The sequence below is a fragment of the Ambystoma mexicanum genome, chromosome 4p, assembly GCF_040938575.1.
Source record: "Ambystoma mexicanum isolate Mex_15411 chromosome 4p, UKY_AmexF1_1, whole genome shotgun sequence".
NCBI lineage: Eukaryota > Metazoa > Chordata > Amphibia > Caudata > Ambystomatidae > Ambystoma > Ambystoma mexicanum.
The window spans coordinates 974,194,897-974,266,985 of NC_090927.1; positions in this window are offsets into that span (position 1 = coordinate 974,194,897).

A 72,089-nucleotide genomic window follows, 5' to 3' on the forward strand; every position below is an offset into this window, starting at 1 on the left:
TCCCACTCAGGCCTACTCATCCTTTGAGTAGGCTCTCCCTCTCTTCTAGCTCTCCACTCCTGCTGGCCACCTTCTATCGGCCACCAGGTGAGCCTTCCCTCTTCCTTTCAGAATGGGCTCACCTGGCTTCCGCTCTCCGCTCCTCCTCTTCTCAACTCCTCCTACTGGATGATCTCAACATCCATCTCGACTCACTTAACTCCTCAGGGCCTTTCTTAAATCTTTGCGACTCTCTCTCTCTTTCCATCTTACCCACTGGCCCAACGCACACAGCTGGCCACACCGTTGGATGCTCTCATCTCAACCAACATCCCTCTATCTATCCCTCTCACCACTTCTCTCTCCAGGACTGATCACTCTCTTCCCTCTTCCCACTTGAAGCTCTCCTCTCCTCTTGCATCGGAAAGCCCAGCACTGCCTCCCATTTACAAGGTCATCCGACCGATGAAAAGAGTGTCAGTGGGCGCGTTTCCCTCTGCCTACTCTCCTCCTGCTACTCCTGCGGTTGACTCTCACCCTGACAAAGCCCTCTCTAACTTTAACCTCTCAGTTTTCAACACTCTTGATATTCTTACCCCTGTCATGAGGGTATGACTGAAGCCTACCAAAAAGTAATTCCAGTAAGATCAAGATTCTCCTCATCGGCACACCTGCTCCCTCCTTTCCTGTCACTTTCTGGCTGGCCTCTCTTGGCCATCTTTCTGCTCCCACTTGTGAGGCCAAAAACATTGGGGTCATCTTCGACTCCACACTCTCCTTCTCTCCTCACATCTCTGATGTCTATAAGAAGTCACACTACCAGCTGCACCTCCTCAGAGGTATTCTTCCTTTCCTCTCCTTCGCCCAGAAGCTCACTGTCGCCAGAGCTTTGGTTCTCTCTAGGCTGGATTACTGCAACAGCCTTGTCCTAAACCTGCCTGCTTCTACTCACCGTCCTCTGCAACTCATTCAGAATAGGACTGCAAGACTTGTCCTTGGCCTCAAGCCCAGGGATCGTATCTCTCCAGGACTGAAATCGCTGCACTTGCTACCAGTGGCTGCAAGATTCAAGTTCAAAACCCTTTGTATTGTCCACAAAGCCTTCTGGGGCCTCGGGCCTCAATACCTTCAAACCCTCTCTTCCTAAATATCTTTCTTCGCAAGCTCTTTGCTCACCCGCCTCCAACTCTCCAAGGTTCAGTCGCTTCTCCAAGCAACAAGTTGGTGGTAGATCTCTTGCTTCGGCTGGGACCCCCCTCTGGAACAGCCTCCCTGAAACTTGAGGAGAACTATCTGTGGTTCCGGAAGCACATCAACGCCTTCCTCTTTGCTTCTGCTTTTTCTCCTCCTCTCCCCTGCCGAACTCCTGGCTGAAACTGAAACTGCACTGGCCACCTGGCTACCCTCTGATCTCGGGCCCAGGTGCCATTTGCACCCCTTGGACTGCCTCCCTGGCATCCCCCGCACTTGGGGACTGTTTCCTGTATCTCTACAGCCCCCTACCAGCACTTGACACCTGATGTCTGCACTTACCCATGCACTTGCCACCAGCTGGCCGCACTTTACTTATTGCCTTATTTATTCTATTTATTTTACTGTTGTTCCCGTGTACTGCACTGCCCCCTCCCCATTGCCCCCCACGTATCCCCTTCTCCCTTCCCCCGCATTTGCGCGATCTCAATGTCACCTGGCCTTAGTAAGATCATTGTCTCTGTCTTCCCTCTGTTCCCCCTCCCTTGCCTCGTCGCGCCTTGAAACACTTGTATATATGCGCGTTATAAATGCCATATCATATCATACCACTACTACTATTAGTGGTAATACCAGTGACATTAGCAGTGCACACAGTACTGATACTAATAGCTCTGTTATTGTTGGGCAGGAATTTTAGGTGTAGGAACATTTTGCCTTGACAAATTGACACTGAATTTAGTATCTTGCCTCCTCTGCTGACCTCACTTGCTATTAAAGCGGTTGAAGGCAGTTCACAAAATGAAAGGCCTTCACAGTGAGAAAAATGCTTACGAAATGTTAAAAGAAGATAGATTGAAAGAGGTTTTGGCTGCAAAATCCTCAGAGGATAAAACATTAACAGAAAGGCACACACTACCGTGCTTTTGTTAAAACATCACCTGGCCCCTTTACCAAGGGAGAGCAGTGAATCCACTGAGGTCTGGGAAGTGAATCACACAGGGAAAGCCAGTCCAATCCCCATACCAAGGGCAGTTCCTACAAGGGTACAGAAGCAACGTGTTTACAAGTTCTTATGTCCTGGTCTGGACATTCTCAGAATATTGGCAGACTTTCCAAAATAATCTGATTTGTTCATCACTAACAGCACAATTGGGGCTTATGTTCACGATGGCCATGTTTTACTTGCCATTGATTCCAAGAATGAGAATTATGCACACCTCTTTTGTCTGTTTCCCGATGATAGAACCACAGTATGTACTACTGTGCACCCATTACACCACCTATAGTAATGTCACACTCCACTAGCACTAGCACTACGCTAGTCTCTTATTTGTGATAGCTTACACTCCCTTTTCTTTTCACACTCTTACTCATCTCACGCATGCAAGTCCTCACTCTCAGGAATGCCAGTTTTGCCCTTTCATGTTCATATGTCAACCCATTTTATATATGTCAATTTTCTTCTCACCTTTCCTTTTGCTCCAAATGCCCTTCTCTTCTTTATCCATCTCTCCTGCAGACCAAGCTCTGGTTTACAAACTTGGCGGGATTAAAATTCCACCACAGAAGGAGAGGTTTTCATCACTTTAATACCACTACACAGGGTAAAAGGCTGCTAACGTAACAACACATAACATATACCTGCCCCAGGAAGTGGTATGGGGTTCATGCTAAGCTGTCGCCAACAGGCGAGTAGATTGCAATTCTGAGTGCTTCTGCAATTGTGTCTAAATGACTGCTAGCGAATGTGCCCCTAAACTTCAATAATAAAACACAGATACTAGTAATGACTTCCCCTCCAAAGCAGTAAATATGCACTACTTGCCATGGCTCTGGACATCCCTCCATGCACAGATTATTTTTGCTGGTATTTTCTTTACTGCACATTTATAGATCGAACCACACTAGTACTTTACACACAGATCTTCAGTCTTCGAATCAAGGGTCACAGTGAAGACAAGCACTCGGCATCCTGTCAAGGTTAAACAAAAATGTACACAAACATAGTTCTGGTCATTGGAGTTAAATCTTCTTCTAGGAAGAGGAGAACTAACTCCATCCCCTGTACGGCCAAATGTACCCCTTTTCGATGGACAGCATTACATCCCTCCTCTTCTACTTCCCAAGAGCTGTGTGAATGGGCCCAGCTGTTCTCATTTTGTTGCAGCGGCAGGGGCTATATAGCAGTCACCCCAATTAGCAGCAGAGAGACACTCAGGTGCATCAAAAACTCCCCACCGCAAGAACGGAAGACTCAAGCATGGAGCAAAGTTTACTGTCTTTATGATCTAACAAAACGACAGGGATCACAGTAGAAAAACATGAATTCTCCAGGGTTCTCGTCTTCTGAGCGTGCGTCACCTGGTTTTATCCTGGTGTGAGGTCCAAAAACTATCAGGCATTCACATTGGTCAGTTTAGCCAATCTATGTATGTGTCCTATAAGAGTTAATTCTACTATTGGGTAGCCATATCTGGTGGCTATTCCTGGGACCACCTCAGCATGTTTCAATCTACAATGTTGGAGGGTCGCAGGGAGACCATTGGCTCCTGCAACATATTATATCTTCATGTGAAAGGTGACACTGGATTGGATCCCCCCAGCCCTGGGACCCCGGACGGTTACCAGACTGGGGGTACCTTCTCAAGGCAATGAGAATGAACATGGAGGGACTGTGTGTTCCCTAATGTTGCCATTTCTGATCACCTAAGCCTGGGTGAGTGCATTCAGGTGGACGTTTTTGAGCAGCACTTGTGTCTTTCCACCTATGATTTGGTGGGAACAGCTTCTCTCCGTCTACCTTGATTGAATGGGCATTGTCTTGCTCTGCTGGGTCATATGTGTTGTGTTGAGACCACGAAATGGAGCTCTCTTGCCTATAAGTATGAGGATTTTAGCCTGAATTTCTTGCAGGTGGCTTATCGTCTTGGTAACTAGGAACTTTCCTGTCTCTACTTGTCCTTGGCTGAGTGCATCGTTTCTACTTGCCTCTGGCTGCAGCAATCATGCCAGCTCTTCCATGTACTCGAAGCTTGTCTCCCCTTCCTTATTTCAGTGGGCCTATAGGTTCCATATTTGCCCTTATGGCTTTCCATGTTAGTGGCATTCAAGCATGTGCAAGTTACGTATACATGTATACTTTGGCGTCTTGCAGTTTAGCTTTGGCGAAGCATGTGAATATATACAGAGATATGTATGTGTGTCTGTCATCTACCTGTGTGAGTCATAAACATGTGTTTCATGCCTATATGCAATGAACTAATGCATGTTCGTGTAACTTCGTGAATGGATGGCTATGTACTTCATGTCTAAGTGTGGCTACATCGTGATGTCAGTGATGACATCATTGATTTCTTGATTTGTAGTCAGTCGACTTGTTCGATTGATGGCATCTCCTCCAGATCATCGATTGGGTATGGCCTGAATGGTTACCTGTGAGAGTAACGTTTCTCACATCTGCGATACATCGATGATGGCGGTGAAGGGCCTAAGAGTGAGGTGCATCTGTCGTGTTTCTGTCTTCGGGCTGAGAGTCATGTGGGGTATCTTGTAGGTTCAGTGATGAAGATAGTAGCTAAGCAGGGCTGGGATCCGTTTTGAGAATGAGGATGGTCTCCGTAGGCTCTAGCGGCAATGCTTGGACACCTTTTTACCAAGAATGTATCAATGGAACTTAATCCCTTGCCCCATAACAGTAGATTGGAATCCAGAAGCATAAAAAGGAGATGTGAAGGCTCCTTTCCCATCTACTTCACAGTGGCTGGACAGAAAACCATCATGTTTCTATACTGTGCTTCACACCAAATTCTTCCCATTTCTGAATGCTGTACTAATTGCTTTTAAAAATTATCCAATGAAATTGTACTGTTTTTAGTGACCTTAAAATGATGGAGGGTTGAGTTAGCCCTGCCTGTGACCCCAAATTGCACACAGATATCCCAGGTGTGCATTTAACTTGCTGAACTATTCTACCAGGCAGGATGTGGTCACAGGAGGGAGGAAGATGGAGATGGAGAGGGGCAACGTGTCAGTTTCATCTGAGCCATTGAAAGTGGAGTTTCATGTTTGTAGTTCATACATTAGATGGAATTATTTCAATCGGGACTCATATGATTAAAAATCCTCAGACACACAGTTCTCAGGCTGCCAAACTCACCACTTCTACTCCGATGAGTACCATTCAAGTAATTGGTGAGAAGGAACCTTGCCAAATGCTGCTGCTCCTAACAGAAGGGCCGTCATGGTGCACAGGGAAGCAGCAGCACGTGGCGTCTAACAGGGTAATTCGTCCTAGTTTCCAGTTTTTTTCTCCTGGGGTTTTTCCACTACTTTCAGGTGGCTGGCGTTGGTGATCTACCAATTCTGGGATTTTCAACCACTCTGTGCTTTAAGGACTAGTGTGAAGGCTCAACTATTTTCTAGCACTTCGCTAACCACGGCAGAAGTGCAATTTATAGATACCAATCAATAGAAAAATACATAACATTCTTGTTTAGTACAAATATTTAAGTGCTTCTTTAAAAACACAATCATTGTTCGCAGTTCGGATTCTGTAGTTGGCAAGTGGAAAATGTTGTCCATCTGTCCACAAAAAAAAGAGCAAATATGCTTCCCTGCCGTGGTAAATTGACTGAAACTGCAGGAACAAAACATTATTGAACTGTTGAACATTCCTGTCAAATACTGCAAAATCTGTGTGTATACGTTAGCACTCATGACAGGCACTCCTCTTAGGAAATGGCCTTTTGCCTGGCATTGCTTTTCTGTTGGTGCTGTTGGCTGGTGACTGTCCTCTTGTTCTCACCCCACACTCCTCTGGTAGTGTTGCTGGTTATTACTGCAGCAGAGCTGCATCGATGTTAATCAGGAATGACTGGAGAAGTGTACGGGCATGGCCAGTACAAGCACCCAGTATTGTCACCTTCCAGCTCATTGGTAGCCATGAAAATGGATAACTAGCACTCTCATGCCCACCTGGGTCATCATGAGCATAATTAGTAATGAGCCGGCTGAGGATGAAGAGACTGTGACCAGTGCACACTGTTGTTGATTGTTGTGCGACAATGACTGAAGATAGTTAAAATAATACAATTGCCAAAAAAAACACAGCATAATCAGACTGAGTCTGAGAAAATAAGTGCTGGGGGTCAGAAATAAGTGCCTGGGCTGAGCCCTGGCATACACCCCACCAAATTAAGCACTGCTCTTACTCCTGCCATGGTTTCGGCCTGACTCTCATCATGGGGCTGCTGATCCATTGACATCTCACAACTTTCTACATCCCTTTGTTTTGTGATGTTCTTAAATGCATTTAGCTATGAATGCTCCTATGTTACCAGTTCACTTATCTAGGTTGGCTATGTTACGGACTGAGACCCAACTATGCGAAGCGTTGTATAAATCCATGTGCTTTACTGTGCTGCCGCATCTGCTCCTTGCAGGCAGAAAATCTGCTTTATACATAACCCGTGTCATCCTATTTAGTTGCATTTTTAAGTGAGCTAGCCCAATCCCAGGACAATGTAACAGGTGGCTGGGCTTCCTCTCGTAGTCTGGTGCTGCTGGGGGGATTGCACTGGGCAGGCTTGTACGACTGACTTGCTGTGTTTATCAAACACACTATTGGGTACTGCACAGTCATTCTTGAAGTTTTAGACTCCCATAAATGCTTATCACCAGGGCCATTAAAGAAGTGTCTTATAATACGATTAATGCCTTCTTAAACTTTTTTTTAAGAGGTCCAGTGAAATTGAATCATATCAGAGGTTGCTTTGAATTCTTGTGCAAAAATATGCACCTGCAGGCCATGAAAGGAAAGGCTGTGAATGATATGCTACTAGCGTTTTGGGCCAGCACCAAACAGAGAAGCTATTCTCTTTTATGAAAATGCCGTTGTTGAGGTTTTCTCATTCAGAGGCACAACAGCAACACCTAGCACTCTGTGTGTAAATAACTTAGCATAATGAGTAATACTTTGGAGCTATGACCATAACCGACAAATAGTCTTTTTGTCAGAAACGTGCTTAGTCCTAGTTCAGTCCACTACATCTACCCACCATAACAGAGCATTGACTTTGTCAAGTGTTTTTTCCGCCAGCACCCTTTCATCCAGTGTTTTCCCTTAAGTGCATGTACCTCACTACTTTACATTGGTAAAGTACTTTCCTCGATTTGATTTCTCCTAGAGTTTTCTCCCCTAGAGTGGCTTTTACAATTTGTATTTATATTGGTTTGAAAGCCAATAGTCCTTCACTGTTCATTCCTAGCCCTTCGTTCCTTTCCCTTCCCTCTGTTGATTGATTGATTGATATTTTATTTCTATCGCGCTCGTACACAAGTGTTTCAGAGCGCGACAAGGCAAGGGAGGGGAACAGGGGAGAACAAAACAGCGATCTTACTAGGTCCAGTGACATTGAGAACGCGCAAGTGCAAAGATACATGAGGCAAGACAGTTTGGGAGGCCAGGGAGACTCTAGGGACCAAGAGTGCCAGCAGAGCAAAGAGCTAGTCAGAGGTTAGGGGCATTTTTCACAGTCTGTCCCCCTCCCAAGCATCCTATAACAGAAAGACCCAGGGTGTATAATAGGCAGAGGATCACCAAATTTGCCACACTGCCTGAGCAAGCAAAACCCCAGTTTCCCTTAAAATGATAGATCAATTTCGTGTTATTTTTTTCAACGAGGGACACTGACACACTTTCCTTAGGACAGCCAGAGACAAATCAAAGCAGTGCACCACTCTGCCGTCAAGCGTTGAGCGAAGCATATTGGTAACGAGGAAGAAAGGGACACTGTTCATGGTACACTGACACATGCCCAAGTGGCTGCAAGCCAACCCTTGCTGCGCATAGGGAAACAGATGACCTCACTTGTATGTTAGTGCAACAGAGAAACTCAAGGACCCACCAAGGCTGATTCCCAGAGTTAGGGGACAGAAAACTCTCTTTGCCACAGATCGGGCCAGTTTGCGGGCTTCATGGGCACCAGACCTCAAAATAGTTCACCAGAGTTTAGAACCCGAAAACCAGTTCTAACTATAAATTAAGTAATTACTAGGTCTTCAACAGAGGAAACGTTCAAACACGTAAGAATTCTAATAAGGGGAACTGAAACACTTGGAGAGAGGATGGAAAATGGGCATCTTGACTAATCATACAGCTGTTGGAAAAAATATAAGTTTTCCAACCATCCCCCACCATTCATACAGTCCTTAGACCTTTAAGAAGAAGGAGGAGGAGGGAACTGGTTTTTAACAGAGATGTGATTGCGATTCAGGGAGAAGGTACCTACAGAGAGCTAGAGGCGGAGAGAGGGCGAAGCCACAGCGTATTGAGTGCTATTGCTCAGTCCCTGTCCCAAGTCAGAGTGCAAGGAATACAAGATGCCAATAATCTGCTGGGAACACTGTGCCATCCACCAGTGGAGACAAAATTAAAGCACAAGACAACAGCTATCCTGTAGGGGATATATGCCATGTACTGGCAAGAGTCAGAGAGCAGAAGAGGAATCCAACCAGAGTCTGACTGGGCAAAGACACTTCCTGTGAGAAACACCCACACCGCCCATTTGTGACATCACTATGTGCTGACCAGCAGAATTAGTTGGGAAAATACAGGTTTTTACCAGATTTCACCTCCCTCGCCTTATCAACCGTCCTTCTCCTCCTGCACTGGCTCCCTTGCCACCAGCTCCTTCAGCATCCCTGGCTCCCATGACAGCTGTGCCCACCTTGGCTCCCTTGCTGCCCCCTAACCACCCTTCTTCCCTCGCAACTGCCTCCTTGCCAACACCCCCTACATTGACAACCTTGTCAGCCTCTGCCTCTTTGGTGAACCTGCCACCAACTAACCCTGTATCTGGGTCTCCTTTGCCCCCTGCTCCCCCTGCACTGGTTCCCTGCTAATCCACTGCAGTCCCGGCTCCCTTGCCGGCCTTGGCTCCTCTGCCTTCTTCCACCTTTGTTCCTCAGGCACTCTCGCCGTTTATGGTGGGGACCACTGTACCCTGCTCCCCTCCCCGTAAGTCTTTCAAAGATGGCAACCTGCTCCACATTGCCACGCTTAACACTCGCTTAACACTCGCTCAGCTGTCAAACTCTCTGCTGACATCTGCAACCTCCTTGAACACCTGGATCTTGATGTTCTTGCCCTCACTGAAACCTCATCCAAGGATAGCTGTGTCACCATTTTTTACACACTTCTCCCAGAAGGCTACAAGATACTCTCTCTACCTAGACCAAACAGACCAGTAGGGGGAGTAGCAATGATCTTCCCTGAGTGGATTTCAGTGTTTGTTATTCCCACTCAGGCCTACTCATCCTTTGAGTGCCTGGTCTGCAGGCTCTCCCTCTCTTCTAGCTCTCCACTCCTGCTGGCCACCTTCTATCGGCCACCAGGTGAGCCTTCCCTCTTCCTTTCAGAATGGGCTCACCTGGCTTCCGCTCTCCGCTCCTCCTCTTCTCAACTCCTCCTACTGGATGATCTCAACATCCATCTCGACTCACTTAACTCCTCAGGGCCTTTCTTAAATCTTTGCGACTCTCTCTCTCTTTCCATCTTACCCACTGGCCCAACGCACACAGCTGGCCACACCGTTGGATGCTCTTATCTCAACCAACATCCCTCTATCTATCCCTCTCACCACTTCTCTCTCCAGGACTGATCACTCTCTTCCCTCTTCCCACTTGAAGCTCTCCTCTCCTCTTGCATCGGAAAGCCCAGCACTGCCTCCCATTTACAAGGTCATCCGACCGATGAAAAGAGTGTCAGTGGGCGCGTTTCCCTCTGCCTACTGTCCTCCTGCTACTCCTGCGGTTGACTCTCACCCTGACAAAGCCCTCTCTAACTTTAACCTCTCAGTTTTCAACACTCTTGATATTCTTACCCCTGTCATGAGGGTATGACTGAAGCCTATCAAAAAGTAATTCCAGTAAGACCAAGATTCTCCTCATCGGCACACCTGCTCCCACCTTTCCTGTCACTTTCTGGCTGGCCTCTCTTGGCCATCTTTCTGCTCCCACTTGTGAGGCCAAAAACATTGGGGTCATCTTCGACTCCACACTCTCCTTCTCTCCTCACATCTCTGATGTCTATAAGAAGTCACACTACCAGCTGCACCTCCTCAGAGGTAATTCTTCCTTTCCTCTCCTTCGCCCAGAAGCTCACTGTCGCCAGAGCTTTGGTTCTCTCTAGGCTGGATTACTGCAACAGCCTTGTCCTAAACCTGCCTGCTTCTACTCACCGTCCTCTGCAACTCATTCAGAATAGGACTGCAAGACTTGTCCTTGGCCTCAAGCCCAGGGATCGTATCTCTCCAGGACTGAAATCGCTGCACTTGCTACCAGTGGCTGCAAGATTCAAGTTCAAAACCCTTTGTATTGTCCACAAAGCCTTCTGGGGCCTCGGGCCTCAATACCTTCAACCCTCTCTTCCTAAATATCTTTCTTCGCAAGCTCTTTGCTCACCCGCCTCCAACTCCCCAAGGTTCAGTCGCTTCTCCAAGCAACAAGTTGGTGGTAGATCTCTTGCTTCGGCTGGGACCTCCCTCTGGAACAGCCTCCCTGAAACTTGAGGAGAACTATCTGTGGTTCCGGAAGCACATCAACACCTTCCTCTTTGCTTCTGCTTTTTCTCCTCCTCTCCCCTGCTGAACTCCTGGCTGAAACTGAAACTGCACTGGCCACCTGGCTACCCTCTGATCTCGGGCCCAGGTGCCATTTGCACCCCTTGGACTGCCTCCCTGGCATCCCCCGCACTTGGGGACTGTTTCCTGTATCTCTACAGCCCCCTACCAGCACTTGACACCTGATGTCTGCACTTACCCATGCACTTGCCACCAGCTGGCCGCACTTTACTTATTGCCTTATTTATTCTATTTATTTTACTGTTGTTCCCATGTACTGCAATGCCCCCTCCCCATTGCCCCCCACTTATCCCCTTCTCCCTTCCCCCGCATTTGCGCGATCTCAATGTCACCTGGCCTTAGTAAGATCATTGTCTCTGCCTTCCCACTGTTCCCCCTCCCTTGCCTCGTCGCGCCTTGAAACACTTGTATATATGCGCGTTATAAATGCCATATCATATCATACCACTACTACTATTAGTGGTAATACCAGTGACATTAGCAGTGCACACAGTACTGATACTAATAGCTCTGTTATTGTTGGGCAGGAATTTTAGGTGTAGGAACATTTTGCCTTGACAAATTGACACTGAATTTAGTATCTTGCCTCCTCTGCTGACCTCACTTGCTATTTAAGCGGTTGAAGGCAGTTCACAAAATGAAAGGCCTTCACAGTGAGAAAAATGCTTACGAAATGTTAAAAGAAGATAGATTGAAAGAGGTTTTGGCTGCAAAATCCTCAGAGGATAAAACATTAACAGAAAGGCACACACTACCGTGCTTTTGTTAAAACATCACCTGGCCCCTTTACCAAGGGAGAGCAGTGAATCCACTGAGGTCTGGGAAGTGAATCACACAGGGAAAGCCAGTCCAATCCCCATACCAAGGGCAGTTCCTACAAGGGTACAGAAGCAACCTGTTTACAAGTTCTTATGTCGTGGTCTGGACATTCTCAGAATATTGGCAGACTTTCCAAAATAATCTGATTTGTTCATCAGTAACAGCACAATTGGGGCTTATGTTCACGATGGCCATGTTTTACTTGCCATTGATTCCAAGAATGAGAATTATGCACACCTCTTTTGTCTGTTTCCCGATGATAGAACCACAGTATGTACTACTGTGCACCCACTACACCACCTATAGTAATGTCACACTCCACTAGCACTAGCACTACGCTAGTCTCTTATTTGTGATAGCTTACACTCCCTTTTCTTTTCACACTCTTACTCATCTCACGCATGCAAGTCCTCACTCTCAGGAATGCCAGTTTTGCCCTTTCATGTTCATATGTCAACCCATTTCATATATGTCAATTTTCTTCTCACCTTTCCTTTTGCTCCAAATGCCCTTCTCTTCTTTATCCATCTCTCCTGCAGACCAAGCTCTGGTTTACAAACTTGGCGGGATTAAAATTCCACCACAGAAGGAGAGGTTTTCATCACTTTAATACCACTACACAGGGTAAAAGGCTGCTAACGTAACAACACATAACATATACCTGCCCCAGGAAGTGGTATGGGGTTCATGCTAAGCTGTCGCCAACAGGCGAGTAGATTGCAATTCTGAGTGCTTCTGCAATTGTGTCTAAATGACTGCTAGCGAATGTGCCCCTAAACTTCAATAATAAAACACAGATACTAGTAATGACTTCCCCTCCAAAGCAGTAAATATGCACTACTTGCCATGGCTCTGGACATCCCTCCATGCACAGATTATTTTTGCTGGTATTTTCTTTACTGCACATTTATAGATCGAACCACACTAGTACTTTACACACAGATCTTCAGTCTTCGAATCAAGGGTCACAGTGAAGACAAGCACTCGGCATCCTGTCAAGGTTAAACAAAAATGTACACAAACATAGTTCTGGTCATTGGAGTTAAATCTTCTTCTAGGAAGAGGAGAACTAACTCCATCCCCTGTACGGCCAAATGTACCCCTTTTCGATGGACAGCATTACATCCCTCCTCTTCTACTTCCCAAGAGCTGTGTGAATGGGCCCAGCTGTTCTCATTTTGTTGCAGCGGCAGGGGCTATATAGCAGTCACCCCAATTAGCAGCAGAGAGACACTCAGGTGCATCAAAAACTCCCCACCGCAAGAACGGAAGACTCAAGCATGGAGCAAAGTTTACTGTCTTTATGATCTAACAAAACGACAGGGATCACAGTAGAAAAACATGAATTCTCCAGGGTTCTCGTCTTCTGAGCGTGCGTCACCTGGTTTTATCCTGGTGTGAGGTCCAAAAACTATCAGGCATTCACATTGGTCAGTTTAGCCAATCTATGTATGTGTCCTATAAGAGTTAATTCTACTATTGGGTAGCCATATCTGGTGGCTACTCCTGGGACCACCTCAGCATGTTTCAATCTACAATGTTGGAGGGTCGCAGGGAGACCATTGGCTCCTGCAACATATTATATCTTCATGTGAAAGGTGACACTGGATTGGATCCCCCCAGCCCTGGGACCCCGGACGGTTACCAGACTGGGGGTACCTTCTCAAGGCAATGAGAATGAACATGGAGGGACTGTGTGTTCCCTAATGTTGCCATCTCTGATCACCTAAGCCTGGGTGAGTGCATTCAGGTGGACGTTTTTGAGCAGCACTTGTGTCTTTCCACCTATGATTTGGTGGGAACAGCTTCTCTCCGTCTACCTTAATTGAATGGGCATTGTCTTGCTCTGCTGGGTCACATGTGTTGTGTTGAGACCACGAAATGGAGCTCTCTTGCCTATAAGTATGAGGATTTTAGCCTGAATTTCTTGCAGGTGGCTTATCGTCTTGGTAACTAGGAACTTTCCTGTCTCTACTTGTCCTTGGCTGAGTGCATCGTTTCTACTTGCCTCTGGCTGCAGCAATCATGCCAGCTCTTCCATGTACTCGAAGCTTGTCTCCCCTTCCTTATTTCAGTGGGCCTATAGGTTCCATATTTGCCCTTATGGCTTTCCATGTTAGTGGCAGTCAAGCATGTGCAAGTTACGTATACATGTATACTTTGGCGTCTTGCAGTTTAGCTTTGGCGAAGCATGTGAATATATACAGAGATATGTATGTGTGTCTGTCATCTACCTGTGTGAGTCATAAACATGTGTTTCATGCCTATATGCAATGAACTAATGCATGTTCGTGTAACTTCGTGAATGGATGGCTATGTACTTCATGTCTAAGTGTGGCTACATCGTGATGTCAGTGATGACATCATTGATTTCTTGATTTGTAGTCAGTCGACTTGTTCGATTGATGGCATCTCCTCCAGATCATCGATTGGGTATGGCCTGAATGGTTACCTGTGAGAGTAACGTTTCTCACATCTGCGATACATCGATGATGGCGGTGAAGGGCCTAAGAGTGAGGTGCATCTGTCGTGTTTCTGTCTTCGGGCTGAGAGTCATGTGGGGTATCTTGTAGGTTCAGTGATGAAGATAGTAGCTAAGCAGGGCTGGGATCCGTTTTGAGAATGAGGATGGTCTCCATAGGCTCTAGCGGCAATGCTTGGACACCTTTTTACCAAGAATGTATCAATGGAACTTAATCCCTTGCCCCATAACAGTAGATTGGAATCCAGAAGCATAAAAAGGAGATGTGAAGGCTCCTTTCCCATCTACTTCACAGTGGCTGGACAGAAAACCATCATGTTTCTATACTGTGCTTCACACCAAATTCTTCCCATTTCTGAATGCTGTACTAATTGCTTTTAAAAATTATCCAATGAAATTGTACTGTTTTTAGTGACCTTAAAATGATGGAGGGTTGAGTTAGCCCTGCCTGTGACCCCAAATTGCACACAGATATCCCAGGTGTGCACTTAACTTGCTGAACTATTCTACCAGGCAGGATGTGGTCACAGGAGGGAGGAAGATGGAGATGGAGAGGGGCAACGTGTCAGTTTCATCTGAGCCATTGAAAGTGGAGTTTCATGTTTGTAGTTCATACATTAGATGGAATTATTTCAATCGGGACTCATATGATTAAAAATCCTCAGACACACAGTTCTCAGGCTGCCAAACTCACCACTTCTACTCCGATGAGTACCATTCAAGTAATTGGTGAGAAGGAACCTTGCCAAATGCTGCTGCTCCTAACAGAAGGGCTGTCATGTGCACAGGGAAGCAGCAGCACGTGGCGTCTAACATGGTAATTCGTCCTAGTTTCCAGTTTATTTCTCCTGGGGTTTTTCCACTACTTTCAGGTGGCTGGCTTTGGTGATCTACCAATTCTGGGATTTTCAACCACTCTGTGCTTTAAGGACTAGTGTGAAGGCTCAACTATTTTCTAGCACTTCGCTAACCACGGCAGAAGTGCAATTTATAGATACCAATCAATAGAAAAATACATAACATTCTTGTTTAGTACAAATATTTAAGTGCTTCTTTAAAAACACAATCATTGTTCGCAGTTCGGATTCTGTAGTTGGCAAGTGGAAAATGTTGTCCATCTGTCCACAAAAAAAAGAGCAAATATGCTTCCCTGCCGTGGTAAATTGACTGAAACTGCAGGAACAAAACATTATTGAACTGTTGAACCTTCCTGTCAAATACTGCAAAATCTGTGTGTATACGTTAGCACTCATGACAGGCACTCCTCTTAGGCAATGGCCTTTTGCCTGGCACTGCTTTTCTGTTGGTGCTGTTGGCTGGTGACTGTCCTCTTGTTCTCCCCCCACACTCCTCTGGTAGTGTTGCTGGTTATTACTGCAGCAGAGCTGCATCGATGTTAATTAGGAATGACTGGAGAAGTGTACGGGCATGGCCAGTACAAGCACCCAGTATTGTCACCTTCCAGCTCATTGGTAGCCATGAAAATGGATAACTAGCACTCTCATGCCCACCTGGGTCATCATGAGCATAATTAGTAATGAGCCGGCTGAGGATGAAGAGACTGTGACCAGTGCACACTGTTGCTGATTGTTGTGCGACAATGACTGAAGATAGTTAAAATAATACAATTGCCAAAAATAAACACAGCATAATCAGACTGAGTCTGAGAAAATAAGTGCCGGGGGTCAGAAATAAGTGCCTGGGCTGAGCCCTGGCATATACACCCCACCAAAATAAGCACTGCTCTTAGTCCTGCCATGGTTTCGGCCTGACTCTCATCATGGGGCTGCTGATCCATTGACATCTCACAACTTTCTACATCCCTTTGTTTTGTGATGTTCTTAAATGCATTTAGCTATGAATGCTCCTATGTTACCAGTTCACTTATCTAGGTTGGCTATGTTACGGACTGAGACCCAACTATGCGAAGCGTTGTATAAATCCATGTGCTTTACTGTGCTGCCGCATCTGCTCCTTGCAGGCAGAAAATCTGCTTTATACATAACCGTGTCATCCTATTTAGTTGCATTTTTAAGTGAGCTAGCCCAATCCCAGGACAATGTAACAGGTGGCTGGGCTTCCTCTCGTAGTCTGGTGCTGCTGGGGGGATTGCACTGGGCAGGCTTGTACGACTGACTTGCTGTGTTTATCAAACACACTATTGGGTACTGCACAGTCATTCTTGAAGTTTTAGACTCCCATAAATGCTTATCACCAGGGCCATTAAAGAAGTGTCTTATAATACGATTAATGCCTTCTTAAACTTTTTTCTAAGAGGTCCAGTGAAATTGAATCATATCAGAGGTTGCTTTGAATTCTTGTGCAAAAATATGCACCTGCAGGCCATGAAAGGAAAGGCTGTGAATGATATGCTACTAGCGTTTTGGGCCAGCACCAAACAGAGAAGCTATTCTCTTTTATGAAAATGCTGTTGTTGAGGTTTTCTCATTCAGAGGCACAACAGCAACACCCAGCACTCTGTGTGTAAATAACTTAGCATAATGAGTAATACTTTGGAGCTATGACCATAACCGACAAATAGTCTTTTTGTCAGAAACGTGCTTAGTCCTAGTCCAGTCCACTACATCTACCCACCATAACAGTGTTTTTTCCGCCAGCAGCCTTTCATCCAGTGTTTTCCCTTAAGTGCATGTACCTCACTACTTTACATTGGTAAAGTACTTTCCTCGATTTGAATTCTCCTAGAGTTTTCTCCCCTAGAGTGGCTTTTACAATTTGTATTTATATTGGTTTGAAAGCCAATAGTCCTTCACTGTTCATTCCTAGCCCTTTGTTCCTTTCCCTTCCCTCTGTTGATTGATTGATCGATATTTTATTTCTATCGCGCTCGTACACAAGTGTTTCAGAGCGCGACAAGGCAAGGGAGGGGAACAGGGGAGAACAAAACAGCGATCTTACTAGGTCCAGTGACATTGAGAACGCGCAAGTGCAAAGATACATGAGGCAAGACAGTTTGGGAGGCCAGGGAGACTCTAGGGACCAAGAGTGCCAGCAGAGCAAAGAGCTAGTCAGAGGTTAGGGGCATTTTTCACAGTCTGTCCCCCTCCCAAGCATCCTATAACAGAAAGACCCAGGGTGTATAATAGGCAGAGGATCACCAAATTTGCCACACTGCCTGAGCAAGCAAAACCCCAGTTTCCCTTAAAATGATAGATCAATTTCGTGTTATTTTTTTCAACGAGGGACACTGACACACTTTCCTTAGGACAGCCAGAGACAAATCAAAGCAGTGCACCACTCTGCCGTCAAGCGTTGAGCGAAGCATATTGGTAACGAGGAAGAAAGGGACACTGTTCATGGTACACTGACACATGCCCAAGTGGCTGCAAGCCAACCCTTGCTGCGCATAGGGAAACAGATGACCTCACTTGTATGTTAGTGCAACAGAGAAACTCAAGGACCCACCAAGGCTGATTCCCAGAGTTAGGGGACAGAAAACTCTCTTTGCCACAGATCGGGCCAGTTTGCGGGCTTCATCGGCACCAGACCTCAAAATAGTTCACCAGAGTTTAGAACCCGAAAACCAGTTCTAACTATAAATTAAGTAATTACTAGGTCTTCAACAGAGGAAACGTTCAAACACGTAAGAATTCTAATAAGGGGAACTGAAACACTTGGAGAGAGGATGGAAAATGGGCATCTTGACTAATCATACAGCTGTTGGAAAAAATATAAGTTTTCCAACCAACCCCCACCATTCATACAGTCCTTAGACCTTTAAGAAGAAGGAGGAGGAGGGAACTGGTTTTTAACAGAGATGTGATTGCGATTCAGGGAGAAGGTACCTACAGAGAGCTAGAGGCGGAGAGTGGGCGAAGCCACAGCGTATTGAGTGCTATTGCTCAGTCCCTGTCCCAAGTCAGAGTGCAAGGAATACAAGATGCCAATAATCTGCTGGGAACACTGTGCCATCCACCAGTGGAGACAAAATTAAAGCACAAGACAACAGCTATCCTGTAGGGGATATATGCCATGTACTGGCAAGAGTCAGAGAGCAGAAGAGGAATCCAACCAGAGTCTGACTGGGCAAAGACACTTCCTGTGAGAAACACCCACACCGCCCATTTGTGACATCACTATGTGCTGACCAGCAGAATTAGCTGGGAAAATACAGGTTTTTACCAGATTTCACCTCCCTCGCCTTATCAACCGTCCTTCTCCTCCTGCACTGGCTCCCTTGCCACCAGCTCCTTCAGCATCCCTGGCTCCCATGACAGCTGTGCCCACCCTGGCTCCCTTGCTGCCCCCTAACCACCCTTCTTCCCTCGCAACTGCCTCCTTGCCAACACCCCCTACATTGACAACCTTGTCAGCCTCTGCCTCTTTGGTGAACCTGCCACCCACTAACCCTGTATCTGGGTCTCCTTTGCCCCCTGCTCCCCCTGCACTGGTTCCCTGCTAATCCACTGCAGTCCCGGCTCCCTTGCCGGCCTTGGCTCCTCTGCCTTCTTCCACCTTTGTTCCTCAGGCACTCTCGCCGTTTATGGTGGGGACCACTGTACCCTGCTCCCCTCCCCGTAAGTCTTTCAAAGATGGCAACCTGCTCCACATTGCCACGCTTAACACTCGCTTAACACTCGCTCAGCTGTCAAACTCTCTGCTGACATCTGCAACCTCCTTGAACACCTGGATCTTGATGTTCTTGCCCTCACTGAAACCTCATCCAAGGATAGCTGTGTCACCATTTTTTACACACTTCTCCCAGAAGGCTACAAGATACTCTCTCTACCTAGACCAAACAGACCAGTAGTGGGAGTAGCAATGATCTTCCCTGAGTGGATTTCAGTGTTTGTTATTCCCACTCAGGCCTACTCATCCTTTGAGTGCCTGGTCTGCAGGCTCTCCCTCTCTTCTAGCTCTCCACTCCTGCTGGCCACCTTCTATCGGCCACCAGGTGAGCCTTCCCTCTTCCTTTCAGAATGGGCTCACCTGGCTTCCGCTCTCCGCTCCTCCTCTTCTCAACTCCTCCTACTGGATGATCTCAACATCCATCTCGACTCACTTAACTCCTCAGGGCCTTTCTTAAATCTTTGCGACTCTCTCTCTCTTTCCATCTTACCCACTGGCCCAACGCACACAGCTGGCCACACCGTTGGATGCTCTCATCTCAACCAACATCCCTCTATCTATCCCTCTCACCACTTCTCTCTCCAGGACTGATCACTCTCTTCCCTCTTCCCACTTGAAGCTCTCCTCTCCTCTTGCATCGGAAAGCCCAGCACTGCCTCCCATTTACAAGGTCATCCGACCGATGAAAAGAGTGTCAGTGGGCGCTTTTCCCTCTGCCTACTCTCCTCCTGCTACTCCTGCGGTTGACTCTCACCCTGACAAAGCCCTCTCTAACTTTAACCTCTCAGTTTTCAACACTCTTGATATTCTTACCCCTGTCATGAGGGTATGACTGAAGCCTACCAAAAAGTAATTCCAGTAAGACCAAGATTCTCCTCATCGGCACACCTGCTCCCTCCTTTCCTGTCACTTTCTGGCTGGCCTCTCTTGGCCATCTTTCTGCTCCCACTTGTGAGGCCAAAAACATTGGGGTCATCTTCGACTCCACACTCTCCTTCTCTCCTCACATCTCTGATGTCTATAAGAAGTCACACTACCAGCTGCACCTCCTCAGAGGTATTCTTCCTTTCCTCTCCTTCGCCCAGAAGCTCACTGTCGCCAGAGCTTTGGTTCTCTCTAGGCTGGATTACTGCAACAGCCTTGTCCTAAACCTGCCTGCTTCTACTCACCGTCCTCTGCAACTCATTCAGAATAGGACTGCAAGACTTGTCCTTGGCCTCAAGCCCAGGGATCATATCTCTCCAGGACTGAAATCGCTGCACTTGCTACCAGTGGCTGCAAGATTCAAGTTCAAAACCCTTTGTATTGTCCACAAAGCCTTCTGGGGCCTCGGGCCTCAATACCTTCAACCCTCTCTTCCTAAATATCTTTCTTCGCAAGCTCTTTGCTCACCCGCCTCCAACTCCCCAAGGTTCAGTCGCTTCTCCAAGCAACAAGTTGGTGGTAGATCTCTTGCTTCGGCTGGGACCTCCCTCTGGAACAGCCTCCCTGAAACTTGAGGAGAACTATCTGTGGTTCCGGAAGCACATCAACACCTTCCTCTTTGCTTCTGCTTTTTCTCCTCCTCTCCCCTGCTGAACTCCTGGCTGAAACTGAAACTGCACTGGCCACCTGGCTACCCTCTGATCTCGGGCCCAGGTGCCATTTGCACCCCTTGGACTGCCTCCCTGGCATCCCCCGCACTTGGGGACTGTTTCCTGTATCTCTACAGCCCCCTACCAGCACTTGACACCTGATGTCTGCACTTACCCATGCACTTGCCACCAGCTGGCCGCACTTTACTTATTGCCTTATTTATTCTATTTATTGTACTGTTGTTCCCATGTACTGCAATGCCCCCTCCCCATTGCCCCCCACTTATCCCCTTCTCCCTTCCCCCGCATTTGCGCGATCTCAATGTCACCTGGCCTTAGTAAGATCATTGTCTCTGTCTTCCCTCTGTTCCCCCTCCCTTGCCTCGTTGCGCCTTGAAACACTTGTATATATGCGCGTTATAAATGCCATATCATATCATACCACTACTACTATTAGTGGTAATACCATTGACATTAGCAGTGCACACAGTACTGATACTAATAGCTCTGTTATTGTTGGGCAGGAATTTTAGGTGTAGGAACATTTTGCCTTGACAAATTGACACTGAATTTAGTATCTTGCCTCCTCTGCTGACCTCACTTGCTATTTAAGCGGTTGAAGGCAGTTCACAAAATGAAAGGCCTTCACAGTGAGAAAAATGCTTACGAAATGTTAAAAGAAGATAGATTGAAAGAGGTTTTGGCTGCAAAATCCTCAGAGGATAAAACATTAACAGAAAGGCACACACTACCGTGCTTTTGTTAAAACATCACCTGGCCCCTTTACCAAGGGAGAGCAGTGAATCCACTGAGGTCTGGGAAGTGAATCACACAGGGAAAGCCAGTCCAATCCCCATACCAAGGGCAGTTCCTACAAGGGTACAGAAGCAACCTGTTTACAAGTTCTTATGTCCTGGTCTGGACATTCTCAGAATATTTGCAGACTTTCCAAAACAATCTGATTTGTTCATCAGTAACAGCACAATTGGGGCTTATGTTCACGATGGCCATGTTTTACTTGCCATTGATTCCAAGAATGAGAATTATGCACACCTCTTTTGTCTGTTTCCCGATGATAGAACCACAGTATGTACTACTGTGCACCCATTACACCACCTATAGTAATGTCACACTCCACTAGCACTAGCACTACGCTAGTCTCTTATTTGTGATAGCTTACACTCCCTTTTCTTTTCACACTCTTACTCATCTCACGCATGCAAGTCCTCACTCTCAGGAATGCCAGTTTTGCCCTTTCATGTTCATATGTCAACCCATTTTATATATGTCAATTTTCTTCTCACCTTTCCTTTTGCTCCAAATGCCCTTCTCTTCTTTATCCATCTCTCCTGCAGACCAAGCTCTGGTTTACAAACTTGGCGGGATTAAAATTCCACCACAGAAGGAGAGGTTTTCATCACTTTAATACCACTACACAGGGTAAAAGGCTGCTAACGTAACAACACATAACATATACCTGCCCCAGGAAGTGGTATGGGGTTCATGCTAAGCTGTCGCCAACAGGCGAGTAGATTGCAATTCTGAGTGCTTCTGCAATTGTGTCTAAATGACTGCTAGCGAATGTGCCCCTAAACTTCAATAATAAAACACAGATACTAGTAATGACTTCCCCTCCAAAGCAGTAAATATGCACTACTTGCCATGGCTCTGGACATCCCTCCATGCACAGATTATTTTTGCTGGTATTTTCTTTACTGCACATTTATAGATCGAACCACACTAGTACTTTACACACAGATCTTCAGTCTTCGAATCAAGGGTCACAGTGAAGACAAGCACTCGGCATCCTGTCAAGGTTAAACAAAAATGTACACAAACATAGTTCTGGTCATTGGAGTTAAATCTTCTTCTAGGAAGAGGAGAACTAACTCCATCCCCTGTACGGCCAAATGTACCCCTTTTCGATGGACAGCATTACATCCCTCCTCTTCTACTTCCCAAGAGCTGTGTGAATGGGCCCAGCTGTTCTCATTTTGTTGCAGCGGCAGGGGCTATATAGCAGTCACCCCAATTAGCAGCAGAGAGACACTCAGGTGCATCAAAAACTCCCCACCGCAAGAACGGAAGACTCAAGCATGGAGCAAAGTTTACTGTCTTTATGATCTAACAAAACGACAGGGATCACAGTAGAAAAACATGAATTCTCCAGGGTTCTCGTCTTCTGAGCGTGCGTCACCTGGTTTTATCCTGGTGTGAGGTCCAAAAACTATCAGGCATTCACATTGGTCAGTTTAGCCAATCTATGTATGTGTCCTATAAGAGTTAATTCTACTATTGGGTAGCCATATCTGGTGGCTACTCCTGGGACCACCTCAGCATGTTTCAATCTACAATGTTGGAGGGTCGCAGGGAGACCATTGGCTCCTGCAACATATTATATCTTCATGTGAAAGGTGACACTGGATTGGATCCCCCCAGCCCTGGGACCCCGGACGGTTACCAGACTGGGGGTACCTTCTCAAGGCAATGAGAATGAACATGGAGGGACTGTGTGTTCCCTAATGTTGCCATCTCTGATCACCTAAGCCTGGGTGAGTGCATTCAGGTGGACGTTTTTGAGCAGCACTTGTGTCTTTCCACCTATGATTTGGTGGGAACAGCTTCTCTCCGTCTACCTTGATTGAATGGGCATTGTCTTGCTCTGCTGGGTCATATGTGTTGTGTTGAGACCACGAAATGGAGCTCTCTTGCCTATAAGTATGAGGATTTTAGCCTGAATTTCTTGCAGGTGGCTTATCGTCTTGGTAACTAGGAACTTTCCTGTCTCTACTTGTCCTTGGCTGAGTGCATCGTTTCTACTTGCCTCTGGCTGCAGCAATCATGCCAGCTCTTCCATGTACTCGAAGCTTGTCTCCCCTTCCTTATTTCAGTGGGCCTATAGGTTCCATATTTGCCCTTATGGCTTTCCATGTTAGTGGCAGTCAAGCATGTGCAAGTTACGTATACATGTATACTTTGGCGTCTTGCAGTTTAGCTTTGGCGAAGCATGTGAATATATACAGAGATATGTATGTGTGTCTGTCATCTACCTGTGTGAGTCATAAACATGTGTTTCATGCCTATATGCAATGAACTAATGCATGTTCGTGTAACTTCGTGAATGGATGGCTATGTACTTCATGTCTAAGTGTGGCTACATCGTGATGTCAGTGATGACATCATTGATTTCTTGATTTGTAGTCAGTCGACTTGTTCGATTGATGGCATCTCCTCCAGATCATCGATTGGGTATGGCCTGAATGGTTACCTGTGAGAGTAACGTTTCTCACATCTGCGATACATCGATGATGGCGGTGAAGGGCCTAAGAGTGAGGTGCATCTGTCGTGTTTCTGTCTTCGGGCTGAGAGTCATGTGGGGTATCTTGTAGGTTCAGTGATGAAGATAGTAGCTAAGCAGGGCTGGGATCCGTTTTGAGAATGAGGATGGTCTCCATAGGCTCTAGCGGCAATGCTTGGACACCTTTTTACCAAGAATGTATCAATGGAACTTAATCCCTTACCCCATAACAGTAGATTGGAATCCAGAAGCATAAAAAGGAGATGTGAAGGCTCCTTTCCCATCTACTTCACAGTGGCTGGACAGAAAACCATCATGTTTCTATACTGTGCTTCACACCAAATTCTTCCCATTTCTGAATGCTGTACTAATTGCTTTTAAAAATTATCCAATGAAATTGTACTGTTTTTAGTGACCTTAAAATGATGGAGGGTTGAGTTAGCCCTGCCTGTGACCCCAAATTGCACACAGATATCCCAGGTGTGCACTTAACTTGCTGAACTATTCTACCAGGCAGGATGTGGTCACAGGAGGGAGGAAGATGGAGATGGAGAGGGGCAACGTGTCAGTTTCATCTGAGCCATTGAAAGTGGAGTTTCATGTTTGTAGTTCATACATTAGATGGAATTATTTCAATCGGGACTCATATGATTAAAAATCCTCAGACACACAGTTCCCAGGCTGCCAAACTCACCACTTCTACTCCGATGAGTACTATTCAAGTAATTGGTGAGAAGGAACCTTGCCAAATGCTGCTGCTCCTAACAGAAGGGCCGTCATGGTGCACAGGGAAGCAGCAGCACGTGGCGTCTAACATGGTAATTCGTCCTAGTTTCCAGTTTTTTTCTCCTGGGGTTTTTCCACTACTTTCAGGTGGCTGGCTTTGGTGATCTACCAATTCTGGGATTTTCAACCACTCTGTGCTTTAAGGACTAGTGTGAAGGCTCAACTATTTTCTAGCACTTCGCTAACCACGGCAGAAGTGCAATTTATAGATACCAATCAATACAAAAATACATAACATTCTTGTTTAGTACAAATATTTAAGTGCTTCTTTAAAAACACAATCATTGTTCGCAGTCCGGATTCTGTAGTTGGCAAGTGGAAAATGTTGTCCATCTGTCCACAAAAAAAAGAGCAAATATGCTTCCCTGTCGTGGTAAATTGACTTAAACTGCAGGAACAAAACATTATTGAACTGTTGAACCTTCCTGTCAAATACTGCAAAATCTGTGTGTATACGTTAGCACTCATGACAGGCACTCCTCTTAGGCAATGGCCTTTTGCCTGGCATTGCTTTTCTGTTGGTGCTGTTGGCTGGTGACTATCCTCTTGTTCTCACCCCACACTCCTCTGGTAGTGTTGCTGGTTATTACTGCAGCAGAGCTGCATCGATGTTAATTAGGAATGACTGGAGAAGTGTACGGGCATGGCCAGTACAAGCACCCAGTATTGTCACCTTCCAGCTCATTGGTAGCCATGAAAATGGATAACTAGCACTCTCATGCCCACCTGGGTCATCATGAGCATAATTAGTAATGAGCCGGCTGAGGATGAAGAGACTGTGACCAGTGCACACTGTTGTTGATTGTTGTGCGACAATGACTGAATATAGTAAAAATAATACAATTGCCAAAAAAAACACAGCATAATCAGACTGAGTCTGAGAAAATAAGTGCCGGGGGTCAGAAATAAGTGCCTGGGCTGAGCCCTGGCATACACCCCACCAAATTAAGCACTGCTCTTACTCCTGCCATGGTTTCGGCCTGACTCTCATCATGGGGCTGCTGATCCATTGACATCTCACAACTTTCTACATCCCTTTGTTTTGTGATGTTCTTAAATGCATTTAGCTATGAATGCTCCTATGTTACCAGTTCACTTATCTAGGTTGGCTATGTTACGGACTGAGACCCAACTATGCGAAGCGTTGTATAAATCCATGTGCTTTACTGTGCTGCCGCATCTGCTCCTTGCAGGCAGAAAATCTGCTTTATACATAACCCGTGTCATCCTATTTAGTTGCATTTTTAAGTGAGCTAGCCCAATCCTAGGACAATGTAACAGGTGGCTGGGCTTCCTCTCGTAGTCTGGTGCTGCTGGGGGGATTGCACTGGGCAGGCTTGTACGACTGACTTGCTGTGTTTATCAAACACACTATTGGGTACTGTACAGTCATTCTTGAAGTTTTAGACTCCCATAAATGCTTATCACCAGGGCCATTAAAGAAGTGTCTTATAATACGATTAATGCCTTCTTAAACTTTATTTTAAGAGGTCCAGTGAAATTGAATCATATCAGAGGTGGCTTTGAATTCTTGTGCAAAAATATGCACCTGCAGGCCATGAAAGGAAAGGCTGTGAATGATATGCTACTAGCGTTTTGGGCCAGCACCAAACAGAGAAGCTATTCTCTTTTATGAAAATGCCGTTGTTGAGGTTTTCTCATTCAGAGGCACAACAGCAACACCCAGCACTCTGTGTGTAAATAACTTAGCATAATGAGTAATACTTTGGAGCTATGACCATAACCGACAAATAGTCTTTTTGTCAGAACTGCAAGACTTATCCTTGGCCTCAAGCCCAGCAACCGCATCTCTTCGGTGCTGAAATCCCTTCACTGGCTCCCCGTGGCTGCAAGGATTAAGTTTGCATTGTCCACAAGGCTTTCTGGGGCATGGGCCCACTTTATCTGCAACGCTCTCTTCCTAAATACGCTCCTTCCCGAGCCCTCCACTCGTCTTCCTCCAACTCTCTTTGGGTGAACCGCTTCTTCAAACAGAGACAAGGGTGGAGATCTTTATCCACTGCAGGTGGCTCCCTCTGGAACAGCCTCTCTGCCTCTCTCCCTTTTGAGTCGGATTGCCTTAAGTTTCCAGAAACTCCTCAAGACTTTCCACTTCGCCTACTCCTTCTCTCTCCCTCTCCCCTGCAAACCATCTCTTTCTGCTCTATTGCTCTTTTCCTCTACTTCTGCTCAGCTCTGCTGACTGGTTGCCCAGTGTACCTTCAGAGCCTCACAGGTCCCAAGCCTCCCTCGCCAGTCTCCTGCACTTGCCTTTGGGTCTTGCACTTGCTGCAACCCTACCACACTTCGGTTTCGACCCATGAGAGTGGTATCTATCTGCACTTAACCCCTGTTCTAACTGGAGTGGGCGCACTTGGTACCTACTCCCCCCCATATACTTCCCGTTCTGTGTACCTGCATTATCTGAATGTACCGTGCCTAGTAAGATCGTTGTCTTGTCTTCTTTATGTCTTCCCCTCCTTTGCATGGTTGCGCTTTGATACACGTGTGTATAAGCGCATTATAAATCAACAATCAATCAAAGAGGGCACGAGTCTTTGCCCTAGTTTGGTGACAGTTGGGCATTTAAAAAAAGTGTGTTATTTGTGTTTATGGTTAAAAGAAAACCTTACACAAAAATTACATATTTATACAACATTCAGAATTAAATTCCATCATAATAAACTCTCATACAATTAGGCCATAATAATATACCATTTAAAACCTTACATTTCACTAGCTTACTCAAATTTCCTCAAATGTAAAATCCTACTGAAAAGTACAGTCTCAAAACATGTCAGTGCCTTATAGCATTAATCTTAATCATCCTTGCAACTTTTAAACTAATTGATACATTGATACTGCTAAAAGGTCCATATGAAATTCTAATTTGGGGAAGGGGGGGGGTTTCCGTTTCATTTTAGAATATCTCTCAAGAATCTTATGACTGCCACAATAATGGGGATTTTTCTACCTTCAATTATTCTAATCCACAGATTACATACAATTACTAAGGACGTGGAGTGGACAAATCTCTTAAAATAGAAATCCTTTTCTGCATGAGTGGTGGGCATTTCATGACTAGATGGTATGTGGCCTCAAATTCTTGTGCTTTACAGAACCTACAATTTCATTCTGTTTTAGGGATTCCCACCCTTGGTTCCACTACTTCCAAAGTATGTACACAATCACAATGAAATCTAATGTAATCGGCCAGAACCCATTCAGAGGGAATCTGGGACACACAAGGTTGTATGCCTGTAACATTAGTGTATTGTGTGCCAATGTCTCTATGTAAAGCCAATCTTTGGAGGTCCATCTCACCCCAGATTTCTGTCCTATTTCCTCATAACATTTTTCATTCTGTGCAGTGGAACTCACAGTCCAATTCCAACTCTACTAACATTTTCATATTCATTTGATTCATTACTTGCTTTAGCCCTCCAAATAGCGTGTTCTCCGTTGCCTCATTTATTTTACGAAACAGCCCCAGTTATCTACATTGATAAGTGATCCACCAGGATTGTAACCCTAATTCTAGACAGATCACACTAATGGGTACTAACCCCAGCAAGCCCAGCACTTCACGCCAAATTCTACCCTTCTGTCGGTTAAACCACTTTCTGTTATTAAAATTAAGTCAGTGCCATACAAAACTGCCGTGGTGACCTTTGCCTTATAGAAATATATCAGAGGCAACAGGGAGTAGGCAAATTCTTTTTGTTTAACAACTTTCATGAGGGACATCAGGGACTGAACCTTGGACTCGATCCTGGCAAAATGTAGTTACTTACTCCCCAAAAAGGCACCGCCTCCCGCGATTGGGCAATAACCGCGCCATTATGGGATGAATGGGCCGGTAATTGCCCATTTGCGGGTGGCAGTATTGCCGGGCTCCCGACCCCCATTCTGCCTATAGGTGCAATTCCGAGTTATGCTCGCGGGTGCCGCACAGCCCGCCAGGTAAGACCTGCCGGGCTGTCAGGAACCTGCAAGCAGAACTCGTAATCCAGCGGGACGATATGAACAGTGCCGGTGCCTTACCGGCACCGTTCATACCGTCACCGCCAAGGTTGTAATGAGGCCCACTGCCTGTATTTTTGCCCCCTTAAACATCACAGTATTGGGATATCTCTTTTTCCTTTTGGACACAGACATAATTATGGATTTTATCAGGATTAATCGACAAACAGTTTGTGTCCATGTACGCTGTCACCCTATCCAAACCACACTGGAGCCCTCGGAGAGTGTAATCCAAGATGTTACTATCATCTGCGCATGCTATGCACTCAACCCCTTTAGAGCCCCCGTTCTCTGTAGTAATGAGGGATATTTTTGGTCTATGCTCCAGAGAACTGAGATGTATGAATTAAAGGGTGTGGAGGCGAGGACGCACCCCTGTCTCAGACTCACATTCTGGCTGATCTGGCAGGACAAGTCACCTTCTGCATTCATTCGCACCCGCACATTTGTTTCACTATGGAGTGATATAAGCATATTCAATAGGCCAGATCGATGATCCAAGAGGCCAGCTTCCCTCACAATTTCCACCTCACCAACCTGTTGAAAGCTGACGACGGGTCTGGACTTACTATATGGAGGGAACTTGCCTTGTCCTTCCGAATAAGGGACATACAAAGATTCAAAACAAGGCCACTTGCCACTGCCTCCAATCCCTTATGAAATCCCATCTGATATACACTCCCATCTATTTGTACTCTCTGCCCATTTAGTAAGATCTTTAAGTAGCAGACCTGATGGTATCTTTGAAGAAGTGTCTATCAGGGTAATGGGGCGATAATTCAATGGGAAGCAGCGGTTGCCCTTCTTACAAATAGGCACGATTATTCCTTCTTTGCATGTGTGTGGTAATGTCAGAGAGATCACAACCTGAGTGAACAGATTATTGAGAATGTCTGCCCAAGGGACAGGGTCTTCTTTAAGGAGGGTATATGAAATGCTGCCTGGTCCATATGAACGTGAACTATTGAGATGTCTAATCGCTACCTCAATTTCCTCCCAATCATAGGAATATTTCAACCTGGCCTGCCCTATTCCTACAAAGTCTACCTCCTAGGTCCCGTCACTATAGAACATTTGGACAAAGTGCCTGACCAAGGCTGATTCCAATACGTTATTCGACTGCTTAGTCGATTGTATTATTTCTGAGTCATTAAGCACATGCCAAATTGCCCAGACATCCTTCTTTGCTATTAACTTCATTAGCAATTGGTTGGATATAAGGCAGTCATTGATGTTGTAGGCCTTATGCCAGTTCTTAAATGTTTGTATCGTTTTTTAAAATACATTTGCATTTTTCCCCATAAGAGAGACCTTTACCCGGCACACTTCGGTTCCCATTCTTTTTTTCCTCAAATTGACCTCTTTATACACTTTTTGCTCCAACCGCCATGCTGACTATAACTCCCCAATATTTGCATTCACCCTTCTCTGATTAGAACTGAACTGGCTAAGTTGATTCCTGGAATTATTTACAACAGTATCCTTACAATCAGAGGTGGTCCTGTGAGATTAGTCTATCCTTCCCAATAAAAACTAGCTACCAGTTGGGCATGGTCACTAACAAGGTCTTCCTTAATACACAATCACTGACTTTGAAGGTTGACATATCTAAAATAAAGATGTAATCTAGAGTTTTAGCTTATGGCATACTATGCTAAGTTGTTAAAGGTGTGCTTTCTCCGATAACCATTCCATTTACATTCAGCTTGTTCCATAAAGTTGCTCCACAATCTTCCATTCTAATCTTTTTTGCCCCCCACCCCATTTCTGGAGTCAAAGCAAGTATTAATGTCCAGCTCTGAAAAAGGCTTGTGCAGTTGTGGGCAGGTACAATTTAGGTCACCAGTAATTATGATCATACAAGCAGGATGGCTGCTTGACCATTTACACTGTGCATCCTCCAAAGCAGCTGCGATATTAAATATATCTTCCAACAATGGGTGAAGTATACATTCACAATCAGTAAATTCTTCTCCATCAAACCTGACACTACATTCAAATGTACCACTACGAAAGAATCTGAGGACACAACTCACTCCACTGATCTGTCCGGGATACTTTTCATAGCAATTAAAAGGCCCCTGAAAGGGCGACCCCTTTGACTTTTCTTGGCATTGTGTGTTTCAATTGCATAGCCGTCAATCGCTGGGGCTTCAGTCAGCCAAGTTTCCTAAAACAATAGTACCTCATATTTACCTACAAAGATGTCTTTTTCCTGGTTCAAAAACCTATTGAACCCTCTAGAGGTCCGGGAAAGAAGGCTGAAATTATTATTATTCAATACCTGGTCGGTGTCGTGTAGACGAACCAAGCACTGCCACCAACTATGTCCAGTCAATATGGCTTCCTCAACTATGTTAGACGACAAACAACTCTCACCCCACGCATCAACTTTGCACTTTTGGGATAAATCCATGCCTCTACAACCCTTGCCCTCCACTTCCCTGGCAATCCTATTTGGTTTACATTTGTGGGCTATTTTTAGACTTTCCACATGGGCCTTTAAAACCAAATCACAAATAACCTGGGAGCAGAAATTAACCCTGCATCTCCCCAAAATATTGCCATCAAACAAATCCACTAAGTGGATATTAGAGGACCTGATTACACCGAGCGTGGCTCAGTAATCTCAGAAGGTTTAACATCCTTGAACGATTCAGGGGGATATTTTTATCCTCATTGAAAATCGACTCAAACACAACAATCCCAGATAATGGGCAATCCTCTCCCTCTAACATCGCCAGGCCATCATAATCCACATTTATTTCCCAGGGATTATTCCTCTTACTCTCTCCCACCATGACCACACAACCATTACTTTCCAGACCCAATACATATTATTGCGTGGCAGCATCTTTACAAATGTCCTTGAAAAGGTTGAATGGAGAAATTACTGCGTCTTTTTCTTTTTTTTTATAATGAGAGGAGAGACCCCCCGCAACCTCCTCTACCCTCCACCTTAACGATTACCCTTACCCCAACCCACAGCTATATTTTTGAAAAATGGCCCACATTTTCAATAAAAATCGGTAAAAAGATGTGGTCATTTCTCCATTTGATTTTTTTGATTTTGATCATTTCTACGGATACCCATCTTTACAGTCCTTAGATGGTTTCCTTGTTGATCCAGGCCCCATGTACACACGCACTGCACTTCACTACCAATTCTATTAATGGCAACCAGTACACTATTTATAGGAGCTTGCCGGGCCCCACTACCACTTTCCATAGTTAAGCTCATATCTGAGATGGTCCCTACTCCTTGTTCAGAGGTCTGGCCTCCTACATCAACTGGTGCACGTCTTTCCTCTTTACTTATACTAACTGACTTCTCCTGCTCACTTGAGGTACAGATCATCTCCGATTGCTTAATCAGCTCATCTACTACAGGGACAATATTTCTAAAGAACTGGGTAATCTTTTTATTCTTTTTAAGCTGTTTTTTCCTACACCTGGGTGGAACAGTTTTCCTATTGTAAGAATCTCCCTTCCCCGTAGCCTATGCACAGATTGATCTGGGTGAGTCACACACAGGCATTATGCATTCCGGGTTTGCGATTTCATTGTCTGAAACACTGTAGGATGTAGTTACTCAATTGACAGTCCCGAGACCTTGTTCTCTTCTTCGCAGTGGTCACATGTATTTCTTTCTCTGTGCTTCGTAGATCTCAAAACATTGTGCAGAGATTTCCTAGACCCCATTCTATAGAAACAAATAATCATTGGTACTGTAAAGGAGCAGCCACTTGCCTCTGCAGGAAGTCCCGTCCCCCTACCACCTGTATGCTGGCAGCCTGAAATTGTGGCATGTTTGACACCAGCAGTTGTGACTATTCCATTTTGAATTTTCGAGAAAGGGTATCCACTAAGAAAACCCTATCAGATGTATTCCTGAAGAGATGACAATCTCTTGGAGGAGATCCCCGAAGGAATATGAAAATAAGAAAATGCAAATCGTTTTATAACTGTACAGGTGCAGCAACGCAAGTGATTAAGTAATCATAGAAGCTGGTAATAAGTAGTGAAAAGACTGCAGGCAAAGCCTCCATTATATAGGAGCTGGACATCGGTGTCACAATTTTAGTAAGTTCAAACCCATGAAGACAAGGCCTGAAAGCTGTGTCACAGCAAAGAATTAGCTGGAAGCATCGAAGAATGGAGAAGGGCTGTCTGGTCTGATGTCAAGATTGGAGGTAGCCATGACTGGTTAAATATCCTTGACGAACAGTGAGCGTGAGAAGCTGAATCATCCCTTGTTAAGGTGCAAAGAAAGAACACTTTGAGTGCCAAGTTTTATTAATTCAAGACAATTAAATGCTGCAAAATGGGGCCAATTGCAATCTCCTATCACGTGAGCCCAGGATGAAAATATAGTTGGTCACGCAGTCCAGAACTATGATAAGAGTGTGCCCACACTCCCTTATATTCCCAGAGATGAGAATACATTGCAAGGCCAAGTTCATAGACAATCTTCATGTCAGAAGGCATGGGTGATGAGAGATGTTGGGATAATTGGGTGGGGAGGTACAGTTCAGTCGACCTCCTGGAACCTGGGGTATGAGCTTACATGCTGCTAGTGAGTCAAATGTTCCAGAAGGGCATGAGAGTGCCAACCAGTTGTAGAGGGCCATATAACAAAGGGCCTTCTAGTTTGAGAGCCAATGAGGTATCGTGTTTCTAATAACTGTTGAAGATGACTTGCACTAGGGGTAGGCATGAGTTGTCCACCTGACAGTAGAGACCCAATCACAACCCGACCCCGTATTGAAAGTATACTTAGATGTTCCAAATTTCATAATTGTTGCTACGGGAGACAGGAAGACCCGGTTCACTCAAAGTGGCATTAATGGAGGCCACTACTGTCTTTAAAGGAGCCATTGTACTGGTGTGTGCCCTAACCTCCAAACTTATGTTGTTGTATATGAGCACTACGGCCTAGAGTACTAAGTTCAGCGAAATTAGGGAACGGCCGTTAGACAGGGATTCCACACCATGGTCTCTTCCCCTTCAAATGGATGGGAGGAAATAATACCCTCCTGTGGTCGTTCACTATAGTTGAGCGGTTCAGACAGGTCACCGTCCTCCTCAGGAAATAATACATTCGGTGAAGCACTTAACCACTGTGAAAATGGGCCAAACTCTTGTAGCCCACTTTCCTCAATGAACTTAGTATTGGGCAGGGGAATATTCTGATTCTCCCCCAACACAGTGGGACAAACATCCCCCAAATCTAATAAATGCTCTCTTCCTATGAGGCTGGAGAGTAACACCACCACCTCCTGACCGTTCTCCATGGGCAGATCCTTCACAGCTTTGACAGCCTTGCTGTACAGGTTTTGTGGGGCAATGGCAAAGAACAATGTGATTTCCATAGTTACAGGCTCAATCTCCCCTTCGCCGCCCCAGAAAGTTGAAGATACTTCCTTATCCAAGGTTGTTGTCTCCAATCTCCTTGGGTTATAATGTTTGGCACGCCCTCTCATTGCTACAAAAGCAGATCCAACTATTATGATTTGGTCTTCAGGCACGGCGGAATTATGAATCGTCAAGTACTCACAGTGGAGGAATGTCTTGTCTAGCAGAGTGACTCCAAATATGCTCACCGCTCTTGCTGCTCCCCCGCCCCCAACGGCAACAACAGCACTCTCCTCTGGCACTCCCCCTCATTGCGCTAATCGCAGAGTTGCTATCTTTGATGAGGACGGTGTCCAAATATCAAAATATCACACCAGGGGCAGTCCAAACAGAGTGTCTACAATAATGGCACTCTCCTCTGGCACTCCGCTTCATGGCACTCTGCGCCGGTTTGCTATCTTTGAAGAGGACAGCGCCCACCTCAAGACGTCACACCAGGGGCAGTCCAAACAGAGTGTCTACAACCACGCCACTCTTCTCTGGCACTCCGCTTCATGGCACTCTGCGCCGGTTTGCTATCTTTGAAGAGGACAGCTCCCACCTCAAGACGTCACACCAGGGGCAGTCCAAACAGAGTGTCTACAATAATGGCACTCTCCTCCGGGATTCCGCTTCACTTGGGCATTTGGGTTCCACGGGCCCTTTTATTTACATGGGGTCATCCAGAGCCCATATTCTTGTAATGTAGCCCCTTTTTATCTGAAACATGAAGAAAATTGGGTGAGTTTCTAGAAGTGTAAATACATTTTATTATTATCACTCCATGCTAAGGCCTGTAACTTGTTATTTTAATATTTTCTTTGCTCATAAACATGACTACCTCCTTAAGAACTACTACTAGTATTTATTTTTATTTAATGACCACTTCCATCTAGTTTGCATTCCAAACACTGACTCTTTGATCCCCCTCTGCGGTTTCTTTGTGCATTGTGACAATACATGCTCTTCCTACTTAACGCAGAACCCCATTTGCCCATGGCCAATGGCGGATCCTCCGCCCTCGCCGCACACCTCAAATCCTGTCTTGTTTTCTCTGTCACAAAATCATTATAAATGTTACACCATTAATCCTACTGGGGATAAACCGTCCCCGTTCTTTTTTAACTAAAGGGAAAGAAAAGAAAGAACAGAACAGAAACAATAATACGAAAACACATTTTTCTCTCTGCACAATTTCTGCTCCTTCTTCCTAGTACATCCATGGATAACTGTTGTTGTCCTCTAGAGACCAAATGAGGACAAAAGGTCATGGTAAACTAACACATGCACCTGTACTTCCCTTGTCGCAGCACATTTCCTTGAAGTGACGGGGCTGGCAACATCTGCGCTCTTGTGTCCATTTGTTTAAAGTGATGGCTTGGATGCAATGTTCCTTCTCTCTCATGATGCTGAACTGTCTTTTTCTGTAGATGCGATTGCAGGCCTGCTTTGACAATCTTCTATCCGTTGCAAATGTTCTCTGTGCTTTTCTCTTGTAGCCCTTCTTCAGATGGCGTTGGATCACGATCTGTTCTGTTTCCAGCTGTGTTTGTCCTAGCAAGATACAACTAACAATTTCTGTTATTTCCCTAACCTTTCCCTACTCTGATACACATACCCCTGATGCTATAACAAGCGCATATAATGTATGCGTGCATGCAAGTGTGAAATGTGTGTGCACAAATGCCGATCACTTATTCTATTATACAATAATCTTCTGACCCTTTGTCAGGAAACTCTCAGCACTCCATGTACATTTTCATTTCATTGAGCATATATGCATTTTCAAGATTCAACATAAACATAATCATAGAGACTGTTACCATATCTTTCTTACACAGTGGTTGCCTTTATTTTCTTCATATAATCAAATTGGCAAGCTTATAAATAACATACTTTACCTATATCTGTTACGCTAAACATGCTTTTAATTTAAAACAACTATCTCTCTCACTACCTTTTACTTGTACTCACCTGCCGTCATCTCTATCAGCCAGATACTAGCAGAATCCTCCCCATATGTACCTTGGGCGATTAGTTAGAGGAAGCAGGCTAGAATACAGCTCTTCCTTGTCATTTGGCCAGGTCATATCACTGACCCATTCTTTCGACCGTAGGGGGTGCCTTACACTTCCACTGCATCAATATAACACGTTTGGCCAGCAACAGCCCAATATTTATAAGTTTGCGCTTCGTTGGGTTCATTTTAGATGCATAACCCAATATGCATGACGTTTGCTCCCAGCTGACAGGCTGGCCCACCATTTCTTCCAGCTCATCGCACACCTTACCCCAGTATACAGATAATGCCCCACAAGACCACAACACATGCATTAGATCAGCATCTTCAGTTCCACATCTCGGGCATCTCCCCTCCGCTGTCACATACATTTTCTTCAGGCGGGCCAGAGTGAGATGTACTCTATTCAATATCTTAAAGTGGATCAACCTTTGCCTGGAGTTAAATGAAACGTGTTTGGTAAGTCTGCACATTTGCCGCCAGTGTGCCTCCGTTAAGGTGACGCCTAGGTCTTGCTCCAATTCGCCTTTGACATCTGGCGCCTGTACCCTTCTAGTCGACAACTCTAGTTTGTATAATGCTGAAGCCATTTTCCTCATCGCACTAGGGAAGATGACATAATTCAGACTCTGATGCGAGATTGGTTCCTGCCGGAATCCAGCCCACAGCGGGGCCACCGCTACGCGGAGCCTAAAATATTGTAGTTTCTGGAATGGAGTATCCCCCACTAGCACCCTAACTTCATTCCAAGTCACAAACAGGCCATCTCGGTACAGATCCCCAAAATGTACTATATCCCTTCCCTGCCAGTGTTCTGCCAGTGCTGTGTCCCTTGACAGGTCCAGATAAGGTGCATCCCAGATAGGCATGCCATGGCTGTACATTATAGTTTTAGGGGGGACTGAACTAGCTTGTTGTGTGACTAGCACAGGGTCCAGGTGTTTGCTATTTCCCTGCCTCCTCGTAGCCACTCTGTGCACTAATGAGACTTTATCCCTCCCTTGCCTCTCCAAGTCCACATATGATGGGTGCGGCCCGCGCTCCGTCCAATGGGCCGCATAGTATGCTTGCGCTGCTAGATAGTACAGCTCGTAATCAGGAGTTGCCAGCCCCCCTTGATCATATGGCAATGTGAGACATTTCCAGCGGACCCGTAAACGGACCTTTCCACACGAATGCAGAACATGCACCAGTTATTGTGAAAAAGGATCTACCTGGCCACAATGGTATCGTGCTGAAGAGATAGAATAGCTTGGGTAGAATAATCATTTTCACTAGTGCTAAATATCCCATGAGTGACAGAGGGAGCTGGTTCCTGCATTCTAATTTAGTACATATTACATTGACCAATGTGTCATAGTTAAGGGAGTGTACCATATTCGCTGTGCGTGCCATCTCTACACTTAGGTATTTCACTTGTTGGGGAGTCCAGCGCAGACCGAACAAATTGCTAGGTATACCTGTCTTATGTGTCAGTGGAAATACTTTGGACTTGTTGGTATTCAGGCGGAGCGCCGAGTATTCGCCAAACTCCTTGACCGCATCTAGTACCCTCTGTAGATATTTCCCGGGGTTCCTCACATAAAGCAAGGTATCATCTGCATACAGTGTTATCAACTCTATCCGACCTGCCATAGGAATACTCGCCCGTGTGTGGAGCCCTCATAAGATCTGCCAGGGGCTCTATGACCAGTGCGAATAACAAAGGAGAAAGCGGGCATCCCTGTATATTTCAGGCTCACCTGGTCTCCACGGGGGCGTGCTCGTGTTCGAAGGATGATGTCTGCACTGGTGTTGCTCTGCTTAATGGAGGGTGCTAGATTGCGTCTTCCCTTCGTTCTTGCCTCAGGAGACGTTCGTCTGCAAGTCGAAACAAGATTTTAGCCAATTGAATGGAGTTGGTTTTGGTTTTCCCCTCCTTCCGATTTTCCCTTCTCTTCCTCTGGCTCACCTTGGTTTTTTAATGGGCAAGCTCTCCGTCCTGCAGCCTCTGGCAGGGGCGCGCTTTCACAGTCTTTCCAGGATCTAGTTACTTCACTGACCCGATGGAGATTGCCGAAGTTGAAAGCCCGGCGTAAGCAGGTAAGTCTCTATTCCAATAACTCCTTGAAATAGCTGTCTTAAGTCTTTGCTCGAAATATCTAATGTTCATTCTTGTCTTTCAGGTGCGGCTTTCGGATGATGGATGACTCTCCTGACGATGATGAGCAGGAATCCAGCTGGTAAGTATAGCACTGTGCGTGGCGCACTAATTGTTTGCTGTATTTAGCTTTCCTTGCTGTATGCGACTAACCTGCTTTGTCTGTTCTGTTCGGCAAGTGTGGCGCAGTTCCAGGAAGATGATGGAAGAGCCGCTCAGCGGGTTGATTTGCGGCGCGATGCTGGAACGATGAAGAACTGCTCGATGGAGTTTCTAGAAGTGGCTGCTTTCAGGTGAGTAGCTACCCGGCAGGGTACCTTCAGTTCTGCTCTTCTATAGATGCGGCGGTCCGTGGGTAAGCAGAAGATGAGAGATGTTCTGCAGGTAAGGCCGTCAATACTTTTCTAACTCCTGTTCTTCTCTTTTCTCAGGTGCCGATGGAAGGAGACTTGGGACGGTCGTGGCAGAAGGGAAGGAAGAGCTGAGCTGACACGGTGAGCGTTACGCTGCAGGAGTGCAGAATAACGCAAAGCGTGTTCAGTTTGCTGGGTGCGGTTTAAATAGCCTGGTAAGTAGTCCCAGGAAAATAGTCCCCCTTAACCGTATCCTGTCTCCAGGTAAAGTAGTCCCAAGCCAAACCCTGTACTGAATGGCTCAGCCTCTCAGAGCCAAGTATATGGCCCATGTATTTAGCACCTACCATGAGCCTGGCGCCAGCGGCACCAGGACTGAGTCCAGGTGAGCCTAGCTGGGGCCTGGGAAGTCCCCAAGGAAGCCAAAGTCGGGGATTGGCTCACCAGTTTCAGGGTTTTAGGAGCATGCACCATGACAGCACTCCCCCCCAATTCCCCCCTAATGGCAGACTCACCCATTGGTCCTGGTTTGTTTGGGTGATTACGGTGGAACCTTTTTAATAACCGTGGAGCATGCACATTCTCGCTAGGTTCCCATGATCTTTCTTGTGGTCCGTATCGTTTCCAGTCTATCAAGTAAAATAGTTTTGATTTGGTGATTTTTGAGTCAAGAATTTCTTTAACTTCGAACTCAGGTTCCCCGTTTACTGTGACCGGTTTTGGTGGTTTCACAACTCGTGTTCCAGGTTGCACTGGTTTCAAAAGTGAGACGTGAAACACAGGATGAATTTTCATGTGCGGGGGTAAGTCCAATTTCATAGCCACCAGATTGATAATGGCCTTTATGGTATATGGACCTAAATATCTGGGATTGAAAGTACAAGGCCCTTTCACTGGTATGTGCATTGACGCCAACCAGACTTCATCCCCAACCTGATATCTTGGAGCTTCACTTCTATGCACGTCGGCTGATTTCTTGTACCTTTCCTTAGCTTGCTTTAGATGATCCGTCGCTTGTTTGAAGGCTTGGGAGATGGTAGAATGCAAACTTTTCACAGCTGGCATTTCCAGAAGTTGCGCCGGGTCAAGATTGGAAGTTCGTGGGTGTAATCCGTAGATTGTATAGAAGGGACTTTGACCCGTACTGGAATGTAGGGAGTTGTTATAGGCATACTCGGTGATCTATAGAATATACTTCCCGCTGCCTTCAGTTTGATGTCACATGCAACTGAGATATTGCTCCAAGGTCTGGTTTGTTCTCTCTGTCTGGCCATCAGTTTGGGGATGGTGACTGGTGGAAAGTCTTACGTCGATTTGAGCTAATTCACATAATTTCTTCCAGAATCGTGAGATAAACCTGCTGCCATGGTCTGAGATCAGGATGGATGGAAATCCGTGAATTCAGACGATCTGCTCCAGAAATTCTTTAGCCAGAATTGAAGCTGAGGGCAATCCTTTTAGTGGAATGAAATGGGCCATTTTCAAAAATAAATCCACCACTATTAAAATTGTGTTGAACCCGTTACAAGGAGGAAGGTCCGTTATAAAATCAAGAGATAGGGTATGCCAAGGTGTAGGTGGGATGTCTAATGGCTGAAGCAGGCCTGGTAATTTTCTTTTCTGGACCTTGTTTTGAGCGCAAACTCCACAGGATAGTACAAACTGTTTGATGTCTTTATGCCATGTTGGCCACCAAAATGCTGATTGACCTTGGCCTCAGTTTTTGCAATTCCAGGATGGCCTTCTACTAATGAGTCATGGTAATGTGATACAACCTTTTCCTGAAGTTCTCTGCTGGATAGATAGAGACGTGCCCGAAAATAGGGTAATTGATTTGTGACTGAATGGTGAGGACTTTTGGTTGGCCAATTCTTTAGGGTGTTGGAATCCATGAGATGAGAGATTCCCTCTTGAATGTCTTCTAATGTTAGAGACGTAGTAATTCCAAGAATCTTTTCACCAGGAATGATGGGCACTGGGTCGGGATTGGCGTGTTCCTCGTCTACTCCTATACGGGACAGTGCATCTGCCTTGCCATTTCAACAGCCAGGTCGGTAAGTAATTACAAAGTCGAACTCAGCAAAAAACAATGCACATCGGAGTTGGCGAGATGATTGAGCTTTTGCCACCTTCAGGTACTGTAAATTGCGATGGTCAGTGATTACTGTGATGGTGTGCCTAGCTCCTAGGAGGTAATGCCGCCAGGCTTTGAAAGCCGCCTTGATGGCTAACAGTTCCTTGTCCGTAATAGCATAATTCAACTCGGGAGCCGTAAACGTCCGTGACCAAAAGGCTACTGGGTGCAGTTGTCACGCTCACCTGGCTCCCACAGAGGCGTCGATCTGGACTGGACTGCTGCGGTCTCCACCAATGTGACGCGTAGGGCCGAGATGACGGACTGGACTGGCCCACCTAGCTTCGTTTTCTTGGCCCGTAGGAATATTCTTCTGCAAGTGGAGAAAGGGAATTAACCACCCGTGGAGTTGAGCGTAAATCCCCCCACCCCGCTGTTCTCCCCACTGATCACCTTGGATGTTCCCTCTATAGTCTCACCTGATGATTTGAAAAGATGAGCTCTCCATTCTGCATTGAGCGCAGGGGCACGTAGATAACCAGTTGCTTCACTGGCTCGAAGGAATTGGTGAGTTCCAGGACAATATTGACTCCGATATTCCCGGCAAGACGCCGTAAGTATGTAGTTCGTAAGAGTTCAAATGCCTGACTTTCACTCCGATTCCTTGCAGGTTGCAGCTTGACCCTACTGAAGAGTTCCTCGTGGCAACCGGTAATGTTCTGGTAAGGATTTGTATTATCCAACACAGTTCGATAAAATAATGTCCATATGTAACCTGTTGCTTTCTCCCTTATTCAGGCGCTGAGAGAAAGTATGAAGTCTCGGGGACTAATGCCTCCGGCGGTAAAATTAGGTAAGTCTTTTGTGGTGAGGAGGGTTCCCCTTGTTAGTCCCTTGTTTCACCTTGCTGTCCTTTTGTTTCCCCTTAGGGGGCCGGGGTTTGGCTAGGATGCAGTGGAAGCTGCGCCGACCCGTGAAGAATAGTACCCCCGGTGGTAAAATCAGGTAAGTCTATGGGGGGTATTCCTCTGTGTATTCCCTTGGCTCACCTTGCTGTTCTTGTCTTCTCCTTAGGTGCCGGAGTGCGGCGGTAACATGCAGGAGGATGCAGTGAAATGTGAAGATGCTGCGAAGGCCGGTGAGTTCAGCGCGGCGCTGCAGCAGGCGAGGCGACGCGCATAAAATAACTTCTTTCTTCCAGCTCAAAGGCGCGATGGATCAGGAATTCAGGTAAGGATCAAAGGTATTGCTCTTGTTCTAACCTTTTCTCCTTCTTTCTCCCTTTTTCTAGGAGCTCCAAACTCGAGGCGGGCGTGGCAGAAGACTGGATGCAGACTTGCAGGCAAGGTGAGCGTTACGCTGCTGGATGCAGAATAACGCGAAGCGTGTGCTGCTCTTCGGGCGTGGTTTAAATAGCCACCAAAGTAGTCCCAGGTAAGTATTCCTCCCCAGCCCCACCTGAGTAAAAAAATAGTCCCTAGGTAAAGTAGTCCTTTCCAAGCCTCGTTTGGCTTGGAGCTCTTGCAGCATGGTCTGCATCAGGTAAGTTTGCAGCATGGTCTGCATCAGGGAAGTTTTAATCTATGAGCCTGGCACCTATTGCGCCAGGACTGACTCTCCATATGAGCCTGGCGCCATAGGTGCCAGGACTGCACCCAAATAGCCCCTAGCGGGGGTTGTTGGGCTTGCTTGGGGTAACTTGATGCCTGCTTCCGGGGTTGCTGGACTTGGTCTGGGTCCCCAGGGGTAGGCATCATGACAGCAGTTGACCAGTTTCGGGGTCCCTTTGTGACAGGACCGCTCCCATTGCCACACTGGAAGCATCCGTTTCGACCACGTACGGTAGATCTGGACGAGGGTGTTTCAGGATCGGGGCTGAGATGAATCTTTGTTCTAGCTCCTGGAAGGCTTTCTCAGCCTCTTCGGACCATTGAAAACACTTGTTTTTGCACAGCAGAGTGGTGATGGGATGCATTAGATGCGAAAATCCAGGAATGAAACGACGATAAAAGTTTGCAAACCCGAGCATACTTTGAACTCCTTTAATCGAAGTTGGCGACGGCCAGTTGAGAATGGCATCAACTTTTCGTGAGTCCATGCACACACCATGAGGGGTTAGGACAAATCCAAGGAACTCGACCTCAGTAACATGGAAAAAACATTTTTCCAGCTTTGCAAATAGTTTGTGTTGTCGAAGTTTGTCCAAAACTGCCCAGACATGTTTTACGTGTTCTTGCTCTGAACGGGAGTATACCAGAATGTCGTTGATGTATACTACGACGCACACATCAATCATTTCTTGCAAAACATCGTTCATGAAATACTGGAACGCTGCTGGGGCATTGCAAAGGCCAAAAGGCATCACCTGATATTCAAATAGCCGTATTTGGTGTAGAAAGCGGTCTTCCATTCGTTCCCTTTTCTGATCCGCACCAGGTGGTATGCTCTGCAGAGATCTAACTTGGTGTAAATTTGGGCATCTTTAACTTGATCCAATAGGTCAGGAATCAGAGGCAACGGGTAACGGTTTTTCACAGTGACCTGATTCAATGCGCGGTAGTCGATGCAAGTCCTAAGGTCACCTTCCTTTTTAGGCACGAAGAATAAGGGTGATGCCGCCGGGGACATGGATGGGCGAATGCAACCATTAGCCTGGTACTGGTCTAGATATTTTCTCAAATGCAGGTTTTCAGGTTTTGTGAGTGCATAGATTCGACCGCACGGAATCTGTGCTCCTGGTACAAGGTCGATCTGGCAGTCATACAACCTATGAGGGGGCAATGTATTGGCTTGATCCTTTTGGAATACATCCTGATAGTCTTGATATACCAGCGGTAGAGAGTTGGTTGGTTTCATGATCGTTGTCACTCCAGTAACCAAGGGTCCTTTAGTCAGATAACAAGTTTGGGCACAGTTGACTGAGATGGTCAGCCTCTTGGCACGCCAGTCTTGCAAGGATTGTGTGATTCTAACCATGGCATTCCCAGAATTATTTGGAATTGTGGAGCCTTGATTATATCAAACACTATGGTTTCCTGATGGCCATCTTGGCACAAAAGAGTCATCTCTGTCGTAGAGTGTGTTACTGGGCCTGAAGCAATTTCAGTTCCATCCAGTGTGGTGACTAAGTCTGTTGTTGCCTTTTCGCAAAGGGAAAGGTTCATCCTCGAAGCCAATTCTTGATCCATATAATTTCCGATGGCTCCACTGTCAATGTATGCTCTGATTGCATGCATTCGAGACGGTTGTCTGTGGTTTATAAGGACCATAGGCAAAACTAGGTGCGAGGTCTGGGAGTCCTTCTTTTCGCTCGGCAAGCGGACCTCTATGCCTGCCGGGCGGAGAAGTTTTCCGGTTCAGACTCTGTTTCAACCTTACCAGCGACTCCTACTGCCTTTTTAGGTGGCTTCACTGGGCACTCTCGAAGGAAATGGCTGGCCGACCCGCAGTACAAACACAGCTGTTGTTGTCTTCTCCTATCCCTTTCAGCCTTGGACAACGGCCCTCGCACTCCTCCGATTTGCATGGGTTCTGATACGTCGGTGGTCTTGGAGGCGTTTTCCTTTGGCCGTACAAATACTCTAGAATCGATTCTAGCTCGATCTGCCTTACGGTTCTGCAGTCTGTTATCAAGCTGGACCACTAAGTCTATGTACTCAGCACTCCCCCCCAAGGCCCCTCCTAAAGTCATTCTTCCCTGTGGTTTCGGTTTGTCTGGGAAATTTCGGTGGAATTTTTTCACCAAACGGGGTGCATGAACATGGTTCCCATGACCTTTCCTGTGGTCTCTAACCTTTCCAGTCGATTAAATAAAAAAGTTTTGACTTTATCAGCTTGGAGTCCAGGATGTTCTTAACTTCAAATTCGGGTTCTCCGTCTACAAGGATGGGGTCTGGCAGCTTGGTTAGTCTTGTCCCTGGTTGTACTGGCTTCAAAAGTGACACACGAAAGACGGGATGAATTCGCATATTAGCAGGTAAGGTCAACTTGACAGCCACCGGGTTGATAATGGCCTTAATAGAGTAAGGTCCCAAATATCTGGGGTTAAAGGTCCGTGTTCCCTTTAGAGGTATATGTTTTGTGGCTAACCATACTTGGTCCCCTATTTGGTATTGTGGAGAATCACTTCTATGCCGATCAGCATCTTTCTTGTATTTTTCTTTCGCCTGTTTTAAATGTGTAGTTGCTTCCTTAAAGGCTTGTGTAATCGTAGAGTGCAGATAGTCCACTACGGGCATTTCTAAGTCTTGGGGTGAGTCAAGGTCTGAGGTTCGAGGATGGTGCCCATATAAGGTATAAAAGGGGCTTTGTCCAGTTCCAGAGTGTACTGAATTATTGTATGCATATTCGGCGATCCAAAGAATGTCTTTCCAATTACACTCCGTCTGATGTAACATACAACGCAGGTATTGTTTGAGAGTCTGGTTGGTCCTCTCCGTTTGACTATCGGTCTGGGGGTGGTGACTGGTCGATAACCTCACATCGATTTGCGCCAATTGACAGCATTTTTTCCAAAAATGTGAAATGAATTGAGTGCCCCGGTCAGAGACCAACAGGGACGGAAATCCATGTATGCGAACAATGTTTTCGAGGAATTCTTTGGCCAGGATTGAGGCTGAAGGTAGTCCTTTTAAAGGAATAAAGTGGGCCATCTTGGAAAAAAGATCCACAATAACTAGAATGGTGTTAAACCCATTACAAGGAGGTAGATCGATAATAATGTCTAATGATAAGGTGTGCCATGGTGTAGGCGGAATGTCTAAAGGTTGTAAGAGTCCAGCTGTTTTTTTCTTTTGACTTTTGACAAATGATTTAATATCCTTTCGCCAGGAGGGCCACCAGAATTGTCTTTTAATTTTAGCTTCAGTTTTTGAAATACCTGGGTGCCCCTCCATTAGGGTATCATGATAATGGGAAATGACTAGCTCTTGTAGTTCCTTGTGTGGCAGAAATAGCCACCCTTGGTAATAAGGCAGATCATTGGTGACAGAGTAGTCCGGGCCTTTCTTTATCCAGTCCTGCAGGGCTGTAGGATCAAAGAATTGCTGGATCTTTACCTGAATGTCCTCTAGTGTCTGTAGAGCAGTCATGCCAAGAATCCTTTGTTCGGAAATTATAGGTACTGGTTCTGGGTTCACTTCTAGAGAAAAGACCTAGGCATGTATGCCTTCGGTGTGGGCCGCACACCCCAGTTTCCCACTTGGGATTTAGTCAATTTCTTTCTATTTGCAATAAACTAAAAGACACACTTTGATGATTTGTCAAAAAAATATATTCTTGATTTAATTATCAAAATTAGAGCTTCTTGAAAATTATTTTGTACTTCATTGGTTTAAACTCCACCAATGAAGTTATTGCTGAAGAATGAGGCAAAATGTGAAACCCGTATGGCTAATGCATTTCGGAGTTTTCCTTCTTCAGAGCCAGGGTATTACTGTGTTGCACACATTGTAATTATTGCAATATCAACATTCAATAGAGCACGCCACATTATCAGGTTAGAGTTCGACGGTGCACCGTACGTCAAGAGAACACAAATTATGCAAAAATTAAACAGAGCGCCCACAAGGACAAACAGATATTTAACAAAAATGCGAGAACAAAGAGAAAAGAAAAAGATTCCATCATTACATGTGTTCCTGGCATAGCAAAGCATACCCATACTTTACTTAAGATGATAATGGTTATACCGTCTTCCCTGGCTTTCTCATCTTTTTTGGATCATCCGCTTTTGGATTGATCTATTGGTTTGTACTTCTGGGTAGAGATCAGAGCTTTGTTGTTTCTCGTACTCCTTTCAGATTCTGTAGTCCTTTTTTTACCTCTAATTCTCAAGCTACTGGGCTGAGTCTCAGATAGCCCTCTTGTGGCCGCGCGAGTACTTTTTCTAGTTCTACGTATCTGGCTGAGTGAAATAAAAGACGGCTTCATTTTCACGGCAGTCGCGGTTCGTATTGATTTGGGAATGGACGCTGCCACGTTTGTGTGCTCCTTACCGGGAACAGATGCCGTCGCGATCGATCGGGTATATTTAAGTTCTAAGGTAAGTGTTGCAGACAGAATGGCCACTTTGTTCTTTCTTCAAAGGGAGAACAGATTTCTCACGGCAATTGTTTTTCTGTTTGTTATTATACAGACCGAGGTTAGAACGCATACATGCGATGATTCACTGTCAGTGGATTACTTTTCTTGTCCGCCTGCTTTGATTGGTTTAATGTCACCAATTGAAACAAGAACCGGCCAGAGAGGAATTGTTTCCCCACATGGGCGAACTAATACTTTTTCTTGAAGGTATTAATTCATATATATTCGTTCTGCGAGTGGTAGCTATGTGCCCCGTTTTCTTTTTCTTTTCTTTTCCCTTTTTCGTTTTCGTTTTTGTTTTCTCCCCCTTCTTGCCTTGTTTATTGTGAATAGCTAGAAAGCAGCTATTCTTCATTAAAGTTTATGTTTGTATTTTGATCAGATTGACTTTTGATGAGGAGATCGAGTTACACTCATGCTTGCCAGGGAACGCAGGAATACTATCGGCCTGGTCATTGGAGTACAAGTTATCAGACTAGCCCTAGTAGAGCTTGCAGGTATAAAAAGATTTTTTACGGCACTGAGTCCTGACATGTCTGGAGCTTATTTGAATGTGTGAAGTGTGAAATACGGCACAAATACGATAAGAAATGTACGTGTCTTTGTGCATATACCATTAACCTTAATTGTTTAAAAGGGTTTTAATGGTTTGTTGAAAGGTTGTCGACTTTGGTGGAGGCACGTATTCAGCCCTCTGCTGTATTTAGATATGCAGCAGGCTTTGAGACTTAATTTGTGGGCAATTAGAGGCCCTGGGGGTGGTGAGAAAGATTGATTTCCCCCTTTTGGTCTTTTTTTTCTTTTTGAGCACTACTGTATGAGGGGAGACAATAAGCGAGTTGAAATTGTTTTTAACAAGATGTGTCATCTGTTTGTTTTTAGAAATCTGTATTGTTCATCCTTTCCTGATGAAGACTTACATATTGTTCCAAGTCGAAACTATTTGCCAACGGGAATACCCTAATTCAAAAGAAGATCCACACTTTTGGGCACCAATTGTCGAGATATTTTTCGGGAATGAACTATTTCTAACTGTTTAAGGGAAATGAAGTATATTTCCTTGTTTTTGAATACTTTTGAATAATTGAATGTTTTATGAAATTACTTAGATTGAGTGAATGCATGGATGTGTGACATATAGGATGTGTTTTATAAATGTTTTTTTATAAATGTCAAATGATTAAAATGTTTAATGAATTTTTTGCATTTTCAAGTCAAAATAAAATGAGATAATTGACTTGATTTCACTAGTTTCTTGCCTTCCTTCTGCTTGTTAGTGTTCTTCTCCTGGCATCACCCTATGTTTCAAGGATTAACAACACACCACCTACACATCCACATCTAGTGTAAGCACGCACTTCACACTTCACACTTCACACCACAAGCTGAAGAACATACAATACAACCACCACCAACAACAATAGTGAAACAACGCCTACACAGACTGCTAGCCCTAAAAAAGAAAACATACTGCGGCTGCTAGCAGTGCCACAAAACGCAGTCACACAACAGTCATGCAACTCGTATCTTACATGCACACATCCAAACAGGTAACTGACAAAAAACTCACAAACCATGTGTTGGTGAGCCATACCTCACCACGTTGAAAAGAAAATCCAAAGAAGTAGGACTCTACTGTTTGATGTACTTCAGTGGAAAACTATGTCTATGCTAATTTAAATGTGAACTCAAAGAAATAAGAACAATGAATTGGGATTTTACATAGAAAATGTAAAACACATTTGCTAAACAATACATGTCTCTTTTGCCACATTGTAACACAATACCATTCTAAATAAAGAGGTTAAAAGTAGCCAAATTTTCATTTTATGTTTTTCTATTTTTCTTTCAATTATGCCACACTTCTCAGAACCAATATCAAACCAACATGTTTCCTAAATGTAGGAGGGCCATCATAAATAAAAGGCATTTCTACAAGTCCAGAAATCTTCATTCATGAATTTTACTACTCAAAAGAGGACATTAAGTCCACTAATTAAAAGTTCTATATTCAAAGAACATGATGCCATCCAAGCTTGTGCATAACCTCAACTGGAATCTCTCCACCTGTGTCATAAATGAACCACATGAACTTGGATCATTCTCAAAATATTATGTCAGCCCCAACAAAACAATAAGTTCATACTCAAGCATTCTCAAACTAATCTGCACTTACCAAGAATGGAGTATTAAAACGTGAGGAGAATAGTATGTATGAAATTATACTCTCGGTACTCACCCAGCTCCTGCAAACTGGTGGAGGGTGAAGGAGACAGAGAAAACAATTTCATAGCCATTCCCCGACTGTCTCCCTCTGGGAAATTCCAAGGGTTATTAAGCTTCTCGGGTCTTCTGATGTTCCCCTGTTGATGACAGACTCCACAAGTTCTCTCCACCTGCATTTCTTCTCTCACTTTCACTTTCTCTCTCTCTCTCTCTCTCTCTCTCTCTCCCCCTTGCTCTTCCTCTCCCTCTCTCTCCATAGCCCCTTCATCCTGGTCTTACTCCTCTCCCCCACTCCATCTAGCTCCACTTTCTCCCATACGTCTCAATCACCCACCCTGTACTCTACACTCAGCCCTCTCTTTTTTCTACCTCTCCCCCTCCATGCCTCCTCTTCTCTCTTTCTCGCTCCTTACCCGATCTTACTGAAGGGGCCCCCCTGGGGGACCCTCGGATGTGAAAACAAGGCACAATCACCACACATGAATGGATAAGCCAGGCACGAGGTTCTGTTCCCAAAATCTAGGGTTTATTGCAATACAAAATAGTCACAGTTGGCCAAATGTTCCCACGCCCCGCGACGTGTGTCTAACAGACCTCGGGGGACGCAAGAGAGTGAGAGACACACATCAGTTACATATATACAAAAGGAGCACCTTACAATCAGCAATGACACATTATGACTCATTCGATGCCGCCCCCAATTCATTTCCCTTTGAATTAGAGGCAATGATTGACCATTGTGACAAATATGACACCTTAGACCACCATATCTAGTAACGGTTTGCAATCTCCAATTTTACAGACACCATTCTTTATTTGCGAGAACACAGCGTTTCTGTTTTCATGGGCAAGCTGCGCATAGGAGACTGGCACATACCAAGCCTCACTATCTCTTAGTTTCGATTCTCGCTCTAGAGGTCAGCCCGCTCTCCGGGGCCTCACTGTGCTCAGAAGGGGGGGCCGTAAAGAAGAACATAATTCAACTCTTTAAATGCTAGTTTCATACATTGCTATTCTTTCAGGAGACTCGCTGGCATTCGTGTACTGATTAAAATGCCTTGCTCCCTGCCTTCAAGGATATGTGAGGGAGGGAATCGGGCATTTCTGTCTGGCTTTCCAGTGTAATGTTTCAACATGTTTCTTAGCCTTGGATCATTGAAGAGAAATAATATCTACAGTAAAGCAGTTTTACATGAGGCAAAGTGGCAACGTTAGAGAGAGCAGAGAGAAAACAAAATAGCGATTATGGTCATCTTAAAATGGCCTCACTCTAGTTGAACTGATAGCTACGTAATAACTAATGAGTATATATTCTTAACACTGTAAATGAGGCGATTGGTCTTCGGCCAACCAATTAATCATGCATTTCCTTCCGAAAGGGGTGTTTAGTATTTCTGGAGTGACATTACCTTATTTTATACTCTCCTCTCTCATTCTCACTTTCATTGCCCTAATTTCACCACAGTCCCACCTCTCTCTCCCTCTATCTTCATGTCTCCACCTGCTGCCTTCGCCCTACTCTCCAACCTCCTCTCTTCCACCAAAACACACACACACACACACACACACACACACACACACTTTCATTGCCCTAATTTCACCACAGTCCCACCTCTCTCTCCCTCTATCTTCATGTCTCCACCTGCTGCCTTCGCCCTACTCTCCAACCTCCTCTCTTCCACCAAAACACACACACACACACACACGTCTATGCTATCTGAACCCAGCCTCTACACTTACTCTCCTCCTCACTCTTCTCTTCTTCCTTACAGACACTCTTCTCACACACACTATATGCTTCCCCAATTGGTACCACCTTCTCTCACACACAGTGCCTTACCTGTACTCTCCAACAACACCATCACACTCTCTCCACAACTCTTCATCACTGTCTGCTCTCAGGCACCTGGTCTCCTAGTCAACCAACGCGGTTCTGGACCTCACCCAAACACCTTCCACTGTGGTCTGGCCTGCTGGGCTTTTATAGCCCAGTCTACACTATTCAGCTGATCCTCCTGACTCCAGTTGACTCTCTGGACCTCCCGTCCTATCAGGACAATTACTGCCTATTCTATTTCCCTGGGGTTAGGACTGGTTTCCAAAGGCTTCAGAAAGATCAGTTAGCCCCACCCCTTTATGGTCTCTGGCATTTTCCCCATTTAGGCAGGTAAGAACAGTTTTTGTTTGCCAGGTCTGACTTCTGCTGCAGGTGAGTTTTCCTTGCCCCTCTTGTTTGTAGTCTGGTTGTTTGTGAAGGATTGGGGTGTACACATCTTGAGAGGCAAATCTTATAAGTCAGACTCTCTGGAGCCACCAGGTAATCTCAGCGGTTTGCTGCTGATTGAACTCACTCACGCAACCTCTGAGGTAGGTCAGTCTCTGGAAATTCCCTGATAGGCCGTCTACCCCAGGTTTTGAGGTGTCCTTGCTCCCCTCCGATTGAATTCAGAAGGCTTTGCCACAAGGACAGAGCGCTGTTATCCTTCTTGACGGTCTATAATAAACCCTTCACCTTAAGCGGAGATGCCCAGTAGTTTTCCATATCTACCCGCATCCTCCCCTCCGTATTGCCAACAAACTCATTCAGGACCCTCAATTGTGCAGCCCTGTAATAGTAGCAAAAGTCTGGAAAGGAGAATCCACCCTCCTCTTTGGGGAGGCACTATAATTTGCAGAATATCTAGGTTTACCCACATTTCAAATACATTTGGAGATTTCTCCATTGATTTCTCTACATAGTGTTTCTGGTACTCTTAATGCAAGCAAAGATAAAGAAATCTCAGCAGAATATTAATTTTGACAGACATCATCCTGCGCCACTGAGATAATAGTCCTGCACCACCCTTGCAAGTGTTCTCCACGGGTGTGGGTTATTTGCCTCATGAAGTTGCAACAACTCCCGTCCCTCTTCCCCACTCTTCTGGGTCCCGCTCATCAATGGCAAAATGCATGATTGGTCAGTTTTGATATGTAGGCCTGAAACTCAGCTATATTCCCGAATATCTTTCATGATTTCTTGAAAAGATGTTAGTGGGTTTGATATCCGCATTAAAAGGTCATCCAGGAGAAGCAAAATCTTATATTTACCCTCCCTACATCTAATCCCAGAATAATTTTTCATTGTCCCTAATAGCACAGGCGAGTGGCTCCATTACAAGTGCAAAGAGCGTGGGAGAGCATGGACAATCCTGCTGTATGCCCCTACGTAGTGCAAACTCTTCTGTCTCCTCTCCATTGATCATCACTTGTGCCCTATGTCCCCGGAACAGAGCCTCTATCAATCACTTAAAACGTGCCTTCATACACTTTCTCAATCTCACCCATCAAAAAGGGCCACGCCAATCGTTCAAAGGCCTTCTCTGAAATCCAGTGAGACCAAAGCAGCGATCCACTCTGCATGACATCCAGGTAGATTAAATCAATGTTATCCATTCGCTGCTGGCCTTGAATGAAACCCAGCTGATCTGCATGAATGAAACCACGGAGAAACGCATCCAGCCTATTTGCTAGTAGATTTTCCAGTATCTCTGTGTATATGTTAAGGAGGTATATTGGCCTATACAAAGCACATTCAAGACAATCTTTCCCTGCTTTAGTAATTGCTGTGATTTGCGCCACCATCATACTGTTAGGCAACTTGTACCCATTAAGTACTCGCATTTTCTCAAGGAAGGGTGCAGGAGGTTTCTGAACATTTTAAAAATATTTGAAGGTAAATCTATTTCCACCCTGAGACTTCTGATTCTTCATCCATTTGAAAGCTCTATTGATTTCGTATATCAATACCTATAAGGAGTCGCTGTCCCCAGTAGAAAGCTGAGACATATTTTCGAATGTCCTATTTTTCTAGCTTATTGTCTGATGTATACAGGCCCTTATAAAAGTCTGCAAATCATGTGCCTAGATCGGCCCTTCTGGATTGGGTGACCCCCTCAGAATCCCTGATACCCATGATTCTCCTTTCCACCTGTTGTACCCACAATCTATTGGCCAATGATCTGCTTGCTCTGCTGCCTTTCATACAATACTTTTTTAATTAACTATTGCAATTTGGATTCAGTTGCATTAATTAGCATGACTTTGAGCTCATCCTTCAGTGTTTTTAAAGAGTTCCTGACATCTCCACTCCCATCTTCGTTCTTTAGTTTACCTTCCAACCCCTTAATCTTTTCATGCACCTTCTTTTCTCTATCCAATCTGGGTTTCTTACGAAGGGAGCCCTGTCCTATAATGTTGGCATTAAGGCCATCTCACACTGAGGCCAATGATACCTCTCCTGTATCATTCTCTACCAAGTAGTTTCTTAAGTTATAAGTTATCTTAGTCACACTGTCCTTATCAACGAGGAGTTAATCATAGCAGATCCATCTACGTCTTGGTCTACCATTCGGCCATCTCATCAATACAATCAATGGCATATCATGGTCCATTCAAAATATACAGTATACTTCCCCTTTGTCGACCGGTGCATTGTTAACATGGTTTTCATGATGTGATCTATACCGGACAAGGAGTTGTGGTTTTGAGAGTAGTCGATAAACCCTGAGACGACCAGGCATATTTCCCTCCAAACATCCACCAGTCCTGCCTCACTATTTAAAAATGAAGGGAATTCCTCTCTTGTGATATCTCCCAACCATTGCATAGGAATCCTAAGCAGTCCTTGCCGGGATCCATAACTTTAATGAAACCCCCACACACCACTTGTGTGACCTGAGCAAAGAGTTTAAACTAGCCCATGTTTTCTTCCAGAAAGGACACTGGCCTTGATTAAGGAAATACATTGACATGACCTTTTCACCCATTCACCCCTGACAAATATGAACATCCCCTTGCCATCAGACATTCTAGCCTCCAAAGGGAAGGACAAATCTGACTTAATCAACAGGGCCACCACTCTTTTCTTTTATTGGCATGACAAGATAAAAACCTGGGCTATAACCCTGCCCTTCAGGGATACCTTCTTTCCTCAGATTGGGTTTCCTGAACCCCCAGGGAACACTTAGCAGGTGAGTTTAATCCACTGAGGTTACATGAGCCTGTCTTGACTCCATTCAGCCCTCCCATTTCTAGGGAATAACCAATACCTCATTGCTGTCGTGGGAGGGTGGGGAAGTTCAATTTATCAGAAGGGAAAGAGTTCATATGGGCATGTGCATAAACCTCAGACTCAACTAACTCGAGTCACACCAATGCCTCCCCCTCCACCATTCCCTCTGGTGAAGGGGGACACCACACTGAGGCTTCCAGATACCTCATTAAGGGCATTGCTGGTCCACAACATGGGCGTGCCATTCCCCACACGTCTCCCTGTCCCTTTATCCATAAACATAAATTGTTCTCATATAGACCAGCCAGGGGCGTACTGGCAAGGGAGCAAAAGAGCAATTGCCCCTGAGGCTGGCTGGGCTGTTGCCCCATGGGCCAGAACTCCACAATCCAATTATCTTTTGAAAAAGATGAAATCCTTCAGAATCTAGTCTGCCACAAAGGAACCGATTGCTGCCAAGCCTGCTCAGATTCTGTGTAAATGGGGCAAGGCATTCGTCTTGATTTCATCAATGTTGTAGATGGGACTGGTGGCCCCCACAAATGGGCCTCCACGGTGAGTGAGAGGGAGAGGTGTCTAGGCTGTAGCGTCATGTTCATACCACCCAGTGGCAATGGATGCATTTAAATAACAGATGCTGTGACCCTGGATGGTAATGTTGGCACCACTGCTCCCCATTCTCCATTGGTCTGTTATAATCCACAGGAGCCTATTGAAACAGCTACTTGCCAAGAAATTAAGGGTCCATATCTTATTAGAGTTTGTCATGGTTTGATTCTGTACGAAGGCTTCCCGTGTTCTGGTGAATTTCTTGATCACTAGTATTGTCATGCGAAAAGTGTTTAGTAGCACCCATGAATGTTACTTATATAGTGTTTATAGAAATGGCTGTTGGACTGTTTGTGGTGCTTACTGTTGGACTCACACAAACCACACATAGAAATATATAACGTTCAGGTATTAATTATAAAAATAGAAGACTACAAACTAAGTGGGTCATTCAGAGTGGGACAGATTTTTTTAATGCAGATGAACAAAGTTACCAGCTTCGCTGGTGATGTTTCTGAAAATCCGCCGTACTCAAAGTTTACCACCAGCAGAGGTGGTATTTCTGGAATACCTCCAGTGCTATATGAGAGATGGCCACCTTTTTACCCCCTGAACAAGACCCTTTGTAAAAACCTGTTTCATTCTATTGAAGGGAAGCACCTGTGCTTCTGTTGTGTACAGTAAAAAGAAAGATTTAAAACATTTTGGGCCAGTCTGAATCTTTTACCTCCACCTTCAAGGTGGAGGTAAAAATAAGTGGATTTTCTGCACAATGTCCACCTAAATACCTCGGACGGTATTCCCATGCAATACCACTGATGGTATTTTTTTTTTTTTTAATTTTTTTTTTTTTATTATTTGTTTTAGCTGGTAAACCAACTTTTCAAATATTTACACTCATTATCATATTTGTAGTTACATTTCTATACTAACAACAATAAAAGAAAGTGAATTATTCTTTGTATCTCATTGCAAATCATTACAAGACAGCATGAAACAGCGAAATGTATAATGTTATGACTACCAGATTGCCATTCACTTTACATAGATACAAACAGACTTCGTATCAGGAAATATTTGATTAAGAAATTGCACAATTGCAAGCTGTATTGTTAATCTTGGGTTAGAGAATAAAAGATTCCATAGCTGTCTATAACTAGTACCACTATGGACCAACAATTTATTTCCAAAGCATTTTGTTCTAATGTTATGTAGGGCAGGGCATTCAATTATAAGATGTTGCAATGTTTCACATTGTCCTTTATCATTACAATGCCGACAGAAATTCTGATCCTTTGATATTGCTCTCCTTCTATATAAAATCTCATTAGTTTCATATTGATTTAGTCTGAATCTTAGATATCTCTGACGACATGCAGGTGATGGGTATTTTAGTAGATACTCTGATGTTACCCCATGCCTTTTAACACCAAATGCTTCGGAGTTAAAATCTTTAAGTTTTGAGCAGATTGCCATGTTGAAAATCCAGTCTGCTTGGTGAATTTTGTTTTTTGCACGATCAGGATTTGTCAATAAGAGTTCGATCGTTACTGAAGCATCAGCAATCGCATTTAGCGTATGATTTTTCCACTTCCAAGGCATACCAATTTTGGTGGTTAATAGATTTTGGGCCAATACATGTAGAAGGCTACATTTCCCCATACTACCCAACATTTTTCGGAGAAAAGCACATTGCTTCCATATTACATGGGTATATAGGGAGATCAGACCCAATTCATATCGCAATATGGCCAAAGGTGTTCCTGGCGAAAGTGTTAGAACTTTTTTCCAAAATCTAGCTTCTGTGCTATCCCAAAATTTACGATTTTGTGGAGCCAGGGCCTCAACACCATATAGCAGAATTGGAATTACTTTGGCCTTGTAGAAGTGCACAACATGTTTCACTGTGAATTTCCCATATCTTCTAAGAATGATTTTTGCTTGTGAAATCAAGGAGTTTAACTTCACCCTAGTTTCAGCTGTTATGGTACTTAGGGTTTTTTTCTGTTCAATATAAACTCCAAGATATTTATATTTGGCGACTCTGGTTAATACACAGTTTTGAAGGGACCACTCAAAGTGATATTTTTTTGTGAAGTTATTCTTACACACTAATATTTGGGATTTAACTGTGTTGATCACAAGATTGTTTGATGTGGCATATGTGCCTAGTTGATTTAGCATGTTTTGTAAGCCTATAGGTGTACAGGATAGCAGCACCAGATCATCTGCGTATGGTAGATAGGGAACCCTTTGAGTGCCTATACGAGGTGCATCTGTTACACAATCCCTTAGTACGGGGCCAATATCCAGAATGTAGAAGTTAAATAGAAAAGAGGCAAGAGCACAACCCTGCTTCACTCCTCTGTGGGTCTGGATGGCAGGTGATAGTCTACCACCCATGTTTAATTTGACTCGCATAGATGTAGAAGTGTGTAGTAATGCCACTAGATTTGTGAGAGAAGTTGGGCACCGATGCTGTCTAAGTTTGGTTATTAACATATTTCTGTCAATATAATCGAAGGCAGATTTAAAGTCAATGAACCCCAGATATAAGGGGAGTCCACCATTTGCTTGCTCCGATTGAATCATTGAGAGTGCTAAAATGTTCGGTGTTGTGCCCATGCCTTTAACGAAGCCTGACTGAAATAAGTCTCTTAGACTGTTTTGATCTACCCACTCATTGAGCTCTTTTAGTATTATTCTACAGAATATTTTCGCCGGAGCGTCCAATAAAGAGATTGGGCGATAGCTCGTTGGTAATTGGCGGTCGCCTTTTTTGTAGATCGGAACTGTAACGGCTTCCGTCCATGTTTTAGGTAATTTCTGATGTTTATTTATTGTGGCGAATATCTTGTAGAGAATTGAGCTCCAAACTTCAGGATGTTTTTTCATTAGGGTATTTGAAATCCCATCGGGGCCTACTGCACGCGAGTTGCTAGAGGTCATAATTAGATGTTTAATTTCCTTCTGATCAATATTCAACCAAAACCCCATCGCTTCTTGTTCATTTAATGTCGAGATCGTGTTTGTAGGTAGGGCATATAGGGATTGGAAATGATCTACCCACTGATGTGCCTCAACCACTGTGGATTGGAGATCTAACTGTCGGGTATTAATGGTTTGATTTAATATTGCCCACATTTTTGAGATGTTTTTATCAGCCAGAGTCGACAACATAATGGCTCCATCTTTTTGATAAAGATTTGCTCGATGTCCTTTGACCCAGTTATTATAACTCAAACGTGCTTTTTTAGTTAGATCTAGTTTAATGTCGAGAGGAAGCCTTGCTAGACTTCTTACCTCGGCACGATAAGCCCTTTTCCTAGTGAGTATAGAACTGTCGAAAACATGAATATGGCTCTCTCTTTTGGAATAACCCGCCTTCTGTTGGCTGAATAGCTGCATTGTGTTGCTATATGTCAATCCTATGTCTGAGGATTGCCAATTAATAGAGTTAGTTGAATCGTGTAGAATTTGATTAAAGTGCCATAAGGCGTTCTCTGACCATCATAGTCGATTCTTACCACCATTTACCACCATACAACCGCCACCTATTTGCTCTGGTTCGATAACCTTAGTTTTGGCCATGGTCTGCCAACTAGCACACAACATATTATGGTCACTTAACACAGATGCGGACACACTAAAAGAGCACATTGCTGACCATAGGGCACAATTTACATATATATAATCAATTGTAGATGTAGAGTTTCCTCTCTTGCAAGTTGGTGCAGGGGGCATGTCAGTATTAAATGCACCATTCAGCATTTGCAGGTTTCTGTGAGTAACCATTGTGTTCCATTGTAACAGTTTCTCACTCTTATGTGTCCCATCTGCTGCCAAGCAGTTCATATTCAAATCCCCTGCTAAGATAAAGTACAGTATCTTATCATCCGCGGATACAATGTCAAATATCAAATTCAGGTCCCTAAAGAAGCACTCCGTAGTGATAGCTGCTGGATTCCAATATATGTTCAGAATTGCGTAGGTGTCACCGTTGATCACCGCTCTTATAAGAAGCATATGAGAATTCGGCATGGCCCACATCTGTGACGATGTTCTCGGTTCATCCTTTACCGCCACCAGCAGGCCAGCCGTAGGTCTGCCTATAATGGGCTTCCTAGCTGGGTTCAAGTGTGTTTGATATCCTGACCAGAGTATTGGACTTAGTAGCCAGGTTTCTTGCAGCAAGATTATGTCGAATTTGCCTAGGCCACTCTCATTATTATTCAGCAAATGTTTGAATCCCCGCGAGTTCCAGCTCACCAAAGTAAGGGGGGATAACTTTGTCGGATTAAATAGCTAATTTGAGTTACTATTACAATTGCATACACACATATTCCTGTCATTTGACAGTTGATTTAAATCTTGGCCATTTGCAACGCCAGTTTTTACCCTTGGCATAAGTTCTACAATACTTGACGTATTAGGTTCTAATGTGTCATCCATTTCTGTATCCAGCTGAAAACCTAGGTCGAATAGTGAGTTCTTCGCCTGCCATACCAGATTACGAATTGCTCTGGATTGAAACCACACTCGAACTGCATTTAGGTTCTGATTTGAGATAAATTCCACCAAGGTTAAATCCGCTGAGCTTATGTCTTCGAGCAGCGGTATGTCTGAGAAGATTGCTAGTATCGCTCTTCTGTTCAGGTCATATTGCGTGCATGGTGCTGGTCTACATTTCACAATCATAGAACACAGTGCCACTCGAGGAGTGACTTTTCCCATTCCCAACATATCTTGTGTTTTGACAGTTTTTGTAGGTATCACATTGATCGTTTTCTCTTTTGTGTTCGCAGCCAAATCCCCTAGTGCATTTTTAATCAGCGTTAAGACATCTTTTGAAAAATCTGTAGGTAAACCCAATGGTGGGAGGGAAGTTAAGTCAGAATCGAGCGTGGGGATGGGAATCCTTAAAGTGTTTGCATTTAAGTTTGTGGCGCTGGTCACTGATATTGCTGCTCCTTGGATCATTGGGGCAGTCCCTCCAATTTCAATTCCCTTCTGTGCTTGGTTCCCAAATTCTACGGATTTATCAGCATCATTATGTGATTTATGGAGGTTAATTAATGAAGTTGGGTTTGTGAGTGGAGGAATGGAGAGACCTTGCATGTAAGCATCTACTGCTTTCCTAATTTCAGATCTATGGGCCTTTGCATCTTCCCCACTATTCCATCTTGCTTCCATGATGTCATTTGTACTTCTCGTTCTCACTGTCGGCTCTGCCTCCAGACACTGTAAGCTCTGTGACTCCCTATGTGAGATTACTTTTATCAAAGCGTCCAATGGTGAGTAAGGTTGGGCTCTGGCTCGCGAGCTCGCATCTGTACTATTATTTGGCTCACAGTCACTCGGTGCAGTTGGAATCTGCCGGGAATTATTTTTCTTCAAGAAGATTGGTGCAATCTTCACGCTTGAATTTCTTACCACCACATTTTCACCCGCATTCAGTGATACATTTGCTCTCAACTTTTGTTTGCCTTTCAAAAATATGGGGGCCAAAGGAATTGACTTCTTTGGTTTAGATGGTACATGAGCTATAACTGGTTTATCCAACGGATTTTCTGTTTGAGATCCCTTCGTAAGCACATTACGTCCAGCCATAACTTTAATAGTGCTCGATGTTTCTTTATTATCATGAGCAGATTGAGGAGGATTTATGTGGTTATATTTACTCTGTGAATCCCCTCCCTTCAATGGACAGACGGAGAATGTTGGATCACCAGTCTTCTTCTCTTCCTCTGTAGGTGCCAAATGATTATTTCCAATTCTCTTAACAAATAGGTTAGTAACTGATTTATTTTGTTTTGCCTTGCTCTGGTTCTTTGTCTTTTTCTGTGAGTTGTCTCTTTTCCGTTGAACAGATTTTTCTTTAATTCTTTTGGTCCTTCTTGCTGCCCTCTTCTTCATTTTCTTTTTATCTTGATGTGGACTCACAGGTGCAACTTCTTCTGTTACAACCTCTTGGGAGTTCAGCTGACTGGCGATGTTTGTTTTTAAGGGTTTTTCCATCGAGACTACTTGGAAAAGATCCTCATTCATATTTGCCAGTCTCATAAATTCTTCCAATGTGGACGCTGAGAGAGATGACTCGCCATCATTTGTGGGGTCTGCCTCCATAGACTCTGTTCTCACGTGTCCCTGTGAGTTTCGATTATACATCTGGAGTTGGTTCAGTAATTCCTGTGTTAAGGACCTATCGGCCTCTTTGGATTTATGAATATCTGCAATGGACCTGTATATTGCAGAGATATCCAGACCTTGTTTGGTGAATTCCAGTTGCATCAGTTGTAACTTCGGCAAAACACATGAATTAACGGCATTACAGCAACCTGCTATGGAGCCATCCAAAGTGGCTACCTCTTTCGTTAATTCCATCATCGACCCAGATTGAATTTGAACTTCAGATTTCAGGAGCTCAAAAACAGAGACCAAAGAATTCAACACGTAGCTGAGAGCAGTTAATGTGTTGATATTCGACTCCGTCTTCTCAGCTGCAGTTTCTTCCTGTGTTGCATTTGGGCTAAGTGCATCAGGTGTTTCAGCCAGTTGGAAAACCTGCGCTGGACTTTCAGGTATTTGGATGTCTTCAGTGCTTGAGAGATTTAGAGTGCTCAGTCTTGGAGCATTCATGTCCAGAGCAGAGTGGCAATTGTCACAAACATCCTGCTGGCATTCGCCCTCTGAGGGGCTTGATAATATATCATTTAGTTCATGAGTAACTTTCTCAGGCATTATTTTTGTAGCCCCAAAATGATCTTTTATTTTTTTGTGAATTTTGTTCGTTGTTATCGTGTATTCAAGCCCTTTTTTCCATTTATCAGTTAGGGAGGGTTCAGAATCCAAGGACTCCCCACATCTGACAGGCGTGGAGGCAAGGGAGAGGCATGGATTTACATGCACAAGCGCTTGGATTTGTGTTTGCGATTCCCCAACCTCCGTCATTTTGTCCATACTGTTTTCATCAATGGGGCATTTAGCTCCACTTTCCAATTCAGATTTCGTCAATTCCGGATCCTCCCATTCTAGGGGTCCCATCTCATCCTGAGATGGAGTGCTCCTTAATTTCATGAAGCGGTTTTACAGATAGTAAGCAGCAATAAAGTAAGATATCAAAGATTTCCAACAGTCCACCAGCAGGGGGAAGTGTAGTGCGCAGAGCAGCTGTGTCTTTTGCGTGTGTTAGCAAAAAGCCCACGCGCGGAGCACAGTAAAACTGTCAAGCACACTTCAAAGCACACTTCAAAGGCAGCAATGTTTAGAGGCGCCGCTCTGCTCCACCCCCGCTTTATCAGATAAAGAACAGGCCGCAGTGGAGCCGATCGGCTCAGATGTTGGCGGACCCAGCAGTCGCCGAATGGCGCTCCTCCCACTGCCTGCACGGAGAGAAAACACGATGGTATCTGATCAAACCCTGAATCTGGTGTACAGTAAATTAAGCACTATTTGCCAAATACTGACGATTTTACACACTCCACCTTAATTGAAAACACACATTAATATAATAGGCCGCTCTTGCTCCTTCTCCATTACCAGGTCCAAGGCGTATTCCCATTGCAGGTCTCTCTGCTTCTGTGAGTTGAAATATGCAGCCGACTTTCAAAGAAAGTACAACTTGGTGGCACAAAAAAAGCCACATTCCCTCACCATCTTTCGTTCTGCATTGTCCAAGTGCAGAACCCATAGCCACAATGACCAGCAAGACCCGACCACAGCTTCTTGTCGTGTCTGGCAAATCAATGGGGTGTACTGTCTAACTGTAGGCAGGGCAATGGAAGGTGGTGGGGGGCAAGGAATGGCCTTGGTGTGATGGGCAGTTAAAGGACGTGAGTGGCAAGGAATTGGTGACTTAGCAATGTGGGCAAGGGAAAAGGTAAGCACAGGGGATTGAGTTAATAGTTAAAGATGGAGCAAAAGGGAACAGAGGTCTGAAAAGTTAATTGTAAGAAATGGGGGCTTTGAGAATGTGGTACATGGAAAGGACACCAAAGGATGATGGTTAAAGAAAATAGGGTAAATGAGACAGAGGTACACATCTAGGATGGTAGTTTAGCAGGTTGACTGTTGCGGATATCTATGTATGAGCTACATGGCACTGCACCCAACTGTGGGACTGGCTTGATCCCCTTTGCTTTATGAACATATGTTTCAATTGCTACTTCTCTTATATTTTTTCAGGTTGATTTATCAGAATCTATGTGATCACTGCGCCTACAAAAATATGGACGCAGTGATCACAAAAATGCCAAATAGATCACTTTGCCTGCATCCCCTTCCCGACCCCCTCACACCCTCACCCCACTTACCTTTACGGCGGCACACTTCTGTGTGTGGCGCCTACCCCCTGCTATCCCTGCGGCATCAGTTCCTCCCACTAACGTGGGTCAGAGCTGATGCCGCAGGGTGCTTTTCTTTTTCTTTTTTTCTTTTTTTTTGCTTTCTTGTCCCCGCAACTCCCGACTCACATTACTGCACCCAAGGAATGCGGGGGACACCCCTGCAACCCCCGCTCTGCTTGTGCGCAAGTGGTATTTTGTGTGCCCCCAAAGTCGCAGTGACTGCGGGGGCACACAAATGTGGGCGACATTTCGATACGTTTCCCTTTGTCATGTGAATTGTACAGACTAAGATTATAATTATATTACATTGTAATTATAATTAATGGCCTAGCAGAGGCCCCCACAGCCTTTGCAATGCGGGGGTCCTCACTGCCATATGTCCTAGTGGCGGGGGCCCCCTCAGACTTAAAAAAGAAAGTTTCTTTTTGAAGTAACTCTGACTTCATAAGGACATTATTTCCGATATGTTACCAGAAATAATTTCTCTATGAAAGCAGAAAGACTTCGAAAAGAAGCTATTTATTTGTTAAGTCATTTGCCCCCCTCTCACCCACCCTATGACATGGAGGCTTCCAGGTTGGATGCCTCCATGTCACGGGTTGGGGGGAGCCATATGACTTCAAAAAGAAGTAATTTCTTTTTGAAGTCCTTCTGCCTTCATAAGAAATATTATTTCTGTTATGGTATTTGTTCCCGTGATGGAAATAATGGGCCTAATTTCGAGTTGTCCGGTAAAAAAAAAAGAATTACCGGCATGCCGGTGGTACTGTGTCCGTGTAGCACTGCTGCCAGAATCATTGGTTGATTCCGAGTCAGCATGAACGCGCATCCCGGCATGCCAGAACAGTAACAGTAACACTGACATGCCTGTAATGGGCCCAAAACCCCCATACCGGCTTTGCGCCGACCGCTGTTACTGGCACCGGTATTACTGGCACTGGAAATAACGTCATCGCCGGAACATGAAATGTATCGGCGGCCATTATAAAAACACAATCCATTGCAATCCTCAGTACAAAGGAGTGTGAGGCTAAACCCGAGTTACCACTCATATTCTCAGATATGTCTACAAGACAACCTGCTGTTCGAAAGCACAGACCCGGAAGAAGGCTATATGGGAGGAGGTTGGCTGCAAGGTGTCGGCTTTGGGGACAACACCCAAGACAGTGTGGGACTGTAAAAGATGGTGGGACGATCTACGTCTCTGTGTGCTCAACCTCCTTGCCGCACACCGAGCCCAGGGCACAGCCACAGGAGAAGGACCACTATCCGCTATTAAACTGCAGGCATGGGAGGAGACATGCAGCAGTGTCATGCACATGGAGGCGATGGAGGGAGTCGGAGATGCAGAGGTGGGAGATGTGTCCTCCAATGATGCCGGTGAGTCCCTGTAAGGCCAAAGTCACATCACATACCCTGTAACCCCAGTGAAAAAGGCTTGGCCAATATTTCAAGTATACCTGACGCCCTGCTGGCATTCCACCCACCGTCAACCTCGCTACACACATGCACATTGCACTTGCCCACGACCCCCACCCATACACCAATCACACAAGTCCCCTGTATTGCACCCATTAATTCCATCTGCATGCACCCAGACCCAGATCCCCCAGCACTAATGCTGTGGTCAATGCTGTGCTATCACTTGGCCAAAGTGACGTCAGTGTCACGTACCCCCAGCAACAGCATATGACAAGATGCACACATCAATGGCACATGCGGCACACTTGTCTCACCCACCATGTCACATCACAGTAAACCACCATCAATGCCGCAACAGCCAAAGGCAGCAGTTACATGTGAAACACATCCGTTTCACAATCAGACACATGTCATAGAGCTTGTGTGGCTTTCCCCCAACACACAAACCGGTAAACACCAGTACCCCAGGCAACAGACACTGCTCACATTTATCCACACCACACATGCACCCACACTGCATCCCCGACACATGCATGTGTGCACCATGCCATGCCCTCCACCAAGTCCATGACAATGCGCATGATTCAGAAAGTACTACTAATGATGTCTGTCTGATGAATCCACATCCATCACTGATGCCCTGCCTTACTGTCCCCCACTTGCACATCATCTGGCAATGACGGGGAACTGCCGACCACATCCAGAGACACCAGGGCACGGACCCGCCACAGGAAAACTACCACCTCCAGCCAGGAGAACAGCACATCCGCCACCAGACCGGAGTGACCAACAGCACCTGCGTCCCAGTCCCCCATCTAGCAGGAGGCACCTGCGTCCCAGCCACCCCGCCAGCAGGAGGCATCTGCGGCCAAGCCACCCGCCAGCGGGATGTACTTGTTGGCCATCCACCCCATCAGCTGGATGTTTTTGTTGGCCAGCCACCCTGCCAGCAGGATGTACTTGTTGCCCAGCCACCCCGCCAGCAGGGTGAACCTGCACCACTTCCGGGCAACATTGGGGACGAAGGTGGTGTGGAAGACGTACCCAGTGACCAGAGCTATCTGAATGCTGCTGGATTTAGTCCCATGGGCCCTCGTAGCCCACAACCCATACAACACCCACCAATGCGTAATGGACGTGACATTGAGGGGCGCCTCTCAAGGATGGAGGAACGTCAACAAGCAATGCACACAATGTTGCAGCAATACGTTGCAGAGGCGCAGCTCATACGGCAGACAATGCAGGACACCGCCCGGAACACTGCACGCATGCTGGGCAGAGCCACAGAGGGTGTGCACCACCTTGCACAGCGTGTGAGGGAGGACAATGGCAGCATCTCATCCCTTGTGGAGTCCATATCTGTGTTGGTCCAGGCAATTATCGAACAACGTCACATAACAACGCCACTGGGGCCGTCCTCTAGCATGACACCCACTAGTTCGTGGCAAAGCAGCCCTTTGCGTCGGTCGCAGAGGCTCATTCGCTTGACAAAAAGGGGGCGTAAATAGGAGAGGGATAGTTGGGGAGGTGGTGTGGGGAGGGATAGTTGGGGAGGGGGTGCGGGGAGGGATAGTTAGGAAGGGGTTCCGGGGAGGGATAGTTGGGGAGGGAGAGTTGGGGAGGCGGTGTGGGGATAGTGGGATGGGATGGTAGTGTTAGGTAATGACGTTCACTATTGTACATAGTTAATCTTCTCACAATACATCTGGTGTAGCAAAAAAACCTGACTGGACATTGCTCTTTCAGTGTGAGTGCATTTATTCATGTACAGTGTACAGTGCCCAATGTGATCCCATTTCCAGTGCCATGTCTGTTATAGCTGCTCAAAAGTAGTGGTGAATTAGTTCTCGCCGTGTGGCACGTCCATCATTGCCATTGTGGTTCTGTGCATTATCCTCCTCCTCATCATCATCATCATCCTCTGCCTCTGGTGGCAGTATGTCCATGTCCATGTCGGGGGGCACAGGAGGACGTTGCGCCGGATGCACATGTTGTGCTCATACCAGCACATTTTTGCCCACCTTATCTGGCCGGTACATGAGGGCTCCCCGAGAATCTGCTGAGGCAGCGGAACCTGGCCTTCAACAGGCCAAACGTCTGCTCAATGGTGCATGGGCACGGTTGTACGCCTGTTCATGCCTGTTGTGCGGTTGCCTGATGGGGGTCAGGAGCCATGGCATCAAGGGCAAGGTCGGACTGGGACAAGAAATAGGCCCGGTCACCCAAAAAAAAGTGGCCCACCCCTCATCTCAAAAAAGTGGCCCACCCCTCGCCTCACGACCCTTGACCTCTCATGACATCACTGGAAGTGATGCCATTTGACCCCACCCCAAAGTGACATCCCAGGAAGCAATGAAACACGGCCTTTCACCCCATGACAAAACAGGAAGTGGCATCAAATAGCATTGTTCCTAAGTACACTAAATTACTGTGAATCCAAGCAGATGTCCAAGGCCAAACGATAATATGTTATTGTATAGCACTTACGCTTAAGCTCTTTTTTATAGAACAAATATGCATACAATATCACCCAACCTATGTTGGTACTCATTTATCAACCTAAGAAGGATGAAAGGCTTTTTGAGAAAAAATATATATATATATATTTTTTTTCCCCAATTTTTTTTTCTTCCAGTTTTTTTTTTCATCCGGCCCAGGCATGGCCAGAAACTGGCCCCACTCCCCAGGGACGATTTCGGCACGGCCACAGGCCGAAAGGCAGAGGGGCCAATCCAATCCTGATCAGGGGATACCCGGCAGCACCTGCACGGGATCAAGAGAAAGAGTACATGTCAATTCCTTTGACATTTCATGTTGCTACATGCTGTATGGTGTGTCCATATAAGAAGACTAACATGCACAGGCAATAATTAATTTACATAGCATATCTTCTTTTCAGTGTACCCCAAGGGAACTTAGGCAGGATGAGTGTAGGGGGTGGTGTAGTGCAGTTGCTTTCACATGGACCGATCACAGTCAACTTGGCCTCTGCGATGTCCGTACGACTGACACCAATTGATGTAAAATCCATTGATGTGTTACAAATGACGGTGGACTGTCCCAGTACAACAGTACTTTAGACATTAACTTTAGACATTTACGTGATTGGCATTGGTGATTTAGTGGTATTCATTGGTATGCAGTCCCTATTTGCAATCCTTCATGTGGACATCCTTGGATATCGTAACCCATTTGATGAGAACACATATGTTACGATTGGATGTGTGAGGGGTTAAGGGTGACATAATAGCAATAAGGGTGGGTGAGTGTATTCATGTATGATAAACGATGAATTGGGTGAGCCCACAAAATCACTAACATGTATTCTCGGTAGTAAAGGTATTTCCATTTCTTACAGACTGGTTCTAACTCATTCTACTTGGAGGTGTCACTTAAGGAGATCTGAGAAGTGAACTAACAGGCTGTGTACCTGTGAAATGGGTGTGCAGTCACTAAATGATTCAGTGCGACAGCTACTGAAATCTCAGGCTGAGCATCATGATTTGTGTTGTGACTTGAATGTGTTTTTGATAGTCATTTATGGTCACTATGGTGTGGTGCAATCTGGTACATGTGGGTTTAGTGTTATGCTGGCTTGAATTACATGTAGTTGTGTACGCACTGTATGTTTTACATGCATGGAGGCATGGCTGTCAAGGCCTTGCCCTTTGCACCTTCAATTACACCTACACACTAGCAAATTCCATACACTCTCAACACTGTGTATGGTAATGTCCCGTTGTATGTCTGAGGTATATTGATGTGCAGGTTGCGGGTAGTAAGGTAAGGTATTCCACATCTACCTTTGCCTTCCGTTGGCCTATTCAGCCTCTGTGTACTTTCACAGATGTTTGGTAAAGGTAACGGAATGTCGCAGCTGGAGTAATGATGGATTGTTGCATGCAGTGTGCACATTCGGTGGTAATGCATCTCATGCTGGGCCTATTTCAACACTCCACATGGCCTTGTAGTTGGACTAACCCAGCAGCGAGCCAGGTTGGCTGTGCTGATTAGTGCACCCCCCCCCACAATTCAACACGCCACATGGCCTTGTAGCTGGACTCACCCAGCAGCCAGGTTGGTTGTGCTGATTACTGCCCCCCACCCCCAATTCAACACTCAACATGGCCTTGTAGTTGGACTCACCCAGCAGCCAGGTTGGCTGTGCTGATTACTGCACCCCCCCATTCACCACTCCACGTGGCCTTGTAGCTGAACTCACCCAGCAGCCAGGTTGGCTGTACTGACTACTGCCCACCCCCACACCTCCTAATTCAACACTCCACATGGCCTTGCGGTGAGACTCACCCAGCAGTCGATTACGGTGTCCAGCGTGTCGTGCCATGTAGCGTGGGCATCGTGGAGTTGCACAGCACCATGGGGTCATGTGTAGGACCAGGAAATCTTGCACAGCAATGTGTGATTATTTGGCGGGCATCACATACCATCTGTACGTTGAGCGAATGGTACAGCTTCCTGTTGCGGTACATTAACTCCACAGTTGCATTCACCTCCTCCGCAGTCCGTGGTAAGCTGATGTGGTCGCGTACGTAGGACAGAAGTGCATCTAGCACCTGGAAGAGGACACGGGGGAGAAACAGGGTTGGGAAATTCCATGCAGCTGCCCCACTGTGTGCTGATATGTCCCTGTGGCTAGGAAGTGTAGCACAGACATTACCTTCAGCAAGGGGGCGATGGCTGTCCGGATGTTAATTAGGCTAACCAGGTCCTCATGTATCAGGTCCACTATCGTGGTGATGGTGTCCCTGTCTAGCCGGTACAGAGTGTGGATCTGAGCAGGGGTGAGATTGAATGGGGTGGCCCTTAGGTGAGAGATTGTTGGCTGCCTGCTGGGTACAACCTGCTGCACATTGGGGATTTGCTGGGCCATGATGGACCTCCTCCTCCTCATGCGCCTCCGCCTCATTTCCTCTTCAATCAGTAGCTCTGCAGGCATGTTCTCCAACTCCAGTACTGCTAGTGCTAATAGTAGCATTGTGGTTTTGGAAGGGGTGTGGGGTGTGGGAGTGGTCCTTTTGTGCCATTGCACAGGCCATTGGCCCCGCCTGTGCTCATTTTGTGCACCTGTGGCATGTTTGAACACGCCAGGATCCACTTAACGCCTGTTCTGCGATGCCAGTGTTTCTGGCATCATTTTCACGTTGATTACTGGCATGTACATGCCGGTATATGCGTTAATGTGCATCTCTGAATGTGAAGTTGCTTCCGCCATGCCAGTATCACTGGCATGGCTGCCGTGTGACACTGCAGAAACCGGCAACCGTGTTGCTGGGCGCTGCGGGTCCCTGAGGATGCTGGTAATACCGGCATTGCTACTTGGACTACACCGGTCCGGAAAAAGGTGCCGGTACGGATATACCGGCAATGCTATTTCCGGACCGGCATGTAATGAGGCCCATTGTCTTTATGAAGGCAGAGTGAATTCAAAAAGAAACTATTTCTTTTTTAAGACATAGCGATTCCCAGCACCATGACAGGAGTAAGCTTTCCTGGTGCACTGGAGGTCTTGTTCCCTGTCCTGGATCAACGGATTCAAAGGTATGAAAATGGATTTTGTGTAAATGTGTGTGCGTACATGTAATTGTGTATTTGTGAATGAGTGAGTGAGTGCATGATGTGTGGGTGGCTGCCTGGGTGTGCGTGTGTGTGTGTGTTTGTATGGTGAAAGGATGCACATGCAAATGTATGGGTGACTGGGTGTGTGTGTGTGCATGTATAGTAAATGCTCTGATTACTTACTGGTAATCTTCATTACTCCTAGTCCTACTCTAACTTGTCACAGTACTTGTATATGAGGCATGTTACCTCATACACAAGTACTGGGACGAGGCAGAGGGATGTGAATGTAATGCCTGGCTTAGTTACCTGTAGTCTTCATTACTCTTAATCCCACTCTTCCTCGTCCCAGTACTTACCTATGAGGCAAGTTGCCTCATAGGTAACTACTGGGCTGAGGCAGCGGGATATGAAGGCAATGGTGTGTGCTTGTGTTTAATTCCTGGGTTACTGATTGATAATTTTCATTACTCGTAGCCCTACTCTTCCTCAACCCAGTACTTGTATATGAGGCACATTCCCTCATACACAAGTACTGGGCTGAGGTTTCTGGGATGTGGGGGTAATGCCTGGCTTAGTTACCTGTAATCCTTAGTACTCCTAATCCCACTCTTCCTCATCACAGTGCTTACCTATGAGGCAAGGTGTCTCATAGGTAAGTACTGGGATGTGGAAGAGGGACGTGGAAGTAATTCTGGGCTGAGGAGCTGATTTTGGCAGTTGGGGTGGTAGTTTAGGCCAGTCCAGAGTGTGGTGTTACCAGTGATTTGTTGCTGAGCATGGGCGGGGGCCTCAGCAAGGCTCACAGGGGGTAATCTGAATTTTGTTTTACGCCACTGTAAGGGGTCACAAATGCGAGATGGACAAGTAGATTGAGTTTTCTCACAAGTAGCCATTTTATTAAATAATAAGGGTGAGATAAATGCCTTGCTTTCCCTAACCTAACAAGGATTTCCTTACCTGTCAAACTAAGACTTGTCCCTCACACTTATACACGTATAAATACAACAAAATCATACAGGTATCATGTGGCCATTTAATCTCAATACAATAACAATTATATTCAAAAATAAACTTTATAAACGTGTCCTTCTAACGAGAGTCTGATCCCTTTCCCCAGGATTAATTCAGGATATTTCAAACCAAAGTTCAAATCAAGAACGATCCTTTTCAATTGCCAAGTTCCACCCCAAATGCAACCTAAAGTTCTTTTTCACTCCATAAATATTTCAATTGGCAATAGAAGTGTCATATTGCCAAACATGATTTATCACTCTTCAAAATGATTGTCAAAGTTTCCACAAGCTCTTGCTTGATAAACCAAAAAGACTTTGGGGGTCATTCCGAGTTTGGAGGTAAGTAACTGTCCTTACCGGCATGGAGCAAATACTGTGTCTGTGTAGTCAAGAGCCCACTAATAGAGGGCTATTACGACTTCGCGGGCACGAGCTTTGCGCCATGCCGGTAAGGGCATCACTGCCATGCCGTAAAAGGCCAGAAAAAGGCCCTTAGCGGCATCATGTAAAGCGCAGATTGCAGGAACCAATGCGGCATTAGCGGCCACCGCTAATAGCGGTCACTGTAAATAAACAGAACCGGAAGTAGCGTCATCGCACAGGAACGGGAAGGAGCACGGCGGCCATTTTTCAAAACACAATCCATTGCCATCCTCAGCAGCCAGGACCTGTATGATACTGCTGTTTATAAAATATCATTCTCTACCATACCACAATGCCTAAGGCTGTGAAGAAGGGCGCCCCCCGCCAGCGCAAGGAGCGCTTCAATGAAGATGAGCTGGCCATGCTAGCTGAGACCCTGCAAGAACATGCTGATGTCGTGTTTGCCCAGAGTATGAAGAGGGAGGCCATAATACGCAAGAAGGCGATCTGGGTACTTGTGGCGCAGAAAGTAAGCACGGTCGGTAACACCCCCCGCACTATCAAGGACTGCAGGAAGCAGTGGGACGACTTGCGGCTGCGAGTCCGCAACATACTCTCTGCCAACAGGATCCAGGCAATGTCAACTGGCGGAGGAGCAAGCTCCCCCATAAAGCTCTCCCGGTGGGAGGACATATGTGCTAGCCTGATTGGCATGGAGTCAATAGAAGGTGTTGGAGACATGGAGTGTGGCGCCACGTCATCGGCGGACGGAGGTGAGTGTCCTAAGAAGGCACTGTAATGCAGAGTCTGATGATAGTCCACCAATATGTCTGTATAAAGAGGCAAGCCATGGCCCAATACACACACATTCCCAGCAGAGTTGTGGTACGCAGCACAGACACATGCAGATGCCTGCAGCAAGGCAATGCCATACTGTACACAAACCACACTAAGATGTCAATGGCATGAGTCACACTGCATGCAGGCCCTAAGAAATATGCATGTCACATACCATACGTCTGCCCCAACATGAGTGACCACTGACGAATGCCTGCATTACCCACCCATGTAGCAAGCAACGTGATCGTCC